The sequence below is a fragment of the Mirounga leonina genome, unplaced genomic scaffold (assembly GCF_011800145.1).
Source record: "Mirounga leonina isolate KUSES-001 unplaced genomic scaffold, KU_Mleo_1.0 Mir_151, whole genome shotgun sequence".
NCBI classification, from domain to species: domain Eukaryota; kingdom Metazoa; phylum Chordata; class Mammalia; order Carnivora; family Phocidae; genus Mirounga; species Mirounga leonina.
In genome coordinates this window covers 32,631,882-32,703,970 of record NW_023270377.1, presented here as the reverse complement: position 1 = coordinate 32,703,970, position 72,089 = coordinate 32,631,882, and the positions used below count along the sequence as shown (strand labels likewise).

The 72,089-nt window shown below is 45.5% G+C and overlaps 1 protein-coding gene across 1 annotated transcript; it reads left to right on the top strand.

Moving 5' to 3' along the window:
* Positions 1-45,685: 45,685 nt before the first annotated feature.
* FZD7 (frizzled class receptor 7) lies at positions 45,686-51,442 on the top strand. Its single transcript, XM_035007366.1, has 2 exons — positions 45,686-46,023; positions 46,689-51,442. The coding sequence occupies exon 2, from the start codon at positions 47,713-47,715 to the stop codon at positions 49,435-49,437; it is 1,725 nt and encodes a 574-aa protein (XP_034863257.1). The 5' UTR covers positions 45,686-46,023; positions 46,689-47,712; the 3' UTR covers positions 49,438-51,442.
* Positions 51,443-72,089: the final 20,647 nt, after the last annotated feature.

The following is a 72,089-nucleotide window of genomic DNA, read 5'->3' as shown; positions in this document are numbered from 1 at the left end:
GCTGCAACTCCTTGCCAATGGTCTCAAAGGCAGTATGGCTCCACATACTTTTCTTTGGCCTTCCAGCAGACACCTAATAGCCGGTTCCAAATCAGGTTTCCTTCCCCGAAGCAATAATAGGTAAACAAAGGCAGAGCGCATTCAGCAGGGGAGGGGGTGACGCCCACCCTTGGCCCCCAGGAGGTCAGAGCTGTAACGGAGCAGGCAGGAGGCCGCAAAAGCAGCTCATTATGTAGCCTTATGGAATCAATAGAAAAGGCCTAATTCACTGAGAGCTGCATCCCACCCCCATCCCTCCTCCAGTCCCATTCCGGTTTCCTGGCTCATCCTTTTGACACGGGGACAATTACAGCTATTCATACCCACCCCGAGGCCACCTGCCATGGACCCATTCTCATGCACATGGAGCTAAAGATCAGGCACAAAGCAGGCCACTCTGGGAGCTTTCCACCAGACCTGGGAGGGGACCCTCCCTGCATAACCCCCCTCAAGGCATTGAGGACCTAGGAGCCCCTGCAAATTCCGGGGATCCATCCTGCCCTTGGAGCTCAATGCCGGAGACTTCGCTGGCCTGCTCACCCACATTTGTGATGGAAGTTCACCCCTAAGAAACTGGCCTTTGGAGTTAAGGCTGGGGTGGCTGTCCTTGAGAGTCCCGAGTCCTGACCCCACCCAGAGTACCCTGGAAGTGGCCCTGGACCCAGCCTAGACTGGCTCAAGGGAGTCGATCGTTACCTTTTCAGGAATTTTGAGAGATGGCTGAAGTCACGTTGGTGCCTTGAAGTCAGCCCTGGTGGAAGTATTGAAACCATGTGAATCAGCAACTACTACAATCAGCTCCAGCTTCTCCCCAGCCAGCTCTTAAACATTTACCAGCGGACCCCTGCCTGCGGATCAGAAGCACAACCTTCCAAGAGCATCCAGGGCAGGCTGAAAAACTAAGGCCAAAATCTCCTGGAGGCCAAGTAGCAGGGTGAGCGGCGTTCTTTTTACAGCGTAGACGGTCTTCTTGCTATATTTCTACACACATCTTACTACCTTGGAGAAATGTTGTCCTCCAAGCTCCTTCTGGGAAAGAGGTCTTATTTGGACCCAAAGAATGAATTCTCAGTGTGAAGAGACTGTCCATCGTTGGCTGTCAGATCTTTGCATTGTCACTCTAGCCTACCCATTGAACCATGCCTTCTGCACGATTGGAGAATTAGATGGAAGTGATTTTTTTTTTTTTTTAGGTTTCAGGTTGCTCTAGTTGGATCAACCTAGAGGTGTCTGAGAAAATTTTACAAAGAAAATGTGGTCTGGCTGGCTGTCGTTCAGTTGCTGCCTTTGAATTGAGGACAACGACAAGGCCTTTCCAGGCTTTCCTGAGCGCACAGCCTGTAGCTACGACTTCACGGGGAACCTCTCAGGGTGCGCCTCACAGGGACATTAAATGGCCCCGCTGATTGATGAAAATAGTCACAGTCTCTTCATAGGGAACAGGAAGGTTGTTTTGGAAGTAATTTTCATGGTGAAATGCCCTGTAAGACTGAAGACATGAAGGCAGCAGTGGCCTCCGAGGGGTTGTTGCTTTGTGCTTGAGGATAAAGTAATTAAGAACGTGAATAAAGGACAAGCTACGGCCGAAACCTCCTAACACCATCAAGCAAATGTTCAGCTGAAGCATTACAACTGCTCTTTCACCCCGTTTATTTCCAACTCTGAGCCCCCCATTCCCATCCACGTAGACTGCTCACTTCCCCAAGGGTCCCTGCAGCTCCCAAACCCCATAGCTGGAGGAGAGGAGCACCAGGCTTCTCTCAAGGACTCCAGACTTCTGCAAGTCTCCCTGCACAAATCTCCTTGAGCCTTGTCTCTGGGCTGCACATTTGAACATCTTATCTCTTCAATTGGGAAAAAGGAGACTTAAATGCCATTCATGCACACAACGAATATATATGGATCACCTGCCATGCTTCAGGCACTGTTCTAGACATGCAGCAAAGAACGTGAAGGACCCGTCCCCGCCCTGGGAAAGACAGAAGAATATACAGAAAATTGGGAGCACATTCAGGAGGGCTCCCTACCCCAGTCTTGGTGCACTGACAAGAGCTTCCCAGAAAGCAATGGTTCAGGTGTGACCTAAAGAGGAGGTAGGAAATACCTAGATCAGGGTTTGGCAAAGCTTTCCTGTAAAGTTCCCTATGGCACCATGACAGGACAACAGCCCGATTGCAAATATTTTAGGCTTTGTGGGCTTTATGGCGTCTGTCGTAACTTTCAGTTCTGTACGGCAGCATAGAAGCAGACGCCGCAGGCAAAATGGAAACGAATACGCCTGGCTGTGTTCCAATAAAACTTTATTTATGGATGCTGGAATGTAAATTTCACATTATGTTCAGGGTCACAAAAATAATCTTCTTGCTTTGACTTTTTGTCTACCATTTAAAAACGTAAAAAGCATCCTCAATTCCTGGGCCAGGTTTGGGCCATGAGCATTCGCTTGCTCATCCCTGATGTGGATGAAGGGTATTGGTGCAGAGGTGAAGGGTGGGGTTCAGGGTTTTCCAGCTGAGGGAAGGCTGACGAATGGCAGAGAAGGCGGTGGGTGAGCCTTGATGGGACCCTGTGAGCCCTGGAAAAGAATTTGGACTTTATCTATAGCTCAGTCATAGATTTTCAGGGGAAGAGTCGTGTATTAAACAAGTATTTACTGAGTGCCTACTGAACGCTAGGCACTAACTAGGGGGCTACTTTAGAATGAACAGCAAGGAAAGGTTTTCTAGGAGTTGGCATTTGAGCTGAGACCTGAGCTACAAGACCGGTTTATGGGGTGATATAACCCTTAATTCTTACAATTAATTGTGTGGAAGGAGCAACTGATGCTCATTTTACAAGTGAGAAAATGGAGACTCGGCAAGGCTAAGCAGGTTACCCAAGGTCGCAGAGCTAATGGGTGGCAGACAGCCAGGATTTCAACTGCTCTGGGTTCAAACCCTATCTCTGGCATTGATTAACTACATTAATACTGACTAGTGACCATCTCAAGAGTCCCCATACACTGATTATGAGTTCCCTCTTTTTTTTCCATCAAGAAGCATGTCTAGTGAAGTTTGTACATTCAAAAAATATGTACTCAGGGACTTCTATGTGCCAGGACTGTTCTAAGTGCTTGGAACAATGAACAAAAAAGATCCCTACACCCTCAGAAGGTAGGGAGAGGGAGCTGGAATTTTTAGATAGTGTGGTCAGGGCAAACCTCACTGAGGAAGTGACATTTGAACGGAATCAAAAGAGATGAGGGAGTTAGCTATGTATTTCAGAAAAGAGTTCCAGGCAAATGGAATCAGCCAGTGCAAAGGCCCTGAGGTTGGAAGCCTGTTGGGATGTTCAAGGAACAGCTAGGCAGTCAGTGTGGCTGGAGGAAAATAAGAGATGTGGAAAGTGGTGGAAGATGATGCCTGAGAGGTGATATGGGGATGGTGGGGAGGGGGTCAAGAAAGCTCATTTTGGTTTTACTCTGAAGTTCACTGTCTCGAGCCTCAAGATGTAGATTCCAATTAGGAGTCCTTGAAGCACTGTGATTCTGTGCTTCTATGACAGAGAGAGCAACATCCGTGCCCACCACCATCCACTGTGACCATCAGCCAGGTTTGCCCCAGCAATAAGCTGTCACCCAAGGAGAAAGATTGGCATTGGGAAAAGACTGGGAGAGACTCTTCATCAGATCCCAGACTGGAGAATATTAAATAATGGGATGGTCATCTGCAGCATGAGGTGGCCTAGGTTACACAAAGCTCCCTAGCTCTGAAAACTCCCTGGCTCTTAGAAAGTGGGATACATTACTAGGAGATGTGGGGTTCAGGAATTATGAAGGAAAGTTTCAAAGGCTTCTTTTCTTGGCTTTCTATAAGACTCACCTGGTTCTAGCCCAATCCCAGGGTGATAAGAATAAAGAGAGGCAGGCTAGTGTCTGGGCTGCTCTAGAAAAACCCTAAAGATACCCTCCCCCCTTGAGTTCTTGGTTGAGAAGTTTTGGGGAGGGGGCCAGAGATGCGGTGGGGAGGTGCTTCCAAACCACTCTGGACAGGCATGATGCTCCTTCCCCACTCCTAGTATGAATCTAGTTGACTCTGTGCCCAAGCCTTCTGGGTGTTTCATTTGGGGAATTTGTTTTTATTTTCTTCTACATCTGTTTCTAAATTTAGTTCCTTTGCCTTAAATAGATCAGTAACGGCCTCAAACTGAGTCTAGGGCTGGGACTCAGACCACTGGGATTTCTAATGGCCTCCCTCGGGCTCCGTCTGTCTCCTGTTGCCATGAGGGAAGTAGCAGACAGCCCAGGAGCATGCGACAGCAGAAAGAGGAGGTATCCCTCGTGGAGCTGGTCTTGAGACAAATATAGTGATGGATCTTCTTGACTATCCAACAGAAATGGACTTTTATGTGAGTCCCAGGGAATTTCTTCTGTCCTTAAGGAATCTGAACATCGAAACTAGACCGGTTCCGCTTCTGCCAAGAAATCCACTTTCTAGTCAAGGAAAATTCTTGGAGCCAAAAGCATGCTCCACCACCCCGCCCCAACATGCACTACAGGGCACCTGTAAATAAATCCATTGTCTTGTCTGAGCTCAGTGTAAATTCCTCAGCGGTTAAAAATGTTGGTTTGTTTTTTCCTGCTCTTTACAGACTGGTATAATTTCATTAGCTACATTTCCTTCATTCCTCCCTTGCTACCCCCAACCAAGAATCCCTTTACCTTTTGACATCCTCCTTTTTTGCATCTCTGATATCCTTACAGGGCATTGTCCTAAGTTATTCCCCCACAGAGAATTGTCAAATAACCAAGTAGCTGGTCCACTTACTGTTCCATTTACCCCTTAACACTCTAGGAATGCACTCATTTAACTGAGGTTTTCTGAAGACACATCTAAGAGGGTGTGGAGATGCACAAAGAGACAAAGATAGCTTTTTCTTCTTAAAAATTTTATTTTTAATGGCATAAGTCTTTTCTTTCAACATTCAGAATGCAAAGAAATTGAGTCCTGGAGAGAAAGATGACTATTCCCGAGCCAGCAGGGAAAGACTGTGGCCTTTTACCTCCTTTGTCTTCTATCTGGGGCTCTACTAGACCATCTTCCCTAAGTCTTTGAATAGAAAAGGCTCTTGTTGCAAACACCAGAGACCAGCAGGCTGAGAGATGGATTTTTCAACCCTGCAAGGGAAACTCTGGTCTAAATAGAAGCTAGCCGAAGCCTTTATTACCTTAGCCATGAAGCCTTACCAGCCCCAAGGATCTCAAGACCTATAAGAAGGGGAGGTACAGCTGCCTGCCCTGGGGACTAGAGTCACAGTGGCCTGTCGCTACGCCTGGTATGATGGGGCCAGACAATCTAGAAGTTAAGAGCAAGGATGCAGGTTTATAAAGCATGTGCCTGGTTTACAGAGCCTGCCTCAACTTCTTTCTGTGTTAGCTTGGGTAGGTTACTTAATGTCTCTGTGCCTCAGGCTCTTTGTTTATAAAATGGGGATAATCAAAGGAGCTACCCCTTAGGGTTGTTACAAGGATTAAGTTAGATAATATATGTAGAGCAATTAAAACAGTGCCTGGTGCCTCGTAAGCATTATATAAGCATTAGCTATTTTTAATTATTATCTTTGCAGTAATATCTGATAATAGATAAAAAGCATATGTCTCTCCAGTGGACTCTACAAAGCAAGGTTTGGGCAAATCCTTCATGTCTTCAGATATTTATATGCACAGAGCATGGCCCCAAGTGCCAAGCCTTTATAGATCCATCAGCCCACACCGAGATGCTCGGACCCCAAGTTGTCACTGCGAGCCTGTCCTCTTGCTTCCTGGCGCTGAGCTGGCAGCCAGTCCTAGTGCCACATCAAGGTCAGAGAGGAAAGCAACGGAAGGTCAGCTGCTTCATCTCCTTCGGGGGGGGGGGGGGGGGGGGGGGCGGGGCATGGCAGCAGGGAGCAGCAACTGTTGAGACTCTGGCAGGAGGAGTGAAGTCCCCGGCCAAGGAGTGACCAGCCAAGCATGACACAGAGTCTTGCTCTCCTCCTGTCACATACAACCCCCAGCACACACACTCACAACACTATACAGCTCCTCAACAGACACACACCATCCCCCCCCAGAACACCACAACACCCCCAATACCACACAATATATTAGCACACATAACATCCCAGCACACTCCCAATACTATACAATACCCGACACACACAACACCCCCAACAGTAGGTAATACCTCAACACACGTACATCACCTCAACACTACACAACACCCCAACATACAGAGACACTGACAAAGCTGTCCTGTTCTCTTTGCCATTTTCTCTAGGACAGACCTGAACAGGGAGGCACTCTTTTTTTTTTTAAGATTTTATTTTGAAGCAATTTCTACACCCAACATGGCGCTTGTACGCACAATCCTGAGATTCAGAGTAGCAGGCTCTACCAACTGAGGCAGCCAGGCGCCCCGGGGGAAGCGCTCTTAATTCTCCTCTGTGATGTAGGACTAAAGCAGAAGGTGAAGGAAGGCGACAGGAGGGTACACAGCCCCTGGAGTTAGAGGGACCACGTGAATCTGGGCTCATCTGTGTACTAGCTGTGGAAAAGGGAGTTCATCTCCCTGCCCTTCATAACGATGCCTTGTCTCCAAAATCATAATAATGCCTACATTCGAAGAGTATTGTTGGGATTAGCTCAGAAAATAACGGGAATACGTTCGACCCAGGTGCCTGGTCTGCAGTCCTTCCCCTGTAAATGAAATGGTTGTGGTTGTCACTATTGCTGAGAATAGGGCAGGCACAGGGAAAGAAAAGGGGATGCTGAGGGGCTCAAGTGAACCATCGAGTGAGGGAAATCTCCCCACGCCGGGAAGAAACCAGTACGCTTTGTCCTCTCAGTAAGTTTCCACAGCATCCCCAGAAACCCACATCTGTTGTGATCCCCACCTTGAGTCCTCAAAGGGGACAAGCCACTAGTAAATGTACTAATTAGTGTCATATTATTGACCCAAACCAGTTACGTGACCAGAAGAATCGTTGCTTTGTTGTCCCAACTGCCTGTCAGCAGGAGACAATGTGGTTGTTTTACGTGGTCAGAGAACACTGGCCCCCATCGTGTCCTCACACAAGACATTCCGCACAGCTGAGCCCTGGGCAGGACCCCAATTTACTCATTAATGGCCGGCCCATGTTGGGACATTCACCCAGGTTCTTGTTCTCAGCTACAGCTTTCCCACTGTCCCCTCTGACAATGGCTCTGCCCCCTTTAGGGCCCCCGACCTCTCTGAGAATCTGGTGAAACAGACGAACTCTTCATTGCCATTTTGTTCTGCCTGGTTCCTGGATCCTGGCTCCCCCCCCCCCCCCCCGCCACCCCACAGAAGACCCCGGTTGCAGGAGACGTGGGGCATCAGCACCTGCTTCCTGTTCCCTGCAGAGCGGCCTGGAGTTTGGCTTCCCTGGGGGTCAGAGAGCTCTTCCACCTGGCGGCCTGTTTAGAGCCAGCTTGGTCAAGGGAGCTCTGGATTCTGTCAGTGAACCCCAAGAGGGCCAAGCAGGGCACACACATCCCCTCTCTTCCTCCAGAAGCAGGGAGGGAGCTGCAGAAGCTTGGGTGTCTGCACAATTTTCAGATTTGCTTAACTAGCCCACATTTCCAGGGGAAAAAAAAGACTGGGAGAGAAAAAAAGGATAGGCCAATTCCCCAGCCTTCTACAGCCAGAGAGAAGTGTTTGGCCCTGACCAGGTGCTGGGGAGAAGGGACGCTCTCACCTCCGCCGTAGCCCAAGTGGGAGCTCACAGAACCAACTAAACAGGTGCTCCTTCTCTGCTGCAAGTCATGGTAATCATTTAGCTGAATTCCCTCAACAACCTATGTGGTCGAAACCATGATTATCCTCATTTTATAGATAAGAAAAAAGGAACACTGAGGTAAAAATAACTTGCCAAAATCCCAGCATGCAAGAGCTAGGATTTGGCCCCAGGGAGTCTAACTCTTAAGCCCAAACTGCTAACCTCTACTACACTCTACCACCTCTGCTATCCTTTGCCTCATCACTGTTATTATAAAAGCGGTGAAGGGAAAACAGGGAAAAAAATAAACTTTCCCACAGCACTCACCTCTGGTCCTCGCCATGACGTCCCGCTCCCAGCGGATTTGAACCTAGACAAGCGAAGGAACTGTGGAGCAGGGTAGTTTCCCTGATGCCCTCTGGTCTCTCCCACTCAGAAACAAAAGACACAAGAGAGGGACAGGTGTTGAGCTCAATCTCAAAGGGCTCACGTCTCTACCAAACTGGGGCATCCAGGCTTTTCAGATGTGGACCAGAGGACCTCAGCCCCGCGTTTCTCCACCCAGACCCACTCCTTAGGAAAGGACCTTATTATGGCTGCAGGCCAATCTCTACGCCACCTCCACAGTCTCCAGTATAATGGTAGGGATCAAGACTCTTAAACACATACCCTGGTGGCCATCAGAAAAGTCACCAGAACACTTTCATCTGAGTTACGGAAATTGCTTTCCACCCAAGAACTAAAAAAGAAGATGCTCTAAGCCTAGGCATTATTATGTCCTAAGTCACCTGTCACTCACAAAGGACCTAATTATAATTCCTGCCCCAAATTCCTGCTGTGAGTACATTCCCTAAAGTCCAGTCTAGGTACAGAAGACCAATAGTATACTTCACCATCACATCTCTACCAACAATATCATGGTGTTGTAAATAAGACTATTTTTTTTTTACCAAAATCACATACTTTTAGACACCTGATAATGCTAGCAGCAGCTTCTACATCCAAAAATGCCAGAGGGGGTGCCTGGCTGGCTCAGTCCATAGAGCATGGGACTCTTGATCTTGGGGTCATGTGTTCAAGCCCCATATTAGGCATAGAGCTTACTTAAAAAAAAAAAAAAAAAAAAAAAAGCCAGAGGGCTCCTATGGAGATAGCCCAGATTGATTTTTTGATTTTATAACCATTCTGATTGGCATTTGAGAATAACATGGAAAACCCATCTTTGTCACCATATTGGGGACTTGACATAAAGCCCTGGAAGCTACTGAGATATACAACTTGATTTCTTCCCATGCTCCTGACACCCCTTTGATTGACTTTGTCTTGTGAAGGACCAAAATGAGAGAACAATTGAGAAGATCCGAATGGAATCTTGAGAATAGCCTTCTTCTGCAGATTTGGAAACTGAGACCCAGAGGAGTTAAATCATATCACTTAGAATATTTATTGGGAAGGTCCCTGTGTTTGGAGACAGAAACTTGGGGTAGAGTCGTAGGTCTGCCTCTCCGACCTTGGGGCAGTTATGTATAAGTCTCAGTTTTCCTGTCTGTAAAAGGGGGCCATAAGTCCCATCTCACAGAACAGATGCAGGGATCACAGGGGATACTGTAGCCTGTGGAAGGGCTTTCTAACATGTAACAGGTTGTGCAAACAGTGAATTATGAAAGGCATGCCCCACCACACCACTCTTGTTCCTTTCTCTATTGAAAAGATCAGAGGAGCAACGGTGGATGATGGGAATGTTTGTGCTGGCTTTACACACGTTGGGTTCTCTTTTAATTAAGATCCTATCTTTTCTTTTCCTCAGGATGGGGGAGAGCCTGGCCCAGCCTTAACAGCCTCCAGACCTGCATATGTCACTGCTGTCAGCAGAGGACAAAACCCAAAAGGAGAAGGAGGAAAAATAAATCTTTTGTTTTTGAAGCTAAATAGCCCAAAATGCAGCTAGAAAAGTTCCATAAAGGTTTGGCTTTCACCAACACAGAGTGGAAACAAAGCTGACCCCTCCCCTGGCCATGCCCTCTGACCCCTCTGCCGGGAAGACCTCTGCTCTCTCAGCCTGTGGGTTTTCCTTGGGGGCTGTTTGCCTTTGAGGGCTGGGGAGGGAGCGGTCGAGCACCAGTCGCGGTTTCCCAGCGGCTGGAGGAGTTCACAGATTAACATTCACAAAGGGTACCTACCGCTGCGGTTTCTCCTGCAATGTGTTACAGAAATGATCCTCCTGCAACCACTTTTGGAAATTCAGGGCTCAAATTGTACATACTTAACAGGGTGAGCCCCCTTTCCTTCTGTTTTCTCCCCCCACCCTGTATATATTAAACTCATCTTCCTGTGTAATAGGGGTCACTGTATTTCCTCTGGGCTCCGTTCAGTGTGGGTTTATGTCCATAGAGTCTCAGAAAACATCCATAAATCCCTTTAGCTGCTTTAACACAATTGATAGTAATTCTTTGTTTGCTGTGCAAGTTGCCACTGGCCACAAACGTGCAGCTGGGAAGAACATGGTATCCTTCCTTCAGGCACAACCCTCCGGCCGGGAAGCCCCAGGCCCCCAGGATGAACTCAGAAGCGACCAGAGAAGGGTAAGAAGGCTGAGGTGATTCCCATTCCTGGGGGCAGGGTATTCCCTCTTCCCCAAAGTCAGTGGAGTATTCTAGAGGCAGGGATATCCTCATTGGCAGCAGGTGAAGGCAGAACAAGCAGGGAGAGCTAGGAAGTAGAGGACTCGGTGTTGAGGCCCATCTGTGAAGTTTTCTCATTAGAAAAATGGAAGAAAGGAGAATTGCCTTCTCTACTTCATAAGAAACAGGGAGGATAGAAGGTGGCGGTGGTTCTGGAGGCATTCTGTAAACAGTCGTGTCGTGCCTGGGCTGCAAAGCCCTGGCTTCCAAAGTCTTCATGCTGTCGTGTTGTTAATGGTATGGCAACGATCAAATGATAACTCCGATTCGGGGACGGACATGAGCAGAGGCCCCATGACAAGCGCGTCTCTTGGATTATCTCATTTAACCCCCACATTAGCCTGTGGATTGGGAACTTTTCTTACTCCCCCTTCACATGGTGCGGAAATAGGCCAGCAAGGTTGGGTAACTGGCTGAAGGCCACACCAGGCAGCAGGGGCGTCAGGTCTCGAACCTGGGTTTCCTGCGTGACCCCGAGCAAGCAACTTCTCCAAACCTCGGTGTTCCTCATCTGCCAAAAATAAAGGAGCTGCGCAGGATGATCTACAAGACCACTTCAGGCCTAAGCATACTGGACTGCCATTCTTGACGATTCTGAGACTGTATCAAAAGGCCAAGTCCACATTCCAGTGGACTTAACGGATGTCTGTGGGGTGGACAAATTGGTGGCAGGGTCAGTCCAGCTGCACATCCACACTCCCTTGTAGGCCCCTCCCCGGCTGCCTCTTCCAGGCCGGGCAGCTCCTGTTGGTGACAGCAGAGATTCGGCCTTGGTGGTGGGGGGGGGTCTATGCTGGTGACAGGAAAGCTCCTCAGTCAAGAGACCACGGGTGGCAGAGCAGGCCAGATGGATGCGGCTTTTCCCCAGCAGAGGAAATACTCTCCTGGCACCCAGCCTCCCTGGCTCTGTGAGCAAACCCTGAAGAAAAGCCACCCTGTAGCCTGCTGACAGGCATTGTGATGGCAGCCAGACAGCTGGTGCCCACATCCCTCCATCGGCCCATTTTCCTCACGTCTTCCCTGGGGCGCTGCTCTGCTCCTCTCACAGGGTCCCAAGAAAGGAAGCGGGGCTGGAGCAGATTGAGGCAATCCTGCTCCCAGGCCAGTCTCTCCACAGGGCAATTTCAAAGGCTTGACTCTGTGGGAGTTGCTGGGGAGGTTCCAAAACCGGAATGGCTTCGGAGCCTCCAGAAAGATTTCCTGTCTCACCTTCACCCCCGCTGCCTGCTCTGCCCAGAATATGAGATGCATGTATTCCGGAAAGCTCATGCTGACATGAGATTACCTTCTGAGGTGCCATGAACATACCAGAAGGGAGAGTCATATTGCACTTAGAGGAAAGGAACTTAGCCGTCAACTGACTCCCTTGGCCCAACCTTCCGTGGAGACCTCAACAACCCTTGGTCTCAGTTTCCCCCAGTGTAAAAATGAGTGCCAGTCCACTCTGTGGCCGGCCTGACTATGGGGGTAGCTCTGAGACTTCAGTTTGTATAACCAGATGCAACCTGACCCTCGACATGAAGACCTGAGTTTTTCTTTTTTCAACTTTACTGGGATGATTGACATGTAACATTGTGTAAGTTTAAAGTATACAATATGTTGATTTGATACATTCATAAATTACAAAATAATTACTATCATAGTAGTAGCTACCACCTCCATCCTATCACATAGTTATTTCTTTTTTGTGGTGAGAACATTTAAGATCTCTTGTAGCAACTTTCAAGTATATGATACAGTATTATTAACTATAATCACGATGCTGTATATTAGACCCCCAGAACTTATTATCTTACAGCTCGAAGTTTGTATCCTTTGACCAATATCTTCCCCCATTTGCCACTACTCCAAACCCTGGTAACCACCACTCTACTCTCTGTTTCTCTGTCTTTTTTATTTTTTCTTATTTTTGTTTAAAGATTTTATTTATTTGACAGAGAAAGACACAGCGAGAGAGGGAACACAAGCTGGGGGAGCGGGAGAGGGAGAAGCAGGTTTCCCGCTGAGCAGGGAGCCCAACGTGGGACTCGATCCCAGGACCCTGGGATCATGACCTGAGCTGAAGGCAGACGCTTAATGACTGAGCCACCCAGGTGCCCCTGAGTTTGTCTTTTTTAGATTCCACATATAAGTGGTATCATCCTGTATTTATCTTTCTCTCCCTGACTTACTTCTATTACCATAAAGCCTTCGGAGTCTATCCAACTGGCCACAAATGGCAGGATTTCCTTCTAGATCTAATTATAGGATAATAAAACTTTTTTTCTATTTATCAGTTCTTGTGTGATGCTGATCTCATGGCCTATGAATATCCTGACCAAGTCCCTGAGATTCAGGATAGAGAAGGCCTTAGTTAACATTTTACTAGGCCTGATCCAACTTAGAGGAATTTTTTTTTTCTTTAACCTCAACAGAACAACCTGTTCCCTGCAGCAGCTGGTAAATGAACTGCATGTGAGAGGTGTTGATCATTGTGGACTCCCCGCCACCCAGTTATAAAGTACAGGGGAAACTCCAAGTCTTCATGGACTACCCCAGAGACCAGTTAGCCACAGGCTGAGCCGGGGTTTCTCCTCAATCCCCTTCTTCCTTCTACATGATGCAGAATATTCTCTCCAAAGACAAAGAAAAAAACAGGCCCTAGAATGTTTTTCAGGTTCCTCCCAATCACACCTTCTTGCTTCTAAGCAATCCCTATTTTCTCCCTTGGCCAATAGCTTCTAAGCAATCCCTATTTTCTCCCTTGGCCACCTAGTATTACCAGGTGGGGTCCAAGGATTTAAAGGCACCATTTAGATAAAAAAGCATCTCTGTGGGCATGAGGAGAGCCAGGGCTGATAACCATAGATAAGCAAGTGATTCATGTGGCTGTCTCTGCTTCATTTTTCTCCATCTGTAAAAAGGGGAGATGTGCTTCCTTAGCTCTTTGGGACGATAGAGAAGTGCATGAAATACCAGGGTAAGCATTTGGGCAAGACAGATTAAATCCTACTTGAGGATTTTAGGGATATTTTGTTTTATTTTATTTTATTTATTTTATTAAGGGATATTTTAAAGCTGTTTTCCTTTGATAAATTCAGGAGAGAAAATGATTATTTTGTTTGTGCCCAAATTTGCCTGGACATCCATTGTTATATGGATTTGGTAAAAGTCAGTTGGGTAGTTTTCCTTTCCAGGGGGCTTCACAGATCAAATTCTGCTACCACAAAACCATCACCCTGCACCGCATCCCTATGCAATCACACTCCCCCCCTCCGCCATGACTATGTGATCTTCAGATAAAACAGCTGGCTTTGAAACAACTTCAAGCAAGTGTTCTAGGCCCATTGATGGTTCTGTGCAAACCCATTCATCTCAAGTGGTCTCCTTGGAGGCCACAGTCAGGTTTGGCCAAGCGAGGCTGGTCGGGACGAGAGCCCCAGAGCTGGAGTTGTGGCAAGAACAAAGCTGACAGGGGCGCCTGGGTGGCTCAGTCAAGCATCTGCCTTCAGCTCAGGTCATGATCCCACGGTCCTGGGATCGAGCCCCGCGTCGGGCTCCCCGTTCCTCGGGAAGCCTGCTTCTCCCTCTCCCACTCCCCCTGCTTGTGTTCCCTCTCTAGCTGTGTCTCTCTCTGTCAAATAAATAAATAAAATCTTAAAAAAAAAAAGAACAAAGCTGACAGGTTCACGTGAGGCAGGAACCTGTGACCTCAGTCACAGCTGCCGGTAATCAACTAGGCTGAGTCAGCCATTCCCCAGGGTAAAGACTAACAAGTCCCAAGGCGGACTTAACCACCGCTTAGGCCATTAGATAAGGCCACTTGACCACCCAGACCTGAAACTACAGCTCTTTATTTATTTTACAGATTTTGGCATCTCTCTATAAATGTGTTTTCAGAGTTTTTTCTTTTACAATCTAAAAAACTTTTTTTTTTTTTGCTTGTATACATTAGAAGCCCATGACCAATGCCAACACATGAGTAGGTATGTAATAAATACTTATTTAAAAATAAATTCATTCAAGGGCACCTGGGTGGCTCAGTTGGTTGGGCATCTGACTCCTGGTTTTGGCTCAGGTCATGATCTCAGGGTGGTGGATCAAGCCCCATGATGGGCTCCGCGCTCCATGGGGAGTCTGCTTCTCTCCCTCTCCCTCTGCCCCCCACCCCCGTATGTGGTCCCAGTCTTTCTCTCTCCTCTCTCTCTCTCTCAAATAAATAAATAAATCTTTTTTAAAAATTAAAAATGAAAATAAATTCATTCATTGATTCAACAGATATTTACTGAGCACCTACTATGTACCAGGCATTAATCTAAGCTTTAGGGGACACTATAGTAAATAACACAGACAACAGTTCATGACATCAGAGAGCAATAAACAAATAAATATATAAAGTCATATAGGAATATGTGCTATGAAGATAAATTAGACAAGGTAAACTTGAGTGAAGTGGTGATAGAATCATAAGGGAAACTGAAAACATTTGAGTGAGGAACTGAATGATATGAGGAAGGAAGCTACAAATGTATCTGAGAAAGAGCATTCCAGGAAGATGAAACAGCAAGAGCAAAGGCCCTGAGGAAAGAAAGTGCTTGGCATATCTGAGCAACAGCGAGGTGGCCAGTGGCTGGAAGAAAGAGGAATAAGAGGGGATGACACTGAAAAGGCTGTCACCAGCCAGAACAGGGTGGGTCTTGAAGGCCATAGTAAGGCTGTGGGGTTTTACACTGGGTATGGTGGGAAATCATGGGAGGGTTTTGAGCAGGGATGTGATATGTGGTTACATTACGGACAATATACTGCAGGAGAGGGGCGCCTGGGTGGCTCAGTCTGTTAAGCGTTTGCCTTCAGCTCAGATCCTGATCTCAGGGTCCTGGGATCGAGCCCTGCTGGGTCTCCCTGCTCAGAGGTGAGTCTGCTTCTCCCTCTCCCTCTGTTCCTCCCACCCCAGGCTCGTGCTCTCTCTCTCAAGTAAATAAATAAATAAAATCTTAAAAAAAAAAACTTTAAAAAATAAAAATAAAAAATAAATAAACTGAAGGAGAGTAAGAATAGAAGATGGGAGACTATGGCAGAGTCCAGATGAGAAATAATGGTGCCTTGGGCCAAGCTGGAAGCTTGGAGGGTAAGAAGTGGTTATATATGGGACATACTCTAAAGGTAGAGCCAATAGAATTTGCCAATAGATTGGAATGAATGAATCAAAACTACTTAAAAAAAAATCTCTCAACAAGTCAACTAGGCCCCTTTGAGCTAAGAGAAATGTCTGAGGAGGCTCTTTATTTATATATTCACTTTCCTTAATTTTACTCAGTTCTTCAGTCATGGGCTATTAGATTTACTACAGCAATAAGTGGAGTTTAGTTATATACCCAAATCAGGCTCCCCTTGACCATGTTTCTTATATGCCAGGCCCAAGAGGTTAGGACCACACAAATTCATTCATTAGAAATTCCATTACTAATTTGCTTATTCTGTAGGCTACCTTGAGATAAGTAGGCCTAGAAATATTTAACTTCTCTAGAAAAACATCCTGCTAAACTTGGAGATATCAATGAAAAGTATTAATGGGAATTGTGGTGCAAAGGCTGTGTGATTTTTCTAGTAATAAAAACTATGGGAAAACACTTGTTTTTTAAAAGAAAACATTTTAAAAGTCTATAGTCGTGAAGGGAAAAATCCATTCTGTTTCAGAATGTAGGCAAAACAAGCAAAAATAAAACAAAATCAAAAAGCCTCATAATTTGATTACTGATGTCACTGTGAATTATCCTCTTTGGCATTCCTACCCGTAGCATAATGACAGACAAATCACATGCCTGAGGTCACACTCCAGGCTGAGGCCTACACCTCCTAGTTCCCTTTTTCCTAAAATAGACACAACTGAGGCAAGATGGAAGGATCTAAAGGAGACCTGGTGAGGATAAAAATAATGTATGGGGAGCATAAATATGCTATTGATTGGTTTTAATACAACATGCTTCATCTTGTACTTTATACAAGGTGTACTTGTATATCAGAGATTATATCAGAATAGCAGAGATTATAAAAAGGTGAGGACTTCTCCTGCCTAGAATTATAGAATCACAGATATACAAGAATGTTGAGATTATCTGGTCCAGATTTAAGACATTTGACAACTGGAATGTTGGACCAGAAGAGAGCTGGCCCCCTGGACTGGTGCATACTGGTTCAACATCAGCCTTGAACCCTGGAGGAGCTTGACATCTGCGGACGTGTAATGACCTGACCATGATCACATACCAGGCTAACAGACGAGCTTGTCCAAAAACCAGTGCTTTTTTTCATCATAATATGCTGTCCCTTATTTAAAATTAAACATCAAATATCAATACCAAATTTTGAGGAAAAGGGAAAGCAGAAGAGAGAATGCTCTGCCAAAATATCCAGGAGGCTGGATAATGTTGGCAGGGCCTGGGGATTTAGGGACCCTTGTCCATGCTGATGGAAGTGTGGGCTGTACCGTAGTTCTGGAGAGCAATCGGGCACATTTGGTGAAATTAAGTAGAGGTAAACCTTATAACACAGAAATTCCACTTCTGGGTCTAAATCCCAAATACATTTTCTAACTTTTCACACAGATTGCAGCATTATTTATGGCAGTGGGAAATGGGAAGCAATTGGAATGTCCATACTGGGAGAGTAAGGGTGGTAAACACACACCATGGAATATTCTGCAGCACATAAAATCTTGGTGCTAAGCAAAAAAAAGCAAAAAGCGAAAGGCAACATGAGATATGTGGTAATACCATTTATAGAAATAAGAAATAGATGCTGAGAAAATTTAACACTGCAACTTTCACAACCCCTGATCCCTCTGATCCCCCTTTTCTGGATTATTTTTCCCATAGCACTTAACGCCTTCTAACATGCTGATAATTTATTTATTTTTATGCATATAGATTATTGTCTCTTATCTCCAGTTAGCATGTACATTCCTTGAAGGCAGGAATCCCTTATGGTTTTGTTCACTAATATATCCCCAAATGCTGGGCACACAGTAGGTAATCAGTAAATGCTTGAATGAATCAATGAAAAAGACAACAATATACATTTTGCAAGAACACCATATAAACCAAAAGATCCACTTTAAGCACATGAGAACAGTGCTTAAATAAGAGCTCAGGCAGGAGGGGCATGAGGGATGAGACAGAGACTAGAGGGGCCATGCTGTGGAGAACATTCTGGACTAAGAAGCATATCAGTGTTTTCTTAGTTACATTCTCTCCCACCTCCCGGTGGCTGGCCTGGACTTGAGATCAACCATGCCTAACTTTCCCAAGACATCAGTCTTGAAAACATAAGCTTAATGATGATACAGAGTCCTGTCCTGGGAGACTAGAATTCTGAAGGATTCCAGGTGAATGGCTCTCCCCAACCCTATTTTAGAAAAGGTGTGAGCTGCAGGAGTCTGTCCTGGGGTCTGTTCAGGCCCCTTAGAAGTGGGGCCAATTTTTGGATTTGGAATTCCCAACTGGTTCACATGCATTAGCAGGTTTAAAACAAAACAAAGACTGTATTCATCCTAGAAGGTACCTTATAAGTCATCAGTTTCCTCACCGGTAGCATGAGAAGTATCTGGGGAGCTTTGGAAAACAAATTCTCAAACTTAATCCCCACGGAGATTTGAATTCAAAAGATCTTAGGGGGCCCAGGAATTTGTTATGTTTTGTTTTAACTCCCCAGGTGACTGGCCCAGCCAGGACCAGAGCTACACCCCCCAACCCGCTCCCCCCCCCCACCTCCCCAGCACCAGCAGTCAGAATTCCCGTCGCTCCCCCACAGCCAACCTTGCTCTCCCCGGGGAGGCAGGAAATCTGTGCTTTCCTCCATCCCCCTCAGGAATGCTAGAGGGGGCTTCAGGAGGGAAGCAGTCAGAACTCCGGTGGGAGGTGGGCAGATAATGCGCCAAAACACCCCCTCAGCTCTGCTCTAGTATCAGCATTCCAGGCCCACCCACCCGGGCCCTTGGTCACCAGGAGACCTCACGTGCACACACAGGCCCTAACCTGCCCCTGCGCCCAGATCCGGCACTTCCCAAACAGCTCCCTCAGCCTGCTTTGAACAAAGGTGATTGTTCTCCCAGGAAAGGACTGCGGGGAGAGGTCTGTCCACCCCTTCCCTTTCTCCCCATCCCTCCCGACTCTGCCCCCACCTTGAATCCCTGGGAGGGAAGGTCACCCAGTGTGACTCTGGGCTACTTTTTCCTCTTCAACTGGGGAGTCAGTCACATGCTCTCCTGTGCGGTTATTTGTGTACCAGTCCCTCCCAAGGGAACACCCTCCAGCAATCAGAGGCACATTTTTCCACACTGGAGGATGCAGTGCGGGTAGAATGAGGGATTTTTAAAAATACACATTTGGAGTTGCCAACCTTCCTGTGGGAATCATCCTATTATTTAAAGGATGGATTGTGCCTGTCCCTGCCCCCACCTGATGAAGCAGTAAATTGTAACAAGAGAATCTGGCTAAACAAGTTTCCGATTCAAATGTTATCTTGTGGACAAAGAACCCTTTGAATACGGTTTCTGTGTTTGGCTTCTTGTGATGAAGTAGAAAGTTATGTTTTCGCTGTTGCTAGAATTCTCTCCCTTCAGCAGTGTCTGACTGCCACTCATTGAGAGGGCAGTGTTGGGCTGGGTGGGGGCAAGGGGGGCCATGTGGCCGGGAGTGGGGGGCGGGCCATTTCCTGCTAATTAGCACATGGATATGGATAATATTTCTCTCTAGGAAGCTGCCACTGATAATGACTGTCGATCCCCTTGGGCCACCACGTCATCAATAAGCAGAAGGCCTCTTTCTCGAAGAGCCCATAATCCAAACATGCTTGGGGCAGGTGATTGATAGAAAGCTCCCATTTTAAAAGGTTTCCAAATCCAAACAGAGTGTGTCTGGTTACTGACAAAATTAAATTACCCTCTGCAGGAGGAACTTCTCCTTCCAGTGAAAACAAAGTTATAGTTACAGATAAAATAGAAACTCGGGCATAAAGAGGCTTCTAACAGCAAGCAAGTGTGATTGTTAACTTCACGGGCTAATTTTATTTTATGTTTGTCCCGTTTTGATAGACTTCATAAATGAGAAGGTACAAGAGCTTCTTTGGGTAATATATGAAGGGTCAAAAGTCCAATAGACTCTCGCTGAAAGCACCTAGAGGCTCGGGGTTTACTGAAGTCTCTTCTCTTGGCTGCTCTGGGAAATACCTCTTTTTCTCCCCAGAAGCACAACAACTAGCTTGCCCAGGAGAGAAGGAAAAGGTAGAAACTTTTCCTGTGCTGTGTCCTGTCCTTCTCAGAGAAAGCTTACATTCAACACTGCCTTTGTGGACATTTCTCATCAGTCTTTCTCCTCACCTCTCCTTGCTTCCAGAAACATAGCAAAACTGGAAAGAGCCTATGAGGATTTCAGTTTTTCAAACTGGCCAAGAGGAGAGCTGTTCCAGTCAATCGTTTACTTATTTGATGGGTCTTTGTTGAGTTTCTGCTTCAGGATGCCACAATTCCGGGCTCTGAGAGGGATCTAGCAGTCTTCAAGGGAACTACTGTTTGTCAAGCACATTCCCGTGTACAACAAGCTTTCACTCGCACTCACTCACTCAGCCGGATGCCAAGAGAGGGGGGAAATGTCCTCTGGATTTAAAATGCTTAGTTTGGGAAGGGAGGTCGGATTGCAGAAAAGAAACCTCCAGAGAATGGTAAAGGCCTCGCTTAATCCAGGTCTGACCCAGGAGAGACTTATCAAAAGTGCTGCAGCCCCAAGAAGAGAGATCAGTGAGACCCGGGCCCCCAGGTGCTCTCATCCAAAGGGTCTAGAATTTCCAATTCTCTGGGTTTGGTGTGTTAAGTGTTTCAGCTGGAAAGATGTCTTCCTTTGAGACCCAAACCTCACCAATAACGCCCCTCTCTTTCCTTTGAAGTCAGTTTCAAATCTCTTCCCTGACAGAGAAACTTTATCTCCTACATCCTCTGCACTCTTCTTGGTTACATCCATGGACGTGAAGCCGGCGGGTCCAGCTGGGCCCCGCCACAGTTCTGTTCTGAAGAGAGACAGGTCATCGGCGTGGGTGTATGTTTGGGGGAAATTTGCTTTTATTTTGTTTTTGATTAATGTGCTAAGCTGTTACATTAGGGAAGGCGCCCCTCCCTCCCCTCCGTTTGTGGGCCCCACAAAGCTGGTTGGGTTCTCGGGAGAGCAGCTGAGGCGAATGTGAACATGAGTGCTTGTTCCCAAGGCTTGGCAGGGCTGCACGTTTCAAGGCGATGGCTCTTCCATCACATTGTCATCGCACTGGAGGAAACACCCCGAACAGAGAGCTGACCATGGGAGGGAAAGGCACTCGGCTGAGCCCTGCTGTCCTTCACAGCCTCCGTGAGATGCCAGTGGGAGGTGGCGTGTTCTTCACTGGCCACGGGACAACCGACCCATCACTGGGCTGGATCAGTACTCAGATGCCACGCTGAGCAGGCTTGTGAGGACTTCAGTGCGCCCCAAGTTACCATCTCTACCATTTATTACCACAGTGACTGAAACCACCCATCCCTTGATGTGCTCTGAGACAGGCCACCTGGGCCCCTTTTCAACCAGATGGTCATTCCTTAAACTCCCCCTGTGTTGAAATTGCAGAGCCTCGACTGTTGGTGTGGCAGGGGTTTTAAAATTCAATTCAGTGCAGAACAATTGAATGAGCATCTATGATCTCAATTCATTTCACCTTTATTGATCACCTACATGGCTGACAACGGGAATACCTCAGTGAATAAGGCTGGCCTTCAGAGTTAAGCAAAGGAATGGCCAGAGCAGTGCTAGTCATTTATTCTTCAATCTTCCTGAGAAATTCCCAGATGTTCTCTCCACATTTATCTGGCTCCCCATACAAAGGTAAATAGCCCTAACAGTTGGCTAGAGTACTAAAAAACAAGAGTACAAACGAGTGCTTATAGTTAATAATACTGTATTGTTTATTTGAAAGTTGCTAAGAGTAAACTTAAAAGTTCTCATCTCAAGAAAAAAATTGTAACTATGCATAGTGACAGATGTTATCTAGACTAACTGTGGTGATCATCTTGCAAAATATACAAATATCAAATCATTATGTTGTACACCTGAAACTAACACTATGTCAATTATACCTCAATAAAAAAATTCTCTTAGAGTGTTTATAAAGTCAGACATGGGGGGCACCTGGGTGGCTCAGTCCTTAAGCGTCTGCCTTCGGCTCAGGTCATGATCCCAGCGTCCTGGGATCGAGCCCCGCATCAGGCTCCCTGCTCCGCAGGAAGCCTGCTTCTCTCTCTCCCGCTCCCCCTGCCTGTGTTTCCTTTCTCTCTGTGTCTCTCCCTGTCAAATAAATAAATAAAATCTTTAAAAAAAATAAAGTCAGACATGGGTTAGGGTGCCTGGCTGGCTCAGTCGGTAGAGCATGCGACTCTTGATCTCAGGGTCATGAGTTTGAGTCCCACTTAGGCATAGAGATTACTTATTTTTTTAAGATTTTATTTATTTATTTGAGAGGAGAGCATGCACACACCTGCACATGCATTCGAGGAGTTGGGGAGGGGCAGAGGGAGAGGGAGAAGCAGACTCCCTGCTAAGCAGGGAGCCCAGTGCGGGGCTCGATCCCAGGACCCTGAGATCGTGACCTGAGCTGAAGGCAGACACTTAACCAACTGGGCCACCCAGGCGTTCCAAGCATGGAACTCTTGATCTCTGTCTTGTGAGTTCAAGCCCCACATTGGGCACGGAACTTACTTAAAAATAAATAAATAAGTAGGGGTGCCTGGGTGGCTCAGTTGTTAGGCATCTGCCTTCAGCTCAGGTCATGATCCTGGGGTCCTCGGATTGAGCCCAGCATTGGGCTCCCTGCTCGGTGGGGGGCCTGCTTCTCCCTCTCCCACTCCCCCTGCTTGTGTTCCCTCTCTCACTGTCTCTCTCTCTGTCAAATAAATAAAATATTTAATGAATAAATAAATAAATAAAAAATAAAAGGTTGGCAAATCATGATTAAAAAATCATCATCATCTAAAAATGCTTTATCTGTGAACAAGTATTGTTTCGTTTTTCATTTTTCCTTTTTTTTTTTTTTAGCTTGGGGAAGTTAGTGCAACAAGGGAGAATTACAACTTTTCTCCTTTCTTCATCACCTTAGACAAGCAAAAAAATAACCTTCTGAGTTCACCCAGGAATCAGTGCATTCAAACCAGATCAACAGTTTATAGCTGAGCTTATAGTGGTCAGCACACAAAAATATAGAAAAACTTATATGTTGACCTGAGTTTTATTATACAGAAAGGATTTTCAGTTTTAAAGATAATCTTTAGGGGTGCCTGGGTGGCTCAGTCAGCTGAGCCTCTGACTCTTGATTTCAGCTCAGGTCCTGATCTCAGGATTGTGAGATCAAGCCCCACGTCCGGCTCCACACTCAGTGTGGAGTCTGCTTGAGATTCTCTCTCTCCCTCTGCCCCTCCACACTCCCTCCTTCTCTAAAAAAATAAATAAAAACTTTAGTTTGGGCTTATTAGGCCCAAGAAGATAAACTAGACAGATACCCCACATGCATAAAACAATTTCCTTCAATCAACAAAATAACCATAAAGTGGTTTCCATGACATTCATTTTCAGATTTGGTATTGAGACCAATCCACAATTTGAGTAGAGTTTTCCTATTTTTATTGCCAATACATTCATATGTATATCTCTCACCGTTTAAATCAGAGGGAGAGGTTTCATCTAGGATTATTTTCACTCATTAATTTTAATTCATGTGCCTCTGGAGAATGTACCTTTTATATAATTTTATTTCCAAAAAGCCAAAGGAAAACAGAAGATGAGGAGCTATTGGTTAGTTCCTTTAAAGGGTTGTTTGGAGGGGTCTCTCCTGAGCTGCTTTTTTTTCTTTATAAGTCATATTTCAAGTCTTTGATCTTGACAGCCCTGAAATACTACCTTACCATTACATCATAACTATGAAATGGCTTTTGTTGGCTGGTGGAATGACTTTTCAAAAAGTTTCCACTAAATAAACAAATATTACAGTGAAAATATGTCAGATATTCCAAATGATTAGTGATGGTATTAAAATTGCCAGTATTGCTATATATTGTACCTCTAAGAATTTAGAATATTTATGGCAAGGCCTTCACCTAAGTAGCCTATTGGGGTTTTTTTCTCCTTTTTACTTTTTTTTTTCCTTTTTAAAATGATGAGTAATTTCTCCTTAGTCTCTTTTGCATGCTTTGCTATTTGAAAGACATTTAAACCATTTTTTTCAGCTGATATTCATACGAGTCAGTGGAGCCACTGAACCAAATAATATCTACTACCATCTCAAATATTTATTAATTCAATAAATATTTACTGTAGAATCATAACATATCATACGATACAAATTCAACTATGCACATTTGGCCCACCCCTCCCCCCCTCCCCCCCAAAGGAAAGAGAAAGAAAGATAACACTTTCAGTAGCGTGGATAATCCAGCCACCCACCCACTCACTAGGTAACGGCCCAGCGAGCGCCAGCTGTCAGCGTGCTTGGTTTTACTTCCCTTGTACCTCTCAGAAGTAAGGCTGGATGTAAGGCTAGGCCTTGAAGTGTTCAGGGTACATCAGGGCCTCTAAATAAGAGCTAGCTGATTCATCTTGTTCCCAGCCAAAACCAAACAAAACAGTAGTCTGATCCATTGTTGGAGAAAAACCTGGCTCTGTTGGACCCAGTGAGGGCTGTCCTTATATTCTATTTCATAAGCCATTAAAGAGATTTTTCAAGGATAACCTTTCCTCCAAGGTTTACTTGCCCTACTTCTTGTGGTAGATACTCAATACAATGCAGTTAAGTAAGGTGCACCTGCTGTATACAAAGTTTTGTGCTCAAATTATAGGGGAAAGTTCTTGGTTCGATTAATGGGCATTTTAAAGGCATAAGAACAAGTTTATTCATACACACATGCATATACATACACACATATAACTTGAGAATGAGTCACATTTTTTAGAGTGGGCCGATCTTGACATGTTCTTTCTAACCTAACAGTTTGTTTCACTAATCTTTACTTTCCTTATTAGGAACTGTGAACATGTCAAATGATATAAATTTAAGAGGTGAGATAATAAGACATATTTATTTTTAAATTTCTGTTTTTAGAACTAATTATTGATAGAGTTGGGGATTTTGTGGTTGGTGGCGGTGGTGACTTTTTAGAACAAGCTAGTGACTTAAAAACAGAAGCATGGGGCACCTGGCTGGCTCAGTCGTTGGAGCATGTGACTCTTGATCTCAGGGTCGTGAGTTCAAGCCCCATGCTGGGTGTAGAGATTGCTTAAATAAAGGAACTTTAAAATTTTTTTGAATTAGATCTTTAAAAAAGAAGTTTAAACCCAGAGTTTTATCTATTTGCTGGTCACTGAGACACATTAGCCACTGGGAAGGCTTTTATCAGTAACATATATCATGTGTGTATACGGTATAGTCATGTGCCGTAACATCAAACAGTAGCTGATATACACATGCTAGGTTCGGTAAATTGCCTCCTCGCCCCCAAACAGTCTCAGTTGTACCAAATCTGAAATGCATCATGCCAAGAATTTCCCCCTAATTGTTTTAACGAAGGATCTTTTCAAGAAAAGTTAATCCACCTGTTTCTAATTCCGTTACAGCTTATTCCCTTAAGATGTTACCTTGCCTGAGCTAGCTCTATTCAAAAAAAATCTTTTTACTCTCTTTTTTAAGGTTTCTTTGCAAACAGGTGGTCCTTCAAACGGCTGGAGGCCTCCCCAGCCCTCAACTCATGTTTGATTCAAGCTCAGAATGAGCCTTGTTTAATCAATTGGACTCCCCAAGAGGTTGGAAAACATACCACCCCATGATCGAGAGGGGAGAGCCGCGAAGCAAGCACTGAATTTTCTCACAACTTGAACCTAATCCTTTCCTCTCTCCTCATAAGATCAAATGGAAATTGCAAAGGTTACATGCAATACCTCATTCCAGCTGACCTTTTCAGCTCAAGAGAAACGAGGGTGTAAGATAGGGAATGTGACTTTTAGACAGATGGCCATCTTGTCTGGGGACAGAATCATTGTGAGGATTACATCAACAGATCTTCGTAGCTTTATTTTAGAACTAGAAAGGATGGCAGGAAAGGCAAAGAACGTCCTCATTAAAGCTGATTTACTGGAGAGGCTCAAAATCCTCCTTTCCCCTTTGGTATCACCCAAGTTACTCATGCCAATTTGTGAAGCTGCACATCATTATTTTAATTGTCTGCAGCCCTTGGGTGAGTTTTAATAATCTCACTAGTCTGGCTACAAGCAGGACTCTGGATACTACAGTTAAGTTTGCACAGAGATACTAGGTGGTCACCAAGTCAGGTGAAACTAAATGACTATATTCATTGACAAGCTTTGGAACAAGATTTGGGGTATTTTTTTCCCTAATCTTATAACATATGAGCTGATTGTCCTCTGATACAACAGATAAATTGGAATCAAGCTGGGGCAAATGTTTTATGTGATCAACAAAACACTGCACAAAACATCATCCTGCATTTCCCTGCTTTCTACAGCTCTCTCTTCTGTAAGTTCATCCCTCTCGAAAATGTTCCCTTTCCTCAAACCTTCCCCCAAACATTCCTAGAGGAAAAAGCCCTAAGCAAAAGTTCCCATTGCTCTAAGCATCAGGCAACAGAACGTCAGTGAGTTAGCTTCAGAGAAAGAAATATTTAGCCAGAGCAAAAAGGAAATCAGCCTATGCTGGAATCAGATATATGTATGTCCTTTCTATTGCTATTCATTTCTCCTTATGTACCATCATACCTCTTTCGCCCTGGAGAACCCTCAGGAATGTATCTCAAATACCCTCCCAAGAACCCAGCTAGAGAGCTGATAACCCCCAGAGCCCAGTTGTAGATTCAATCCACAGCCTTGGATGTGTCCTGCCTGAACTTCTCCTCTTTCTTTAAAGCCACTTGATGAATGGAAACTTCAAACATTCTTTGGATGCTCCTGATATTCGAATCTCTGTCAAAATGGGTTTGACATTAAAAAGTTTGGAAACATTTTTAAGAGAGAAAGGGAAGAAGGTAAGGTCAAAGAGGAGAACTATCTGTCCCAAAGTAGGTGAACAACCATTATCCCAGAGCAGAACCACACAGACAGCCAGACAGCGTCTTTGGGGAAGAAAGTGTGGTGTGAGTCACAGGTGGATGGCCCCATCCGAGACCGTGATGACTGTTAATACTGTCGCCACCCTTCTGTCTCTACATTTCTTTTTTTTTTTTTTTAAATATTTATTTGACAGAGAGACACAGTGAGAGAGGGAACACAAGCAGGGGGAGTGGGAGAGGGAGAAGCAGGCTCCCCGAGCAGGGAGCCCGATGCGGGGTTCCATCCCAGGACCCCGGGATCATGACCTGAGCCGAAGGCAGACGCTTAACAACTGAGCCACCCAGGCGCCCCTGTCTCTACATTTCTTATAACATTCAGCACTGCTCCAGATTTGTGTGACTCTAATTCTCTGTGACTACACAGAGAAAGATGAAGTCCAGCTGAAGTAGAAGTAAAAACATTTTTTAAGAATTTTATTTATTTTTGAGAGCACGTGTGAGAGCATGGCAGGAGCAGAGGGAGAAGCAGACTCTCCACTGAGGGGGGACCCTGTTGCAAGACTCAATCCCAGGACCCTGGGATCAAGACCTGAGCCGAAGGCAGACGCTTAACCAACTGAACCACCCAGGCGCCCCTGAAGCAGAATTAAAATTACCTTCTTGTAGTTTTGCCTTTAAGTGAGTACTGAAAAACAAGGAAGTTGAGAAGGTGAGCTGGGCTCTCTAGAGAATCTCTTGGACTATCAGACAGGTGTAGTTAAGGGTGGCCCAACAGGAAGTTCTCCAGAGTAAAGGGCAAGATCTTCAGTGCCCTCTGAAGTTGTCACAGAAACTGGCACAGAGGAAGTCAGCCCAAAAGGGCCTTATTAATAAATACCTCAGCTTTACTACCACACAATGCCGGGGGATCAATGTGACGTGGCAATGGATACAGAAAATGGGGTGAAGGCAAAGGGGGAAAGTGAAGTAACCAGAGTTACATGGACATAAAGATCCGACGAAGGACTGCAGAGTAAATGCAGAGGGGTGGTTATTGTTGAGATTCAGGAAAAAACAAAAAACAAAACAAAACAAAAAAACCCAACCTTTCTTTAAACAAATCGACAACATATTCCTGCCGTGAAGGTAGGAAAAGTGGTGATGAACCAGCCCAAAATAGTCTCCAAGGGCACCCAACTGTTTGATTTCCCAATACTCTCCCTTCTGTTCCTTACAGTGCAGAATGACGTTGATTTATTAAGCCTACATGAACTGAGGTTAATTTAATTTTGAGGATTTCTCAACAGGCTTCAGGTCATTGGAGACACTCTAGGTTGTTGTGAAACTAGAGCGGCAAGTCCCTGCCATCCCACAAATTGAGGCCCAGAGGTGCAGACTGATCACCTCAGGACAAACAAAAGAGTAGTTAACAGAAACCCCCTTTCCCAGGTACAAGTAAATAAAATAAAAAGAAGCAATCCCTTTTTTTTTTTTAAGATTTTATTTATTCATTTGACAGAGAGACAGAGAGAGAGAGAACATGAGCGGAGGGAGCGGCAGAAGGAGAGTGAGAGGCATACTCCCCGCTGAGCAGGGAGGCCCACAACATGGAGGCTCCATCCCAGGACTGATCCCAGGACCCTGGGATCATGACCTGAGCTGAAGGCAGACGCTTAACCGACTGAGCCACCCGGGAGCCCCTAAAAGAAGCAATCTTATTTAATAACAATTTCATGGCCTCTGAGATCTACCCTTCCAGCATCCCACTGGGGTGCTAGCCCCGCCCGCGGGAGGCTAGGGCTGCTGTGGGATCAGAGACAGCCAGATAAAGGGCTGGCTAAGACCCTTCAAAGGTAAATCCAGCAAACTGGTAAGTTTCCCTAAACAAAGAGCACACACAGGCACAAGCACTTGACTGAGGACCAAATTCTATAAACGTTGCCTTCTGAGCAAAGTTCATGGCACAGGCTAGCCTTTCCCAGTAGAGGAGAGAGATGATGGAGACAGGGACACTCACTGGTTTTCTTTGTGAGGTCATGATTTTTCATTATTTGCCAGAAGTAATAACGTACACACTGAGACAGATAAGCCGTCTAACAGGAACACCACTGAGCTTACAGCTCAATCTCCTGTTAGGAAAGAAGTCTCTGAAATTCTTCCGCCCTGAAATCACTCCTTCCTATGCCCCCAGAGCAGGCTCTTCAGGGAGCAGCAGGGGCTGTTGCAATGCTCTCCAGCTCCAGGCTACACCTAAAGGGGAGATAGAGAGGTTCGGCTTCATCTAGGAAAACCGGACAGCAGACTCCTTACTGAGTATCTGCCGTCTGTGCGTCCGGTGGTATGTGAGGCCCTGGGGCAAACACAGAGGAGCGGTACCCAGTTCCTGCCCTTGAGAAGTCCATGGTTCAGTCAGGGAGCCAGGCCCGAGGCTCCACACACGGGAGTTGCTCCCAAAGGGGCGCTATGGTTGCTAGGCAGCTGGTCCAGAATAGCTATTCAAGTTGGGAAGTCAAGTCCTGCTTTTAGCTCTGCCCTTTGACACGTGACATAAGTCACTGGTCGCAGGATCCTCTGCCTACAGTGTCATACATATAATTAGGAATTACTTAACATCTCTCCTATAATAAGCCATAGTTGCATATGCCCAGATATGTTTTAATGATTCAAATTAAAAGGGAATATAATTCTGTTCCCAGGTCATCTTGAGTAAAATCCAAGCACCTTTTCCCACCAGGATTACAGGTCATGATTATATTTTTTTGGTGTCCTCCGAAATGTCATTCACAAATTCAGTAAGTATTTGTGAGAGAATGAGCAAACGACACAAGGATCATTTGGATTTCTTTGAAGCATTTGCTGGAGCCTCATGCTACAACGTCTAGCACTTAGACAACTTTGTCCTTCACAGTGTTGTGGACATCTGCCCAGTATCCATTTCCCCTTTTTTCTAGTAATTTGGCTTTGGGAACTATCCCTCCTTATTAGATACAATCATGGTGATTCCTTTATACTAACCTAAGATAGGTGAGAAACATAACAATCTTGAATGTTCCTGAGGATGGTTGGAGTTCAACGGAGACTGAAGTATCCTGAAGAGATTATTCCTTAGTTCCTGTTGTCTGGACCCCAGGACCTGCCCTGGCTGTGCACCTATAATTTCTGCTTTCCATTTAGTTCTGTGACCTACCTTTATATTCTTAATAAATACCTTTCATGCTTAAATTAACTAGAGTTGCTTTCTGTTGCTTGTAACTGAAGTATTCTAACTGCTGTACAAACCTACAGAAAAGGTCCACGTAATTAAACTGGGATACCAAAACAGAAAAAGAGAACTTACAGAGCTAAGAGAAGTCTTCAAAATCTAGTCCAACTCTTTTATTTTGCAGACAGTTTAACCCAGAGAAGTTAAGTGACTTGATCAAAATCCTAGCATTGGTTAGTAAGACTCAAGTCCAGAACCCAGAAGACCTGGCTCCCTGTCTAGGAGTCTTTCTACTTTTTCACCATTTCCTGTCCTCAGGTCTCTTCTAAGGGTATTGTCTATGGCTGTTTTCATGGACTAGTTACAACACAGGACAAGTAATTCACAAAGCCTAAAATATTCACTATGTATTCCTTTACAGAAAAAGTTTGCCTATACCTGACATACACAATATATAAATGAGTGAATGTGGATGTGTTCCAATAAAACTTTATTTATAGACACTGAAATTTGAGTTTCATATCATTTTCATGTGTCTCAAAACATTCTTTTTTTTTTTTTTAAGATTTTTTATTTGTTTATTTGACCAAGAGAGAGAGCACAAACAGGGGGAGCAGGAAGCAGAGGGAGAGGGAGAAGCAGACTCTGGGCTGAGTGGGGAGCCCGCTGCGGGGCTCGATCCCAGGACCCTGGGATCATGACCTGATCCAAAGGTCGACGTTCAACCGACTGAGCCACCCAGGCACCCCAAAATATTTTTCTTTTGATTTTTTTTTCAAACATTTAAAAATGTAAAAACCATCTTAGTTAATGGACTGTACAAAAACAGGCAGTAGGCCAGATTTGACCCACAGACTACAGTTCACCCGGTTAAGCCAGTTTGAATTAGGGTTTCTGCTACTTGCAGTTAAGTACAACCTAATTGGTACAATAAAGTCATCATACATTTAGTGATTGTCTACTATGCACTAGGCATACAATAAAGAATAAGATATAATCCCTTCCCCCAAGGATTCAAGGCCTTCCATAATGATAGCCACCATTTATTGAGAACTTATTATAATGTGCTAATTGCCTTGCCCCTTACATGAATTATCTCATTTAATCTTCATTAACAATGCCACAAGATGGGGCGTCTGGGTGGCTCAGTCGTTAGGTGTCTGCCTTCGGCTCAGGTTATGATCCCAGGGTGCTGGGATCGAGCCCCGCATTGGGCTCCCTGCTCCGCGGGAAGCCTGCTTCTCCCTCTCCCACTCCCCCTGCTTGTGTTCCCTCTCTCGCTGTGTCTCTCTCTGTCAAATAAAGAAATAAAATCTTAAAAAAAAAAAAAAACAATGCCACAAGATGGCTTATCGTATTATTCCTACTTTATAGATGAGGAAAGGGAGGCTCAGAGGTACCGTGTCCAAGGTCACCTAACTTGTGGGTAGTAGGGCACGACCTGAACCCAGGTTGTAGGACTTTGAAGTCTGGGGACCTAACCACTGTGTTAAATGAACACTCCATAGGGTGCCTCCAACCCACACTGTGATTCCCATTGTCCACCTCTGCCTTCTCTCAGACTGCAGGACTCACCATGACCCACACCTGCCCTGCAGCTTTCCCTGTAATACTGCTCAGCTCTCTATCCCAGTCTTTTGACCATCCCAACCACCAATTCTTAGTAACCACACCTTCTGAACACCCATACCAGGTGATGTCTAGATCACTCACTTTACACCTATAGAGGGTTTTGATTGTCATTTAACTTTTTCTGTGTTTGTTCTCTCTCTCCTAGCTATACTATCAGTGTCAGGGGGTGGGATCTTCCCTCTGCCTCTTTGGGTAACCTCAGGGACAAGTGCACAGTGAGCTCAAAGCTGGGGGGGAACAGCATAAGAATGAGATAAAAGGATAAATTGGGCTGCTAAAGAAACCATTAAAAACCAAAACATCATCATCTTCTATAAATAAGAAAAAAATAAAGGCATAAAAAAGACTAGTACCCCCCCCCCAAAAAAAGAAGGAAGAAAACCAAACACATTTGGGAAATATTTGAGGAATAAAAGATAAAGCAGAGGGACAAGACAAGGATAAAAACAACTACAGAGAAAGGAATAAAGGGGTGCCCAGCTGGTTCAGTGTGTAAAGCATGTAACTCTTGATCTCAAGGTTGTGAGTTCGAGCCCCACATTGGGTGTAGAGACTACTTAAAAATAAAATCTTAAAAGGAAAAAAAAGGAAGGGGCACCTGGGTGGCTCAGTCAGTTAAGCATCTACCTTCAGCTCAGGTCAAGATTCCAGGATTCCCATTCCCTGCTCAGCAGGGAGCCTGCTTCTCCCTCTGCCTGCCGCTCTCCCTGCTTGTGCTCTCTCTCTCTGACAAATAAATAAATACAATCTTTAAAAATAAATAAATAAATAAAATCTTAAAAAAAATAACAACAAGGCATCAAGAATAGGGAAAGAGTTCTTCAAGCATATCCAAGCAGAAAGTCTAAGGGATCTACAAGGGGAAGATGATAAGCCTGGCCTCACCCTTCTAAATAGCAACATTGAATGCCAGAAGGTAATGGAACACTGCCTACAGTGTTCTGAGGGAAAGAAAAGGTGACTCAGGAATATCACACTCAGCAAGCGGTCATTCATATATAGAAGGGGAGCAGTCAGACATTGTCAAAAATGAAAGAATTCAGGGACTACCAATGACTCTTTCTGCAAGGGGAAGTGGGGGGAAATACTCCTTGACAATGAAATACAGCCATTCAAGAAACTGATCAAATTAGAGAATTAGTCATGCAAAATTTTGATTAAAAGACTAGCAGTAAACACTGAATCCAGAGAACTCAACCTCTGGAAAAATAAATGGACACAAATCAGAATGTAGGTGCTATAAACCCAAACAAATTAAAAATAATAGAAGCATCAAAATTTGGGAGACAGGAAGAAGCACGAGAGCGCTAATACATCTAATCATCTGATCATCAACCAAAGATACCCACCCAACTTTTCAATTGATTTTCATCATCTATTCTTTTTTTCTTAATCTTGGAGTCATTTTTTAGGAACTAATGTAACTTGTCATTCAGGAACTAACATTCAAAGTTTACCAATTTCACCTGAGTTTCTTCTATCTGTTAAGTTCAGGTAAAACCAAACCTAAAGTTTTAAATTATTTTTAAAAGCATGCATAATGGGATCCTATTACTATAAAATTATTTCTTTTTTTTTTAAAGATTTTATCTATTTATTTGACAGAGAGAGAGAGACAGAGAGAGGGAACACAGCAGGTGGGGTGGGAGAGGGAGAAGCAGGATTCCCGCGGAGCAGGGAGCCCGGTGGGGCTCGATCCCAGGACCCTGGGATCATGACCTGAGCCGAAGGCAGACACCTAACGACTGAGCCACCCAAGCACCCCTAAAATGATTTCTGTCCTATATATGCATACAATGAAGTCTGGAATAGATCTCCTAAGTGTTATTTATTTGTTATTTTTGAATGGTAATAGTAACAATAGCTAATTCTTTTTTTTTTTTTTGAAGATTTTATTTATTTATTCATGAGAGGCAGAGAGAGAGAGGCAGAGGGAGAAGCAGGCTCCCAAGGAGCAGGGAGCCCGATGGGGGACTCGATCCCAGGACCCTGGGATCATGACCTGAGCCGAAGGAAGACGCTTAACCATCTGAGCCACCCAGGTGCCCAACAATAGCTAATTCTTACTATGGACTATACAATGTGTCAAGCACTATCTTAAGTGCTTTACCCGCATCTACATGTTTAATCCTCATGAGATTCCTAAAAGATAGATCCTTTCATCACCCCTACTTCACAGGTGAGGCATGGGGTTGCTTCCTCTGGCGACACAGATAGTGACTGGGAGAGCTGAGTCAAGCCCATAGCTTCAGGCTCCAGTCTGTGCTCATCACCATCACCCTACAATGCTTCCCAACAAATGGATAGGTAAGTCATTTGTTTTTCTGAACTTGAATTTTTAACTGATGATTATGGATCATTAAAAAAATGTAATTCCCAAATTTTAAAAGAGCTTGTACATGAAAAACAGGATGAATACGCCCAGGTTTAATACAGGCCAACGGGCAGAGCCTAAAACACCTCCCCTCCTACCTCTCCCCGCCACCACACCCCACATCCCTCTCTCCTGACCACTGATCTATCTAGCCTTACCTTGGAGGGAGAAGGGAGCATCTAGAGGATAAACTCCTCAACAAACTAGCACAGACTTTGGAACAATAGGGGGTCTGAAACTTTAATGATAATCACTGCAACAGGGTGAATCAAAATTCAAAACAGCATACCTGTATTTTACTGGCTTTGGGCAGATTAGCTGGAGGAAATGAGCATCCTTAAGGGATCACCTCTGAGAGAGAAGAAAATGTGTAATAAACAAAAGGTCTAAAAAGCCCCCGGTGTACACAGTCACGCGTCCAGGTTACTGGATCTCTGAACAATTTGCTGGACTGACACGGTTTCATTTTAAATGACATACTGTAACCAGCGTGCTCTATTCTGCTGTCCAAGAGCTATATAATAAGGGTGGTAATGGGGAGCAGCTCCCAGGAGGGCGGAGGAACAGCTGTTTCTGTCACCTGGGAATGGCACCCACATACGAATCTCATCTCTTTGACGATTCTAAAGTCCCCCTGTCACTGTCACTCACCCACAAAATTAATGACTAAAGGGGAGAAGGAGAGGAAATGCCTAGCCCCTGAAACAGAGAGAAAGACTGAGAGAGGGACCAGAGCAAGTTAATAAATAAAACAAGAGCCTGAAGGGAAGAGCTGCTTTGTCAGAATATAAATATTTCCCTTCCCCTTTTATCTTTAATGTAGTGTGAGAAGCTTATTAAAGGGAAATGCATCTCTGTCCCTGGAGCCCTCGCACAAGCCTTGCGGGGAGCTGCCTGCAGAACGGGCTTGCCTACCCCACGCTTATAAACTCTTCCCTGCTGGAAGGGAGCATAACGTGCAGAGCAATAAAGAAGGGCTGAGGGAAGAAAGGGAAGCCATTGTGGCCATTAGGATCCTTATCTTGATGGGCCTGGTGTCATGTTATGTTAATCGCTGGGAGATGCTGAGAGACTGAGGATGGGGAATGCCTGTCTGCTCAAAGGCTTGGCTTGAGATTCCAAGGGAAGCTGGCATTGCCAGACTTATGCTCCACTCCATTAGAGGGAACAATATCCAAATTTAGACAAAGGGGAATTTGTCTCCAAGAGTAAGACAGACTTAGAAGCTGATGGGGGCAGGGGTGGGGGGCTCTGTGAGTATTCCTCCTTCCAGCTGCCTCTCTCAAAGACCTCAGTTCTGATCAGGATTTGGGTTCCCCTGAGCTCTGGGGCTATCACATCCTCTCTGACCATTTAGAGATATTCAGCCATGTGGTTACACAAGGATAAGCCACCCACTCATCAGGTGCTGTGGTCTAGCCAAAAGTGGGGGTGGGAGTGGGGGCAGAGATAGCTAAAAATGGCTGTCAAAAGGTGCCTCTCCTTCATTCTTCTCGACTGAGCTTTCCAGAGGAGCTGGCCCCAGTTGCTTTACTGCTATACCCATCCCACAACATACCCAAGCATTTTTATTTCTACAGTGTAATTGATGGAGAAGACACAAATTTTTTTAATCGGCCTTTCTGGCTCTCTTGCCAGGGTATTCATTTATCTCCTTGCACTTAGCAAGGGTTTGCTGCTATTTCAAACCCATCAGGGACCACATAATCACTCCTGCCGCAGAACCTACTTTGTATCCCCAGGCAGGCTCCTCCCCATTACGATGTCTTTTTCAGTCTCATCCTCGCTAATTTTGTGCATCTGATGCTCTTTCCCGGTGAACCTCGCCTAGATTGGAAATAAAGGCTCAGCTATTGCTCAATCATTGCTATTCCACTGCGACTACCACTTTCAGGACAAATTAGGTCTCATGGCAACGTCTGTGTTACCAGGAAGTGCGTAATCCAGGCACAGGGAGCCATCCTTAGCTGGACCCTAGGGAATTCCTTGCCCTCCCCCCGCCCCCAATTCTAAACATTGCCTAGGAGCTATTGACAATATGTACCTGATTTAACTAACATTCCACCTCCTGCATAAGCCCCATCTCACCTCCCCGAAGCCTCAGCCGGCTGCTTTGGGGGCCTGGAATCTTGAGAGGGTCCATTTCCAGTGTTCCCACAAATAGTCTGGAGGAGCAGGAGGTGTGGGGAAAGGGTGGCTCACACTTACCTAAGGGGCAGCTGTGTGGAAGAGGGATTAAATTTGTACCGTGAAGATCAATGGAAGCCTTGGAGAGGCAGATTTCAGTTCAATATCATGAAGGACTTTCTAACAATTAAAGCTATCCAAAAAATGGGAACCCTTGAAAGAGATCCTTCTATCCCTGGAGTTCAGGCAGAGGGGAGATCTCTCCAGCCTGAACAGCGCACTGGCCAGCGAGACACACACCCGACATTTGCCAGTGTGACCAAGCAGTGCCTCTATTTCCTGAGCCAGACTACCTGGGTTCAAATCGCAGCCTAAAACCTACTAGCTCTATGGTGTTGGGCAAGTTATTTTAGCCTCTCTACAAAATGCAGATAAAAACACATGAGTCTTTCTGGGCAGTTGTGAGGGGGTTTTTTGTTTGTTTTGTGTTGTGTTGTGTTTATCAAAAGAATCTGTGGTTTTTGAACAGTAAGATAGTGTTCTAAGCCTTTGTGTGTTCAAAGCTCTTATTGATTTATAGAAGTCATAAAGAGAGGCCACCATTTATCAGCAACTACAACATAAAACAGCATTTGGTAATTGCTATTTTACATACGTACATAAACACAAATGTTAGTGTTGAAGCTTTCTGAAATTGTGATGAGGAAAATTCTCTTAAAGCAACAAATTGAACTGCATAAGGTGAAGAAAGGTAGGAAACAATAGCTCATTTATTCAGCAGGTATTTATTATGTACCCACCTAGTGCAAAGCCTCTTGGGAAATGCCAGGGCAGCTTAAATACAGCTGCTGCCCTGCTGGGGGCTGGCCAGGTAGCAAATAATTGCTTCTGAACGCCCCCCCCCACAACCTTCCACTTACAAATATGGGCAGCGTTCCACAGGCTCTGAAAATTTTAAGTGCTCTGTAGGGCTTTTTAAATTGGTTTGTATTCCAAATGAAATGGGCAGGGCAATAATGTAAAATAATAGTATAAAGCGTGGTGGGAAATGGACCGCTTAAATTTTCTCCCTGTTTTCCATTAGACGTTCAGTTTTTCTAAAGATTGTGATCACGTTGATAAACTGTATGTGCATATTGCCTAGGAATGAAAAATAACTTTCTTTCATTTGCACTTAGCACAGTTCTTGGTTCTGAAAGCCCAATGCCTAAAAAGGACATTGGTAGGAATAAATATGAGATGCCCAAAATACCTCTTTCCTATGGGTTGTAGGCATCCAGATTTGGAAAAGAAAGCTTTCGCTTCAGTAGCTCCTGTGGTCTGTAGCAACTGTCAAATATCCATTTCTCCAGCTTATTATTTTTTAAAAGATTTTATTTATTTATTTATTTGAGAAAGAGAAGGGGTGCTAGCATGGGGGGGTGGGCAGAGGGAGAGCATCTCTGCGCTGAGCAAGGACCCCTGAGCAGGGCTCAATCCCATGACCCTAGCTGAAACCGAGAGTCGGACACTTAACCAACTGAGCCAGCCAGGCGCCCCTCGAGCTTATTAATTCATTGGAAATATGCAGACAAAAACATGACTTTCCCTGGCCCTGCCATTTCTACAATATTTTCATTCTCAACTGAATGTAGAGGATGCTGGTGGCTTTCTGAGAAACCAGAAGTTTCAGCACTCATCTGCCTAGACCAAACTGTCTCTTTAAACCACTAAAGAACAGTAATAATTATCCTTTATTGAGCATTTACAACATTCTAGGTACTAAGTTCATTGCATTATCTCATTTGTACTTCACAGTCCTATGAGGCAGGTGCTGATATGCTCACCATTTTACAGATGGGAAAACTGAGGCCCAGAGAAGGAACTGGTCTAAAGCCACATAACAAGCAACCGAACAAGGATTCAAATCCACAATACCCATGCTCTCAACCATTACTACCAAACTGCATCTCCAAAGAAAGGTGAGAGGAATCCCCACTACAAAATCAGAGCTTTCCAAACAGTTAATGGAAAAATGACTTTATCACTCCCAGCAGACCAAGAAACAGGAGATGGCTACCCAGGGATGCCCAGCATCCCATGGAGGTCTGTTCCAGCTTTGGGGTGTTCTCTTTGACAACTGGCTACAGAGGAGGTGGATAGAAACTCATCCTCATAGAGGTTTCCATAGAAAACACAAGCCCACCCCGTCTGTTTGCTCTCCCGGGGGCTTTCTCCAGGCCAGACATACTTAGGGGCTTAGGACGCTCACACTCCTAGTAGCAGGCTCAACTTCCCTTTTCTTCCTTCCTTCCCACAAGCTTTTTTTTTTCTCCTAAGCGAGACCTGGGTTCCAAAGTCCTGTTCTTTTATTCACGATCTGCGTAATTTTGGACGTGTCTATACCTTGGTTTTCCCATCTGCAAAAACAGGTCCAAGAAGTAGTAGCCACTCAAAGGGCCATTGTGAGGATAAAGATTCAAGGAGAGAGTGCAGGTCAAGGTCTTAGCACAATGCCTGGCCAAGGGAAGCACTCAATAAATGTGAATTGTTAGCAAAAACAGCAGTGATACAACTAATACCAGATGTTGGAGTCAGTCAGCTGGCTTTCTCTTCACTGCTCCCCTGGAACCTATGTCAGGCTATCACCGGCCGTGGGTGCTAAGACACAGCAAGACCAATATGGCCCTCAGAACGAAGGCCTTAAAATGATGGCCAATCTCTGAGCGCCAAGGACTAGCTTTATAAGTTTTAGGCGAGGGGAAGAGGAGGAGTGAAGTTTCACAGGTAAACCAAAGCCCCTTTTGCTCGAGTGAGAAGTCTGTCGCCTATTTTGTTGATCTCTTCTCTAAATGTTTCCTCCCCCGCCTCCTGGCCTGTCTTCAAAACTCCTCCGGTTTGGTAGCCCCTCTTCACAAGTCTGCTGGAGGCAACAGAACAGGCCAACAGGCCTCTCCCAGCTCAAAGGGCCCGCAGGAACAGCCGCAGGCCCCTCCGCCTGCCTGGGTCCGAGGCCCCGCTGAGGTTTCTGCAACCCCCCTTTCAGCTGTTTCCTGACAAACCACAGCTGGGGAGAGAGTGTCAGCGCGGGCTGTGGCCGCGCGCGGAGGCGAGCGCGCGGAGGCGAGCGCGCGGAGGCGAGCGCGCGGAGGCGAGCGCGCGGAGGCGAGCGCGCGGAGGCGAGCGCGCGGAGGCGAGCGCGCGGAGGCGAGCGCGCGGAGGCGCCGCGCTCACCTGCTTCCCGGAGGAGATCTCCCGGGCACCAGCCCACCCGAGGCCCCTCGCTCAGCCCCTCACTCTCATTTTTCACTCCGGAGCTCACACAAGCCATTTCGAGTGAGGTGAGCAGGAAGCAGAGATAAATAAATAAATAGATAGATAGATAGATAAATAAAGTTGGGCCATGATGTGCAAAGCTCTTGGATAAAGCACAGCTCCAGGAACCGAAAATGCGAATTCTCGTTCCAGTTCTTTCTGGAACTCTTGGACAATTCCGCCCACCGTCTTGGGCTTTGGTGTTCTCACCTGAAAAATGAGGGGAAAGAATTACTGAACTCGGATGTCCTTTCTGAAAAATCCCCAAACCATTGGAGAATGGTTTTTTAATCACAGGATGGGCTGGCTCCCAGCTCTGGGCCAAACTCCCATTACAATTTTGAGACAGACTCAAGGTCATCACAGGAAACCAGGTTCGTTTGTTCAACAAGACTGTAAGTTCCATAGAGGAAGGAACACAGTATATTCCCAGGACCCTGCCCAGTGCCTGGCCCATGGTAATGTCTAAAGACCTTTTTTAAAATAATAAATGCAGGCCATGTGCTTTTTCTTCATCCGTTTCAACTTAAAATGTACCTTATTCATTCCTGCATTCATTCATTCATTTACTGAGCACCCACTATGTGCCTACCACTGCATCCCACTGCGGTGTAACTACCTGGGATTTGAATAAACTTCTGTGACTACTTATAAACAAAACTGGTGACTAAGGAGGGGAATTAAAAGCAAGGAGAAATTCCTCAATATAGTAATGAGTTAGCTAAGAAAGAAAGGACGTCTCTGTTCCCACCCCAGAGACTTCTGATAGCCAGCATTCTAATAAAAGTTGCTTGAACCAGCTTCACACTTTCAAAGCCAAAATTAACACACACAACGGAAGGCCCCAAATAAATTCAGAAGGTAAGACCTGAGCCAGGGAGGGTCTCCTATTTACTAAAGAAGAGGAAACCTCAAAGCCCTCTCTAGTCTCAACCCAGCTCCCCTGCCCTCTCTTAACCACCTCATCAACCCACCACCTCCCTTGGGGACCCTGCCAGGTGGCTCGGGCCCAGCCGCGCCTCGGCTCCTCCCTCAGGTGAAGCCATTCTCAAATTAAATCACAAAGAGGAGCAGCCAGTCTGCAATGATCTGTGTTTATTTAGTAAATGGGTTGATTGCCCTCATTTGTGGAGATTAAGAGTTAATTTCCCAACGCAAAGAGAACAGATTTCTCGAAGGGCAGCCCCAGATAATTAGGAGGAAAAAACAAAAATTCAAATACCCCCCCAACCCCGCCCCTTCCCACCCAGTTTTGGCCTCTCCTTGGCCTCTCCAGCCAGGTAGCCCCAGGCCCCTGCCTCACTGAAGTTCTGACTGAGGGGAGGAGGATTTGGTCAACAAAGGCTTAGGAATTCTTTAGGCTACTTTTAAACTGACATCTGGCAAATTCTCTGGCAAATTTGGGATCACATAACAGTTTCTCTCCCCCCACCCCCCATACCCCCCTCCCCCCGGGCTTTGAAAGGCAAATGTTTTGAGGTTTGTGTTCTGTCCCATTCACAGAGTTTTTAATCAAGTGGAGTCAAACCACTTTGTCTACACCTTAATTGAAGAGCCTGGCTCTAGAGTTGAAAGTACTATTTTACAATAATGAGGCAGGAGAGGGAGAGGGGACTAAGTGGAAATGTGAAAGGGAAGAAAAGCAATGGGCAAGTGGCCCTTAAGGGCACACTCAGTGTATTGTCTGCCTGGCCTCCTCGGCACCCGCGGGACACAGTTAACAGATATCAGGTCGTGAGCCCCAACTGTGCCAGTCACCCGGAACTGGGATGAGACTGGCTCAGCTTTGTTGCGTAACTTCCACATAACACAGGAAAAAGTCCCTAGTGTGGGAAATCTTGAACCAGGTGAGGAACCCCCAAAGAGAGCCATACGTTCTCGGGGGCCGGGCGGGGGTGGGGGAGGTGGCAGATCACAAAGCCCAGCTTCCTCACTTCACAGATGGAGAAACAGACCAGCTTGCCCGAGGCCAAGGGGCTGTGGCAGGACCAAGACCCTCAGAATTCTTCTCTTTTCCCTGGCTGTAATGGAGCCCTTTCCTCTGTTTGATCCTTGAAGAGAGAAACGCACCACATCCATCTCAAAACAAACTTTCATACACCTGGGAAGACAGTTAAATGACTTCATAGATAATTCCTACATTGCAACACTTTACAATCACTCAATCACTCAGTTACAGCTCTCGGTGTCAACTGCAGTCCTAGGAGGTATCTTTTCAAATTCTTTATCCAGGCCATTGAGCAAGATGAAGCAACACAGTGCTGTCAGCCAACACTGAATGGATCCCTCCCCTGGGCTGGTGATGGTCCTTGGAGGTCAGCCTTCTGCTTCTGTGGGCCCATCCCGCAGGACAAAGTCAGGAGAGTTTTCAGCCTTTCCCAGGCCCCTGGCACTATAGTTAGTGAGATTCTCTCTAGTTATTAGGGATAAACAAGCAGTCAGGTGGCTTCATTAATGCAGATGGTAGGATTCCAAGGCAAGGAGGTAGGAAATGGCTCTTGTAACCTCGTCTTCTCCTTTTGAAACAGGTGTTCTTTCTCCCCTTCCCTCCTGTTGCTACCATCTAACTGCTCTCTTGACGAACTTTGCTCATGGCTCTGGTTTCCTCCAAGGTTCCACTGCTTCCTGTTTTCTGCTTGTTCCGTTTTCAGTGAGTGTCTCTCAGCCTCTGCCACTCTATGTTACACTTAGACTCCTCAGATGAAAGGATCTGATTGGGTACCACTCTATATCCAGTGGCCACACCAGCTGGATGAGGTCTCATGCAGACAACACCATGGCTGGGTCAGATGCTCGCCTATTCCTGGCTCAGTCATCTGTGGTAGAAGGTCCGAGGATGGCAATGTGGGTCTGAGGAAATGCCTGTGAGAGAAATGAACTGTGGGAGTAGCAGGTGTTTCATTTTACAATGGCCACCGTGAACTTCTTGAGACTCATAAATACAGTCCCAGACCCAACATCACATCATCCAACCACCCCTCTCTCTTTCCCTCTCTTATTTTCTCTTACACACAAACACACACACCCCTCACACACCCCATCCTCCCTTATGCTTCTCATTATTCCATCCCTCTGTTCAAAACATAATCAAGTGAGGACTTTGCACAACACCAGATATCTTCTATAAGGCATCGATGGCACAAGACCCTGCTTTGGAATATGAGTCTAGGTCAGTGGTTCTGAAACCTCCACCTGGAGGTTTTCCCCCAGGATTGCTGATGCCCTGTCATTAAATCAACTTCCTCCACATTCTTTCTCCTTCAAGTCCAATGGCACGGATTTGAAAAAATGGCTGGCCACAATTAGGTTTCTGTTCTAACAGTCAGTATGTGTTTTTATTTGTGATCCTTTCCCTGGACACCACAGGCAGGGACCCAAGGGTTGTTTCTCTCTGTGGCCTCCTCTCCATAATACTTTAGGAATGAATGAATAATCCTTATGAGAAACTGTCTCTAAAATGGCTCCTCGTGATCCTCACCCTCCAATGTGTTTTCATGCCCTAGAGTAATCCCTGCTACCCCTTGAGTGTGGGGTGTGGGTAAACCTAGTGAATTGCTTCTAATGAGTAGAATATGGCAAAAGTGACAGGATGTCCAAGATTATAGAATGACTGTGACTTGATTGTCATCTTCTGTGTTTTTTCTCTCTTTCTCTCTCTCTGTGTCTCTCTCTCCCTCTCTCAGCACTTGCTCTGGGAGAGCAAGGTACCATGTTATAAGTGGCTTTAGGAGAGGCCCACAGGCAAGGAACTGAGGTCTTCAGCCAACAGCTAGTGAGAACCTGAGGCCTGCCAGCAGCCTGTGATGACCTTGGAAATGGATAGTCTGACACCTGCCAATAGCCACATGAGTGAGTTTGGAAGTGGATCCTTCTCCACTCGAACCTTGAGGTAACTGCAGCCCCAACCAACACCCTGGTTGCAGTTTCATGAGCAACCCCAAGCCAGGGGACCCAGCTAAGCTCATCCAGATTCCCAATATACAAAAACTATGAAATATTAAATGTCTATTGTTTTAAGCTGCTAAGCTTGGGGGGTAATTTGTTATACAACAATAGATAACTAATGCAACCCTCAAGCAACAAGAGAAATGGTCAAAGGGTTTGAATGATATAAATCACCTCTACTGCGTGGGGCCTAGCACGCCTGTCAGGACTTCAGCATGGCCCTCTTTTTTAATCTAGACATCTCTAACTTTCATGACACTGGAAAGTCTGCTTAGGGATACGAATGTTCCCATTCTGGGAATGATCCAACACCCCAAATGAAAATGAAAGGAATTCAATGGCAACCTGGCAACTTGAAATTCCAAGTCCTTAATGTTATAAAGTCAAAAAACTGGGGGCGCCTGGGTGGCTCAGTCGTTAAGCGTCTGCCTTCGGCTCAGGTCATGATCCCAGGGTCCTGGGATCGAGCCCTACATCGGGCTCCCTGCTCAGCAGGGAGCCTGCTTCTCCCTCTCCCACTCCCCATGCTTGTGTTCCCTCTCTCGCTGTGTCTCTCTCTGTCAAATAAATAAATAAAATCTTTAAAAAAAAAACACAACTGGTAAAAGAGAGGCCAAAAAAGGGAAGTATATACTAAAAGCTGCCCTTTCTCATCCTGCATGAGTAATTCTTGCAGCTGGAGTTTTCACTACAACCACAGGATTGTGGCACCACGAAGGTGGCCATTTTCAAATCTGGCCTGACATCAGAATGTAATTCAACTAGATAAACCTGGGACTTGGCCAAAATAAGTAGCATTTAAATAACTGGAGCCAATGAATACCATCACTTTTCTGTGAGACCATATGACTGTGATGTGAAGAAATAAAAGCCTTTGTTGTTTTAAAGGGCAGGGACAATTGGAAGTTTTGCAGCAGACAGTTACAAAATGTTCCACCCTTAGCTCTCCAAAGAAGATACCAGTTAGTGGCTTTGGGAGTTGGAAGTGGAAAGAATTGCCTGGAAAAGAAAATTAAATTGATCCTGGACAGAATGTGAACCAGTGTTACTACATTTATCATAGAGCCTAAAACAGACTATTTAGCCCCCTACATTGTGAACTCGCTTTTCTGATCTACTCCCATTTATTACTTAGCTCCTTGAAATCATAGCATTCTGTATCAGGCAAGACATAGAAGGCTGCCACACTCCTCCCACGAACAGCAAATTCTTATTTTTCAAAATAATTCTCGAGTGGGTTTTGAAAAATCATTTTAAAAACCAAAACACTCCCAAAAAATTAGTCTTTGCTTTTATGCTTTTTGTATTTGTCTGCCTGGGACAGTGCAATAGGACTCAGGACTCACATCTGTGATACTTTCCATCTGGGATGGGTTTCCTGCATCTTATGCATAGACTGTTTTAAAAATATTTCATTCACCCCTTGTATTTTCATAAAGGGTTCTCCTTTTTTCTTTCTAAATAATTATCCCTACTACCTATCATCAGCGAGCTGTCTGGGGCTATAATATGGGGAGTAAAAGCTCATCAACTAAACTGGTTTTAGCTTTATTTGAGACACAGTATTTTATCCTGTCGGTTTTCATTTTATTTGATGACAGTGCTTGCAATTTCTCCCTCAATAAGCAAAGATGACTTAGATCTGTGGCCTGATGAATAAGCATGAAAATTTGATTTAGAAAAGGAGGATATCCAGAAGCTCACGGAGAGAAAAAAGGATTTCCAACCCCCTACCACACACACTTTAAATGACAAAGCAAAGCAGTAGCACTGTCTTTAAACAACATCTTTCAAGGCAATATCAATGCTCCCCAATGTTAGGTAGTAAGAATAATAATTTAGAAAGAAAAAGAGGAGCCTTTAAAAATATATAAGGAAGGAATAAAATATTTTTAAAGCAAATGTCATTAATCCTTTGTATGGTACCTTGCAGCAGATAACCCAAAAGAAAACAAATAAGGTCCTGGGTGTGAGGGGGAAGCTGATGCTTTGGAAGAAAAAGAGAATGAGGACTCCTGTTGAGGGGCGGATGGAGAATGTGAGCAGTCTGACACCCTACCTTGGCCCAAATGATTCAGCTCTCTAGATCCATTAACAAGAGTGGAAAAGGACAAAGAACTGTGAAGTGGAAGGTAGGATGCTCAGTAAACTTCAGTAACAGAAAATAAATAAAAGAAAAATAGAGGAAGCCAAAGTCTCCCATGGGAGGGAACCCAATTAATTGTCTTAGATTTCAGAACCAGTTTTTTCTTGCTGGAGAAGAAGCTCACCGGGGGCAGCAGAGGCAGCAACTTCTGCAAACATGCAACCTGATCAGAAATCCCTCAGGGTCCAGCGCCCGGAATTGAGCCTAGCAGAAGGAAGGGCTCAGCCAGGAGTAACGTTTTCTTAAGCATAGTATTTGTGCGTGCGTGTGTGTGTGTGTGTGTGTGTGTGACAGAGACAGAATGAGAGACAGATTTAGCCTTTCTCAAATTGTCACTACCCTGCATGGGAATTCATGGTATTCTTTGCTGCCCAGAGAGAGGGGAGAGGCCCCCGGGTAAATTCTGACCTCGCCCGGAGTAACCGGAGAGCTCCCTGGAGCGCCCAGTGCCGCGAGCAGGGCCAAGATTTGACCGGGAACAAAAAAGACCGCTTGCCAATCAGAAAACGCCGTTGGAGAACACGTATCACCTCTCTTTGTGTTTTGAAAACTCCTTAATTAGCAAATGCCCTGATTTCTAATACGCATTAAAACTTCTCTACGCAACATTTCACCTACAGGATCAAGTCATTGCTTCTGCAGCGAAGAGGGGATCCCGAATGGCCACACGCCGAAGAACTAAGGAAAGCGCCGCAATCGAAGACGCACTTTAAACCGTACAGAGTGTTCCTGGGCATGCGGTCTCAGGTACTTTTATACCGCCCCCCCCCCCCCCGCCCCGAACACTGTCTTAGTTTTCTTATAACCGCTCGAAAGCCACACCAGATTTCTAGACTCTGGGCCGTGTGCGCGGGCGGGGTGGCCTGGGGGCCCGGGTCCCCCGAGCCCGCCGCTCCCCGGCCCTCTCCCCTCGGAGGGGTCTGTACTTCCTCCCGCCTTAAGTCGGCCCCCTCCTCCCGACTCCAATTTCTCCTCGGGCGCGGGCCCCTCCTCCTTTCTACAACCGGGAGAGAGGGTGAGAGGGATTGTGGCCTCACGTGGTCTGTTTGGGTCTGGGGAGAAAAAAGCGATCTGAGAGGCGCACCCCTTCTCGCTCGGTACCGAAACCCACATTGAGGATCCAGGTATCCAAAAGCCCCCTGCCAAACCCAGCATTTTCAGCCCAGACAGGGCTAACGTGACTCCGGGTCACGTCTCTCCGCTGAGGCGCTGCGCTATTCTCCCAGCAAAAGCCTCTCTCCTTGCGCCCTCCTATTCGAGATGTGTATTTTAGCGTACCCAGAAGAGGAACAAACCTTTAAAGCAAATTCCCTTTCTGGTGCGTTTACCACGCACCCCCCCAACCCTCGAGCGAATTCACCGTAAAAGTTTTTCTTAACTTTTCCGTCCCGGCCCCCTGCCCCTCCCCTCAGGAATCCGCCCAGAGCGCTGCAGACTCCGCCTCTCCAGTTCCCTCGCCCGGCCTTTCCGACTTCCACCCAATCCGGAGGCCGCCACACAGAAAACAAAGGCTACCATTGGGCCGCCCTGGAGCTCGAGGGCCCGCCCCCGGAGTGGTTTGTGAATGGGGGGAGGGGAGGGGGCGGGGCGGCCCGGAACCTTGCGAGCCCGACGCTTCTTCTGGCGAGTTGCACTACTCCGAGGCGTTACTCTGCGCTCGCTCCCTCCCGGCGGGCGGCGGCGGCGGCGGCGGGCGCCGGGACTCACGGGCCAGGGCTTCGCAAGGCTGGAGAGGCCAGGCCCAGGCCGCGGCCACCGGGCCCTCGCAGCTTCGCACGCAGTGTAACTGGATTTCCAAAAAGAACTCGCTGAGCTCTTGGCTCCAAGGCCCCGATCGGACTCAGCGAGAATCACCCGTTTGGCAGAAACTTGGGGGCCGAACTTTTGGGGCTGAAGAAGGAGCGGGGGAGTAGAAAAGGAGGCGAAGGAGGAGGAGGAGGCGGCGGCGAGAGAGCCTCGAGGCGAGGAGGCGGAGCAGCACGGCCGAGGCGGCGGCCTCGGCTAGCAGGCGGCGGCGCCGGGCTCTCGCCTGCCGGGGGCCGGACTTGGTGTGGGGGGCGCGTGCGTTACTGTGCGCTGTGGGTCGACAGACTTTGGGCAAACTTTGAAGGGTAACCCGAGACGCTTGTTGCTCCTCGCCGCAGAAAAAGCCGCACCGTCACGTCGCAGCGGGAGAAGAAGGCGGCCCCTCGCAGCGCCCCCGACCCAAGCAGACGAGTTAGGGCTCCCCGCGGCTGCTAGAGGGCTGGGCGGAGACGGCAGCGGCGCGGGTACCCCAGCGGCAGCGCCCTCAGCTCCGCGCCGCCCACGGCCCGGCCCCGGCGCCGGGAGGACTCTCATGCGCCGGGCGCGGCCGCGCCTCCTCGGATCCAAGCCTCTCCCGGCTGCCTCGTCGCGCTCCTCGGGCTGAGAGCGCCGCTGCACCGGTGGCCGGCGATGCGGGGCCCCGGCGCGGCCGCGTCGCACTCGCCCCTGGGCCTGTGCACCCTGGTGCTTGTGCTGCTGGGCGCGCTGCCTGCCGGCGCCGGGGCGCAGCCTTACCACGGCGAGAAGGGGATCTCGGTGCCGGACCACGGCTTCTGCCAGCCCATCTCCATCCCGCTGTGCACGGACATTGCCTACAACCAGACCATCCTGCCCAACCTGCTAGGCCACACGAATCAAGAGGACGCGGGCCTCGAGGTACACCAGTTCTACCCCCTGGTGAAGGTGCAGTGTTCTCCCGAACTGCGCTTCTTCCTGTGCTCTATGTACGCACCCGTGTGCACCGTGCTGGATCAGGCCATCCCGCCGTGCCGCTCTCTGTGCGAGCGTGCCCGCCAGGGCTGTGAGGCGCTCATGAACAAGTTCGGCTTCCAGTGGCCCGAGCGGTTGCGCTGTGAGAACTTCCCGGTGCACGGCGCGGGCGAGATCTGCGTGGGCCAGAACACGTCCGACGGCTCCGGGGGCCCGGGCGGCGGCCCCACAGCCTACCCCACAGCGCCCTATATGCCGGACCTGCCGTACACCGCGCTGCCCCCCGGGGCCGCTGACGGCAGGGGCCACTCTGCCTTCCCCTTCTCGTGCCCCCGCCAGCTCAAGGTGCCCCCCTACCTGGGCTACCGCTTCCTGGGCGAGCGCGATTGCGGAGCCCCGTGCGAGCCAGGCCGTGCCAACGGCCTAATGTACTTTAAGGAGGAGGAGAGGCGATTTGCCCGTCTCTGGGTGGGCGTGTGGTCGGTGCTGTGCTGCGCCTCGACGCTCTTCACCGTGCTCACCTATTTAGTGGACATGCGGCGCTTCAGCTATCCCGAGCGGCCCATCATCTTTCTGTCCGGCTGCTACTTCATGGTGGCCGTGGCGCACGTGGCCGGCTTCCTGCTGGAGGACCGCGCCGTGTGCGTGGAGCGCTTCTCAGACGATGGCTACCGCACGGTGGCGCAGGGCACCAAGAAGGAGGGTTGCACTATCCTCTTCATGGTGCTGTACTTCTTCGGCATGGCCAGTTCCATCTGGTGGGTCATCCTGTCGCTCACTTGGTTCCTGGCAGCCGGCATGAAGTGGGGCCATGAGGCCATCGAAGCCAACTCGCAGTACTTCCACCTGGCCGCGTGGGCCGTGCCCGCTGTCAAGACCATCACCATCTTGGCCATGGGCCAGGTGGATGGGGACTTGCTCAGTGGGGTGTGCTACGTGGGCCTGTCCAGCGTGGATGCGCTGCGGGGCTTCGTGCTGGCGCCTCTGTTCGTCTACCTCTTCATTGGCACGTCCTTCCTGCTGGCCGGCTTCGTGTCGCTCTTCCGCATCCGCACCATCATGAAGCACGACGGAACCAAGACGGAAAAACTGGAGAAGCTCATGGTGCGCATCGGCGTCTTCAGCGTGCTCTACACGGTGCCGGCGACCATCGTCCTGGCCTGCTACTTCTATGAGCAGGCCTTCCGCGAACACTGGGAGCGCACCTGGCTCCTGCAGACGTGCAAGAGCTACGCGGTGCCCTGCCCGCCTGGCCATTTCCCGCCCATGAGCCCCGACTTCACTGTCTTCATGATCAAGTACCTGATGACCATGATCGTGGGCATCACCACCGGCTTCTGGATCTGGTCTGGCAAGACTCTGCAGTCGTGGCGCCGCTTCTACCACAGACTCAGCCACAGCAGCAAGGGGGAAACTGCGGTATGAGCCCCGGCCCCTCCCCCACCCTCCCTTCCCCCATCCCCTAGCAGGGGGAGAGGCGTGGGAAGGAGAGAACTGCTCTGCTGGGGGGGGGGTTCCTGTAACCTCCACCCCCTCCAATGAGAAGTGACCTGGAAGAGAGATGATATTTGTAGATTTGGGGCGAGGGGTGGGTTTGGAAAAGGAGGCCTGGGTGAAAAGACGATTTGGATGAAAAGACTTTGGCAAAGACCTGCGGGAAGATGATGATGATGATGATGATGATGATAACGATGATGTTAATCGTGTACGGTACCGGCCGACCTGGGCCTAATCGAGATTGAGCCCAGCAGAGATGGCTCTGAGTTCTTCCCGGCTCCAGGGCCGAACTGGGACTGTGAGCGATTCCCCTGCTGCAAGACAAGTGGCCTGTCCTCACTCCTGTGAGGCCCGGGTGAAAGGTACAGCTCTGTCTGCGGCGGCGGCTTTGTTGGGAAAAGGGAGGACTCCCTGCGGTGTCCTTGTCAAGCGGTGGTCAAACCATAATCTCTTTTCACTGGGGCCAAACTGGAGCCCAGATGGGTTAATTTCCAGGGTCAGACATTACAGTCTCTCCTCGCCTGGCCCCTCCCGCCTGTTTTTCCTCTCCTGGTCCTTTCAAGTCTTGTAAAATAAGCATTTGGAAGTCTTGGGAGGCCCGCCTCCTAGAATGTGAGGATGCGAAAGAAATGAAGATAACATTTCGAGATGAGGCAAAGGAGATGAGTAGTAGGTATTTCTGCTACTTTTTTATTTTCTGGGGAAGGCAGAAGGAAGAAGGTGTTTTATTTGGTTTAATACTCTGAAAAGAAGTGATGACTTGTTGCTTTTCAAAACAGGAGTGCATTTTTCCCCTTGTCTTTGTTGTAAGAGACAAAAGAGGAAACAAAAGTGTCTCCCCTGTGGAAAGGCATAACTGTGAAGACAGCAACTTTTATAGGCAAAGTAGCACAAATCAGAGGTTTCCCTTTGGATGTTAATTTGGCTGAGATAAACATTCCTTTTTAAGGAAAAGTGAACGGCAGCGTGCTTCCATACCCCCAGTCAGTCAGAGGTTCTGACTTGGCTAAAGGAAATGCAAGGGGTTTTGTTGTATTTGTTTTAAATAAATTTAATTCAGAACACACGATCCTATCTACAGGCTCTGTTCAAATGTTCAGGGAAATCTCTCCCTTTATTATTTTTTTCTTCCTATAAACCTGCATTTAGGTTTTCTATTTTCTTCCCATTTGAATCCTTCAAGGTTAAAGGTAAAGCGTAATGCCCTCAGCCTCCATAATAAAGAAGTTAAATTTTTTAAAAAGTAAAGAACCATTTTGTCCTGTTTTCTTAGTTCCATAAATCCGTTTATAAGACAGCATGTGTATGCTGACCCTGTCTTTGTGTGGCTGGGTGGGGAGGTGACCTGCAGAAATGACAGTGAATGAAGCGGACAGTTTAAACCATGGGTCCCTTTTTTTAGAAAGTCATTAAAAGAAGGTAAGCTTCAAAGTAGTTCTGGAGTTCTTTGAAATGTGCTGCATGACTTAAATTTATTAATCTTAAATCATGTACTTTTTTTTCTATAATAGAACTGATTCTTTTGCATAATGCTCTAAAGCTGAGCAGAGAATCATGGGAGCTAACCTTTACTCCACCTTTCACACCACCCTCCAATCTTGCAACACTATCCTGTTTCTCAAAACAATTTTTAAATGCTGTTTTAAATAGTTTTTAAATCATAGAGGGAGGGTACTGTCAGGAGTACAAGTTACTTTCTATATGTAATGTTCAGTTGAGTGGAGCTGCTTTTTATATTAAAGTTAACATCGACCTTGTGTTTCTTAAACCTCCAAAATGGTCTCATTTGTCAGATTTAAAACTCCCACCACACAGTTTCTGGCATCTTTTGTGTTGTATCTCTTGCATGTGAAATTTGTAAAATAGAGACAAGTGCAGTATGTATATTTTGTAAATCTCCCATTTTTGTAAGAAAATATATATTGTATTTATACATTTTTACTTTTGGGTTTTTGTTTTGTTTTGCCTTTAAAAGTCTACAAGGAAGCCCCACTTTATCACATGTACAGATCACAAAATAAATTTTTTTAATACAAAGCGAACGTTTATTTAGTTGACAATTCCTATAGATCTTTAAGCCAAAGAACAGAACTTTGTGTTATGAAAAGAAGGTGTGGAGGGACACCACTGGATCTGTCCCTCATGTAGATGTTCTATATTACTGAAGTCTTCTCCTTGCCTTTTAAAATACAGTGTAATGAATGCCTTATCCGTCCTTTAGTTGTTTTTTTTTTCTGTTATTGGTGCTTCCTGCCTACCACCCCACTACCTTTCCCACACACGCCTAAGCCTTTTCACATCCTGCTTTGGATAACTTATGGAAGGGGATAGAACAGGCATCTCTTTAAGAGAGGCGCTCTCTGATCCATGTTTTTACCACCCTTCCAAGATGCAGACCATATTTGAAAGAGGACCAGAAGATATTTTTGGTCTGCTTTTCTGGTGGTGTTTTCCTTGGGAAGAATTCAGTGAGTTTGTTCTGTTTGTCTGCGTTTCTTTTCTTAATTGATGTTCTTGTATTCTAATGCACCTTACCTAATTTGTTCATTCTTAAATCCTTTGGGTTCACATGGCTGGGAAGTCAGTAGAGGGTTCCAGTTAATAGCAAGGGCCTTTCGAATGGAGCCTTCTCGGCTGTAGGCTTCACTCTACCTTCTAGGTCAACTGAACCAGAGGTCAAGTGATTTCCTGAGGTGGCAGTGACTCGGCAGCTCCGGCAGGAATAGACTCCAGCCTGACCCCAGGATGGCCTGAAGCCACTGAAGCTATTCTTTCTCTCTTTTCGGAGAGGCTAACTTTGGAATCAGATTAGACTGAGAAGCCTTCCTACCCAGGCACTTTGATATTAAACAGTCCCTCAGGGAAATGATAAAGGCATTCTAAATACTTCCAACTCCAAGCCTCACTCGCTTCCCCCCCCCCCCCCCCCCCCCCCCCCCCCCCCCCGTTTCTCTTCTTTAATTCAGGTGCCTGTTTCCTGGCTTTTCCTAACCATTGCTTCATTCTTGGGCAGCCATCAAGACCCAGCAGCCGACTGGACACTGCTGTTTCTCCTTCCCGGCTTCGGCTCGCAGCTTCTGTACTTCTAAAGCTCCACAGAAACAGTTGTGTTTTTGTTTTAATTAACAGGCGTGCTCACAGGGCTGGTGTGTGTTGCAAACACGCAGAAGGAACGCCGGTGAGAGTCCTCACCGGGAGGAGGAGGCCTCGCCACTGCACTCTGCAGAGCATCTTTTAAGATCCTCCTGGGTTCATGATCCCAGGGTCCTGGGATCGAGTCCCGCATCGGGCTCCCTGCTCCTTGGGAGCCTGCTTCTCTCTCTCTCTCTCTCTGTCTCTCATGAATAAATAAATAAAATCTTTTTTTAAAAAAAAAAAAGATCCTCCTGGGTTTGGAACAGTGGGTTGGGGTCATCTTGACCTGTGAAGATTTGGGCATCAGGGAAGGAAAAAAATAGCAACTTAAAGTCTCTTTAGGTTTATCCAGTTTTTGCTCATAAAATGACACCTTTTAGGTGAAAGCATGCCTCTTTTTAACACCACACTAATACCGCCTGTTAAGAATGTTTGCTTTTAGAGTAGGTGGAAGGCTCCCAATGGGGTTTTTTGCTCACAAATTAACTGCTAAAGGCACTTAGACCCTTGTGTGGGGAGAGCTGCGTGACGGCTCCTATAAATGTGTCCCCTTCCTCTCGTCGTCAGAGCTGCCTCATCCTTCAGGGCGCTCAAAGATTGAAGAGCGTTGGTCTTTAGTGAGGGAACAAAGCCTGGGTATGAATAAATTACTACCTGCTTTTTTGTAAGCAAAGATATAAGTGTTTGGTTTAATTCCTTCCACGTTGGGGTGCGTCCTTACACGGTTGATTCTTACCTAAGAATTTGAGAAGCTCACAAATTTTTAAAGAGGCACATCTTCGCAGAAAATATGAGGGAGACTGTTTGTGAAAGGGCATGTGTAGAGTTTAAGGAAAACATTGGCAGCAGTTTGGTGTTAAGCCCTAGATAAAGAGCAGAAACACTTGTGAACATTTTCTGTACTTGATAAAACAAAATTATTTACACAATAACCCGACGCAACACCTAAGCTTTTTGAGTAGGTATATGAGAGATCATGGAAATAAATAAACATCCTGTTGACAACATTTTGCCATTAAAGAAATTTTTAAGCGTGCTTGATAAAAAAAAGTAGTGATATTGGAAATTCTCTGGGTAGAACACTAGTACAGAAGCTGTGGGTTTGAGCCCTGTAATTATACTGGGAAACTCTCTTCTAACTCCTCTTTAATTTCACTGAAAAGGCAGGTGGCTATTTATAGATGGTATATTTTTATATATGTGTATGTGGGTGGTGAATAAGAGTCTGTAGGGCTCCAGGAAATCCTAGAAGGGACCACAAGCGCACCAATGTGGACTTCAACAATCCATAGATCTGTTCCCTTTTTCTCTTATTTCACCCTTAGTGACATTAAACAGATTTCATAAAACTTGCTTCTTCAGCTGTTTCCAGTTTGTGACATTTCTTACATCTGAATCTGGATTCCTCACATTTATACAAAAATGTGGCACCATTAAAATGTCAAGTCTTTGGTAACCACACATTGTGCATCTTAGTCTCTCTGGTTGGAAAAAAAAAAAAAGTTCAGTCACTTGAAATTTTCTCAATCAGTAAAAAACAGTGGTAGAAAAAAGGAAGTTTGTCCAAGACAATATTTGTAGTTTAAGTGACCCAGTTCAAGAAGGACTGCTCAAGCAGTCACTATATCAAAGGAACTCTGACAGGGACTGGAGGGAAACAGATAAAAGTAAGAAAGGCAGTCCCCCTGCAGTAGGTTGTGATGCAGTTCAGGGTGAGGAGGGCGTCCCCCAAGGAGGAATAAGCAACTAATTATATTTCTAGACAGAAATTGGCATGTGTCATTATAGAGGCCCAAGTGCTGTTTGGAATAATATTACTTAACATGTGATGGCATTTACTGTTTTTAAAACCTGCTTTCACATTCATTATTTGACTATCCTCATAATTACCATACCAACCCCATGATGTATAATAATTCCTATTTTTAAAAAAGATTTATTTATTTTAGAAAGAGAGAGAATGTGGGGTGGGACAGAAAAGAAAATCCTTTTTTTAAAGATTTATTCATTTGAGAGAGAGAGAGCGAGAGCAGGGGGAAGGTCAGAGAATGCCAAGCAGACTCTGCACTCAGTGAGGAGCCCTACGTGGGGCTCTACGTGGGGCTCCACCTGGGGCTCCAAGTGGGGCTTGATCTCACAACCCTGAGATCACAACCTGAGCAAAACCAAGAGTCAGAGTCTTAACCGACTGCACCACCCAGACGCCCCAAGGGAGAAGAAAATCTAAAGCAGATTCCATGTGCTAAGCGTGGAGCCCAACGTGGGGCTGGATCTCACAACCCTGAGCTGAAACCAAGAGTCCTAGGCTTAACTATAAGCCCCCCAAGTGCCCCCCAGTTCCTAAAGATGAAGAAACTGAGAGGTTCAGTGAGGTGAAGTGACAGAGGGGGGAAGAAGGAATCAGTCCCATGTCCTCAGATCCTGAACTCAGTGTACTTCCTATAATATGCCAACCTGTCTTGAAAAGTGCTGTGGTAGGAATGACCATGTAATTGCAGGGGCAGGATGGCATCCAGCAAGAACAATTTTCCCAAGAACCCAGATTATCCTACATAGTTTGTGTGCTCTTAGATTGGTTTCTTCACCTCCATGGGCCTTGCTTTCCTCATCTGGCGAGGGTGATGTCTGTGGCAAAGGTCTTCCTCCAGCATCCTGTGATTCCAAGCAGTCAGCAGGAAATATAAACTGGCCCACCCACCGATTTGTGGATCATCCATAGCTAGTTTGAAATCCCTGACTGGTTGTTTTGTTTTGTTTTGTTTTTTTCTTTTTCCTGCAGGCCAGCATGTCCAACTTTTTAGCCAACCAAGCCAGGGTGCACTCAGTGAAGGAAAATGAGCTTTACATTGACCTTCATAAGCCCAATTAAAAAAGTAAAATCGTTACTGTATTACAATATACTGAAGCCAGAATATAAGTTTTGGAGTTGTCTAGTTTCTTGAACTGGCTACCGTGTCATTCCTTGCTCCTCCTCATTAGCAATTGGGTTCTGCCATCTGTTAATTCATCTTCCTCAATACCAGAGGGGTGTTAGCACATGGGTCTTCGTTTCTCTCAAAAACCATGTCTTTATCACAACCAGGTTGGCTGCAGTTGTGTTATCTTGGAATTCCTGTTGCTGGGTATTTCAGTGCCAAATCAACATTTTATATGGCTGAAATAATAGGACAGAGGCTTTTGATTTGAATCAGTTACACCCAGCCAAAAACTTCAATGCTTCTCTAGGTCATTGTCCCTAAAGTCTTCTTCGGAAGACTTCAAACTAACAAAATTAAATGGAATCTATCACAAGGAACTCAAATATACTTTGGCTGGGGGTCTACTGCACTTGCCAAAGTCCTTTTAGGAGCTCAGCTCCACCTCTTTTGCATTTAGCTTCCTTTAATGCTTCACACCTGCAACTCTCTCTCTGTGGCTTGACCCCAGCATCAGATTCAGCTTGGACAGTCAGAAGTTGTCTCTTAGAGATGGGCATTTCAAGATCAAGAAAGGGCATTTAGGAGGCAGAAACAAAGGCAGGGGGAGATAAAGTTCCATATAGTCCACGAATGAAAAGAAGCTTCTCAGATGATCTAGGGAAGACAACAACCTAATACTGCTCACCTTTAGAAAACTTGTTCCCCAAACTTCAACTTGGCCTTAAAGATTCTAGAGGACAATTCAATCATTGGGAAAAGTATCTTGGGGGGAGGGGGTGAGCGCCTGGGTGGCTCAGTCGTTAAGCATCTGCCTTCAGCTCGGGTCATGATCCCAGGGTCCTGGGATCGAGCCCCACATTGGGCTCCCTGCCCCACTGGAAGACTGCTTCTCCCTCTCCCACTCCCCCTGCTTGTGTTCCCTCGCTCGCTGTGTCTCTCTCTGTCAAATAAATAAATAAAATCTTTTAAAAAAAAGTATCTTGGGGAGGGTATGGCAGGTCAGGGAATAGGAAATACAGTACCAACAATGAAAGCTTGTGTGGCATAGCTCTGCATCAGTAATATACCTATTTTTTTTTAATTTCTAAAGGAAAACAAGTGACATGTAAGCTTTAGTTCCAGTTTCCAGATGTGGGCTAGCTGGAAGGAGACGTAGGTGGCAGCTGGCCCCTGAGGTACGGCAGACATAGAGAACAAGTCCTTGAGCTAAAATCGTGAGTGTCTTTAGCGCTAGCAAATTGTTTCTTGAGGACTAGGATATGCCAGGTGCAATGCAGGCCCTGGGTTTAGTGCACAGACTTCTGGAAGGTGCTGTCCTGACTTAGCCAGAGCTAAGCACACACTCCTCACCTCACTTATTTCCCACACCAGCCTCTCAAGTGGGGACTGAACCAAAAACACCATCCTTGGTGTTTACAAATTATCTTTCTTGCTACAGTCCTAAAGTACTAACAACAAATGAGTAGCAGTATCTTTCTTTCTTTCTTTTTTTTTTTTTGAGTAGCAGTATCTTGATCACATTCTGAAGATGGGAAATCAGTGAGGCTAAATGCAGCTTGTTCCGTGTCATGAGTAATCACAGGAGGCCGATGCTGAAGGTTCCACCCAGATGTCCCAAAGACTCTGAATCTGGTCATCTTTCCCATAAAGCAGTGTGCTTAGAAGATGTGGTATGGTCAGAAGGCAAGGGACCCAAGAGGGAAAGGGGAGTGACCAGTGATTTAGACCAGCTTTGTGAAAGGGAGCACAATTGTTTTTTTGTTTTGTTTTGTTTTGTTTTGTTTTGTTTTAAAGGGAGCACAATTGTACAAATAGGTTGCCAACAGTGGTAAACACTGGCTCTTCCTACTTTTTTAAAAAAATATTTTATTTATTTATTTGACAGAGAGAGTGCAAGCACAAGCAAGGGGAACGACAGGCAGAGTGAGAGGGAGAAGCAGGCTCCCCACAGAGCAGGGACCCCAATGCGGGGCTCGATCCCAGGACCCTGGGATCATGACCTGAGCTGAAAGCAGATGCTTAACCAACTGAGCCACCAAGGCACCCGCTCTTCCTACTTTGTTAATAATGATCATTATCTTTATAATTGCTAACATTTATTAAGCATTGACATGCTGAGTTCTGGGTATGATATGGTTATAGTAGTTAAGACAATCTACACAAAGCCTTAACCATAGTACTTGGCATCTAACAAATGTCAATACATGTCAGCATTATTATTATTAATATATAATTATCTCATTTATTCTTCACAACACCCTATGAGGTGGGTATTATTGTTCCCCATTTTACATACCAGGAAACTCAGGCTCTGAAAGGTGAGCCACACAGCAGCAAAATTGGCTGTAGCCTGTGTCCCTAACCAGCATGCTATAAGTATTTACTGAGGCCCTAATGTCTTCTGTTCTCTATTATTCTTTTTAATTTAATCCAGAATTGAAGCAGGAGTAAGTGAGGAAAATATTTCACATCAGGACTGAATGGAATTGACAAGGGCATTTTCAGTGCTAGTCCCCAGGAAATGTGAGGTTTTTGTTTTTGTTTTTTAAGTGAGAAGCAGAAGACTCATAAATGCTGTTTATTTTTTTAAAGATTTTATTTATTTGACAGAGAGAGAGACAGTGAGAGAGGGATCACAAGCAGAGGGAGGGGGAGAAGGAGAAGCAGGTTTCCTGCTGAATAGGGAGCCCGACGCGGGGCTCGATCCCAGGACCCTGGGATCATCACCTGAGCTGAAGGCAGACGCTTAACGACTGAGCCACCCAGGCGACCCTAAAAATGCTGTTTAAATTCTAGAGGGCTGGGTGCTCCCTGTTCTTGCATGCATTTCTACATTGGGGTTCAAGGGCCTGGCAGCAAGAATGAGCCTGGAGAAGTGCTTCCCAGAAACCACCAGGAGCTGCTTGGAAGGTTGGTTTAAGAGTCCCTCCAGAGATTTCCTCCATTGCTATGGCTTTTGTCCCTACCCATTCCAGCCTGAGGATCGGGACATGGACTTAGTGGGAAAGCTCGTGCTGCTTGCAAACCAGGAGCCGGTGAACGTGAGCATGAGGACAACAAACCCTAGCACCATGGAAACCCTCTTCCTAAAGGCCTATTGAGAGAATCACAAGAACCTTCACAGTATTCTTATCATATATATCATAGTGGTATTCTCATAATGAGATGGTAATATAATAGGTGTCCTTTAGTAAGTGCTTACTATATGCAAGTTCTGTGTTAAGCCCTTACATCAACTCACTTAATCCATACAACTTTAGAAGGTGGAAATTATTCTCCTTCTCATTTTACAGGCTCTCAGTATGGAATTCTGGACTCATTCTGAGCATTAGCATTGAACATGAGCTCAAGAGAGAGCATGTGCAAGCACCCTACTCTAAATACCCTTTTATTACCCCCATGTCCCCACTTTACAGAAGGAACAATTGAGGCACAGAGAGTTTATATGGGCCTTAATGGTGTAGAATGGGGAATATTTTAGGTCTACCTCCTATTGCAGTGCTCTTTAACAACTAGGAAATGACTTTGGGGGAAAAGTGAAAACAATTCCAGAGAACACAGTTACATTTCTCTTCTTTCCACCCCTGGCTCCAAGAAGTGTGAATTCTGAAGCCAACACTCTTTTTGTTGTTGTTCTTTAATAAAAATTAAAAAATTTTTAAATTTAAAAAAACACACTCAAAGAATTTCACAAGTTCTAACAACAGCAAATCCAGTGCATTTGCAGATAAAGAAGTGTGACATTGCCTTTCTCTTGATGCTGAATGTCTGGGTGCCAGAGCCCAGGGCACCTTCCCCTTCCTCACTTCTGCAGGCTTGCAACATTTGCCAGCAAGATCACTGGATTTCCAACAGAGGGAAGGGTCCAATCAAAGGAGACTTTATGGCAGAAACTGGTAAATAAGCAGCTCAAAAGGTTTCACCCAGCACAACTATTTGCTAATCTGCTAATTAAGGTCTGTTAGTTAGCTATGATGGGGATCGAGAGTCCATTCTTTAGTGTATGGGCCTTGGTGAGCTTACATTGCTTAGAGATTCTGGATTTTCACAGAAAGTCAAGTCATGCATAAAAGAAACGAAAGGTTGGGCGCCTGGGTGGCTCAGTTGGTTAAGCAACTGCCTTCGGCTCAGGTCATGATCCTGGAGTCCTGGGATCGAGTCCCGCGTCGGGCTCCTTGCTCGGCAGGGGGTCTGCTTCTCCCTCTGACCCTCCCCCCTCTCATGTGCTCTCTCTCTTTCTAAAAAAAAAGAAAAAAGAAACGAAAGGTTGGTGGTGGTGGCGGCGGCAATGATGTGTGTGTGTGTGTGTGCAGACTATTATAAATAAAAGGGGTCTTGTGTATGAGAGACAGTTCAAACTGAACTTTGATGATCTATAGGGGGAGAAAATCTAAATGTTAAGGTAAAATCTTTTTCATTTAATCTGTTATTAAAAGACTATATCTTATATGTGTGTGTCCCCTCTTTGTCTCTCCCTTTGTCTCTCTCCTTCTCTCTCCTTCATGACGAACCCTGAAATTCCACAGTTACGGCTGCATTTCTCATTGGTAACTTCTGAGGTTCATTCCATGAGTGTTGACATGGATATCAAATGGATGTCCTTCGACACCCTTGCAAAAAGACACATACCAGCCTAAAAGGAGACGATTTAATTTTTAGCAAAAATGAATTCATTCTAAGGACAATTTGTTGCCATTTTCATCACCATTTGCACTTAGCAATTTAGCGAATTAGCGAATTCGTAATAGCACACGTGTTAAGGGGAAAGTCAAGGCCATATTAATTGGCCCCCGGTACTTCCAGCCTCCAGCATAGGCTGCATCTGCCGGTGCTTCTTACAGCATTCTTCAAAGCCAAATGGCTTGATAAAGTCAAAAGAACCCCAGAAAATGAGAACAAATGTTCCAAACCAAACAATCCTCTCAAATCACAAAGAAGTTTCATTTTACTGTTAGGACAAGTGGCTGACAAAAAAGAAGGCTAGAAAGTAAACTTTCCCATTCTCCATTCGGGCTCCACTTAGGGGAGCTCCCTCTACAAAAGTGGATTCATCTTTCATGTAAGGTGGGAATCTATTTCACCATAAGAGTTAAGTGGAACAGCAAGGAAATTCAATTAGTTCATCTCTGATGAGAGGAAGGCGACATACAATTCCTCTATTCACTGTACACTTACCCGATTCTCTCCAAACTCTGAGATTGATACTATTATCCCCCATTTCCCTAAAGCTGAGATACAAAATGTTTACTTCAGATAACTAAGTCTCCTTTCAGTGCACACCACCACTATTATGAATTTATAACTGCTCTGTGTTTGTCTCTCAGGATTGCTCCAATCTGTCCAAGCAGTTCAAGTGGCTACTGAAAAACATCTAAATGCACTCTTTGCTGTCCAATGCTACCTCAGTTGCCTTTTCTTATTTTTAAGTTATAAAACACAATTTTCTGCCACTGAGAACACCGGGTTTGGACTCTGACTTATGAATAGAAATACTCAACAGTGTCCACCTCCAGAGCAGTTACAGTGTATATAGAGGTAAACATTATTATGCCTCTTACTCCTGGCCACTTGATTTTAAAAAATGAAAGGGTTAGCCTTTTGCATAGGATCAGCCTTCAAGAAAAATTAGAATGGAGCTAGCCTCATTCTCCTCGGGGACACTTCTTTTAACCCAGAGATCTTTCTTACCTGTCACTCTGAACCAAGAAAAATGAATCACAAAGATGGAATGCATTTAAAAAAAAAAGAAGAAGAAGAAGAAAGAAAGAAGAAAAAGATCGAAGGGAAAACCAGCAAGGAAAGAGAGAGAGCAAGATAGCAAGAGAAAATTCTGAACGCAGCCTTGCTTCTGAGCCCCTGACACCTTGATTCAGTCATTCCTTTGACAAGTATTAGTTGACTTTCCATTGTTACTCTCATTCCCTGTATCCCAGAGTTCTAATAAGCGGTAACAGTAACTGAGGATTTTGATGCACCAGGCACATATGTAGAATGTGCTAAGCACTGTACACTTGCCCGATTCTCTCCAAACTCTCTGAGATTGATACTATTATCCCCCATTTCCCTAAAGCTGAGATACCAGAAAGTTAAGTAACTTGCCTAAGACCCCTTCATTTCTATACTGCACTGCATACCTCTTCCTGCCTTTTTTTTTTTCCAACGCTGACTAAAGAATTGTGGGTACCATAGAATCAACTGTTTCTTTTTCTTTTTTTTTAAGATTTTACTTATTTATCTGACAGAGAGAGACAGTGAGAGAGGGAACACAAGCAGGGGGAGTGGGAGAGGGAGAAGCAGGCTCCCCGCTGAGCAGGGAGCCGGATGCGGGGCTCAATCCCAGGACCCTGGGATCATGACCTGAGCCGAAGGCAGACGCTTAACAACTGAGCCACCTAGGAGCCCCAAATCAACTGTTTCTTTGAAATATCACTGAAACTGTGATTAACTTCTCTTGGGATTGTGAAATACATATATTCCAAGTCATGTGTTCTTTGTGAGCGGGGAATTAGACCCTGCTTTTCCATGACCTATGTTTAATGAGTTCACCTCACATGACAGGGTATCACAGGAGATCTCGATCACCAGTGGGGAAGCTTATAGACTTGTGGAGCCAAAATGGGTTTGAATTTAACCGATCTCATTGTGTTCTTACATAAAAGGGGTTGCAGAGAAGCTCAATAAGAATCCCCCTGGGGCAAAGCGACTCAAGGTCAACATCCAAGTCCAGATGACTCACTGCATGTGCTCCTCAAGTATTCACCCTGTATCCAGTCTCCCCCTGAAGATGAGAGATTTGAGAAATGATGACAGATTCTCTAAGTTTGGAGTTGTTTGGAAAAGATGAGTTAATGGCTCTCTCCAGGCATGAAAAAAAGCCACCACTGTTATCCTGATGTGGGGAAATAACTTTGGCTCATTTGTTGAGTGCAAGGTGCTAAAGTGGTCAAGGGACACAAGAATGTCTCACAGCCAACCTAGGCTCTGTTACCTCCCAGCCTGAGATGTCCCTTTTCCCAACCATGGCATCCTGGGATGTTGAAAGCCCACCTATCAACACTGTTGGAAGAATAAGGCAAAGCAGGCATCTCTCTGAGAGCCAGTTAGTTGTAGCTCCCTCTATGAGCCTTGCCTCGGGGAAGAGGGGTTTGTTACAAGGGAAATCCTGCTCTCCCTGCAGTTGTCAGCCTTTCCCTGCAGTCCGGCAGGCTCTGAGTGTGCAAGAGGTATAGCAGACCCCTTAGACAAGGCCAGTGGTTTGAGATCCAACAGCTGGTCCTATGTATTTTACTCTGCCAGCAACTGCAATTTATCCTTGGCTCTGTCCTCTCCCTTAACCCCTACAGTTGGCCAACTAACTTGGATTCTAGTTCCTCCCCATGACTACCATCTCTTGCTTAGATCATGATAATGGCCCCCTAACTGGTCTCCTTGCCTGCATTTTCATCCCTCCTTCAATTCATCTCCACCCTGTGCCAGAGAGAATCGCAGTAAATGTAATTGTGACTATGTCTCTTCTTTGTTTAAAACCATAAATGAAGGGGCGCCTGGGTGGCTCAGTTGGTTAAGCGTCTGCCTTTGGCTCAGGTCATGATCCCAGGATCCTGGGATCGAGCCCCACATCAAGCTCCCTGCTTGGAGGGGAATCTGCTTCTCCCTCTCCCTCTGGCCCTCCCCCCACTTGTGCGTTCTCTTGCTCTCGCCCTCCCCCCACTTGTGCGTTCTCTTGCTCTCTCATTCTTTCTCAGATAAATAAATATCTTAAAAAAAAAAAAAAAAACCATAGGTGAAGCATGCAAGTCCTTCCATGATTTCTGCCTAGCTCTCCAGTCTCATCTCCCACCATTCCTGCTCTTTGGAGAGTACTCTGGTAATGATCTGTTCACAGTTACCCTACGTACTCATGTATCACACAAATGCATTTTTTTATGAAAAGGAGAATCTATAGCTATTTTGACCACAGAAAGTTAATCAAGCTCTGTATTGGATGCACTCCAGCTCTCTTACTTCCTGCAAAAATAGACAGGAATGTGGATTCAGAAGAAAATGAGGGTGAAGGCCTAGATACCTCCATCATCACCCTGGGACATTCCTACGTCACCCTGGCACAACTAAGGACACCCCAAAAAGAAGGAGCACTACTAGACTAAAAAAAATCAAGCATTAAGTATTATGAGAGCCTAGGCAGTGATTTGTCTTACATTTAACTTCTAGTGTCCAGCACAATATCTAGTACATAGAGATGCTCAGTATACAGGTTGGTAGTGGCCCCCCACAAAGTTCATGTCCTTCCCAGAACCTCAGAATGTGAACTTATTTGGAAATAGGGTCAGTGCAGATATAGTTAATTAAGTTAAAATCAGGTCATATGAGAATAGGGTGGGCTCTTAACCCAATATGATTGTTGTCCTTATAAAAAGAGGTAGAAAGACACAGCAGGAGAATGTCATGTGAGGACAGAGGCAGAAATTGGAGTGGTGTGTGTACAAGCCAGACAACTCTGAGGATTGTTGGCAACCACCAGAAGCTAGAGAAGGCAAGGGAGTGTCCTCTTCTAGAAAATTCAGAAAGAGCATGGTCTTATTGGTATCTTATTTCAGACTATGAGCCTCTAGAACTGAGTGAGAATACATTTCTGTTGTTCTAAGCCACCTCGTATGTGATAGTTTGTTACAGCAACCCTAGGAAAATAGTACACTCAGTGAATGTCTATTAGATAAATAAATACAAGAATAAATGAATGGATCACACCCTTAGAGGTATGATTTGTAAGTTATCAGCCAAAACCTATTTCCATTGCCCCATGACCCTGTAACTAGATTAGAGCTGAATGTATAGTTGGAACTCCAAATACTGGTCTTTCTGTAAATCGGCTACAATACCTCACTATAGCTAGAGAACAAAACTAAGAACCCAGAGGTTCTTCTCAAGGAATCATAGATCCTTTTGAAAATCTGATGGAAATGATGGGCTCAGTCCCCAGAAAAACACAAGTACAGTCATATGTGCCCAACATTGCAGACAATTTCCTCCTACCTCCCCAGACTCATTGAACCAAGATTGAGACCTCCTAAATTAGAAGATACAGGTAGAATATTTAGGATTTTTTACCAATTCTTTGAACACATGGAAAACAGAGAAAAGCAAAAGAATTGTTTCTCCTTTTTAAAATATCTTTTTTTAAAGATATATTTTTTAAAAATATTTTATTTTATTTATTTTAGAGAGAGAGAGCGTGAGAGTGTAGGGGGTAGAGACAGAGAGAAATCCTCAAGCAGACTCCTTGCTGAGCATGGAGCCTGACACTGGGCTTGGTCTCACAACCCTGAAGTCAGACCTGAGCCAAAACCAAGAGTCTGATGCTCAACCAACTATGCCACCCAAGCGCCCCTGTTTCTCCTTTTTAAATTAGGCCATGCCAAATCATGACGCTCCCATCACTTGGAATGGGCTTCGATGGATCATCTAAGAGTGATAACGGACCACAGGAGAACAACATGTAGAGACCTGAATTCCAAATCCAGCTTTGCCATTTAATTCTTTTGTTCTTTCTCTCTTCTAGTCACACCCAGCCCCACTAAAATATGGTTGCTTTTAGGGTCAGAGGACAAGTTAATGAGATAATGCTGGTAAAGCACTTTGCCCCCAGGAAGATATTCCTACGTAAACATAAGATATTATTAGACATTATCAAACTTCGGCCCAGCCAGCAGCAGCCCAGACAGTGGTGAGTCCTCTTTTTTATCTACTGTTTGGCCAAATTGGGTCCTTTCTCTAAGGCAGAGTGTGGGAGGTCTCCTGCTGTCTGGTGTAGGGACTCTGATAAGTGGACCCTATCACCTCCCCTTGAACAGTGCAAACAGATCATTTGACTACATTTGATTAAAGGCTCCATCCTTTACTAACAGCCCCAAATCTCTTTGTGCATACATATTAAAGAAATAATCTTTAGGGATTCTTCCTTTCCTGTGTGGGTTAACTTCAAATTCACATGCGAATTATTAAAATATATCAACAAGAAAATAAGTCTTATCTCATATTTGGTGGTTGTGATTTTTTAATTACCTCTTAGGAATGATTACATAGAACTTCTCCCTTTATTTCTGCTATTCTTGGCCAATTTGAAAAAAGGAGAAAAACATGATGATCATTGGTTTCAAGGACATTGGTTTTAGAACTTATTAAAAGTAACAAAAAGAAAAGAGTAACTTCTACAATTAGTAAATTGCAGTCAAACTTAAATGTTTCAGACTAACATTTTCTAGCCTCCCAAAAAAGGCAAAAAAAAAAAAAAAAAGCAATTGCTTGAGTTCTATGGAAATTTGTTTTAAAAAAAAAATCTCAAGGGAGCTTTTTTCATCATCAGAATTGACAAGGACATAGTGAACTGAGAAAAACCTAAAATGACAGCAGTAATTTTCATCAACATGAAGATGACATAGAATCTTAACTCAGACCCTTAAGAAATCCTACTACAAAGGAAAAAGAGTTCACCCACAATTACCCACTCCTGCACACATACTAAGGGTACCTGACAGATGACATTAACCATTGCTCTGTATTCGGTCAAATAGCATTTCACCAAATTTCACCAGTCATACTTATCAACCATAAGGATGAACTTGCAAAGAGATTGTTGAATCCTAACCATACAGAGTATGAGAATCTTCTCTTCTTCTATCTTTCTTCCCTCTCCATCTCCCTCCCTCCTTGCTGTTATGTACCAGGTGCTGTGCTAAGTAAAGGTGAATGACATACATTCTACTACCTATAAGATCAGTATTTAAATCATTTAGGTTGCAGATCTCGCAATTTTTGGATGGACAGAGATGCACCTTGTGAAGAGGAAACTATTTGGTGTGTGGCGTGGGGGGAGTAGAGGGTAGGAGAAGGATAATTTGTAAGAATGATTGCCCTTAGAAGGTCCTATTTCAGACAAGTTTGAAAAGTGTAGTTATATTCTACTGCTAGTATAATATAATACAGGTAGGATATTTTCTACCTGTATTATAGAGAGAAAGGGGGAAGAAGTAAAATTTACTTTAAAAGTAAATTTAAAAGTAAAAATTTTACTTCTTCCCCCTTTCTCTCTAGTGGATCAAACATTTAACAGTTACTCAGAACCACCTTAAGTGACCCCCCCGCCGCAACCTATGATACATGATCTCTGTGTTTGTATCTGGGAGACATGTATCCATATTACAGGCTGTGAAGACGCCGTAGTCCCCTAACTTTTCCTCTCAGAATACTGTGTCCTAGGAACATTCGTGCCTCATCAAAAAGGAAGAAGGATGAATGAAAGAGAACCCCAGTAGGTTTTAGAAAAAGTGTACATGAAAGGTGTTTAAATACATATTTGACATTTACTAAAAATAGCTCTGATTGCAGGAGAAAATTAAAGCCGACAAAAAGCTTCTAATCAGATTTATGCTATCTGATTGTGTAATTAGACCTGGCTTTTAGGCCATCCTAACAAGTTTATTTGAAAAGGAAGAGAGATCATTGTTTATTGGAATGGCAATAACTTGGGTTTCTTTCACTGACTCCCGGTGTGAATACGTGGATGCCCGCTGTTCTCTAAGAGGCAGCCTGGAAAGTCTCCAGGAAAAGTTCGCATTCCAGGGGCAGCTTTGGAATCTACTTTCCATTGCAACCCAAGTCTGCCATTGGGGCTTGATTTCGTCCCAACAAAACGCCAGCTTTCAGAGGCAGCCTCACCGGGCGGCAGTCCTCATGGCGGTGCCACGGGGCCGGCTAAGGAGCTCAGTTTTTAGCTGGGCCATCAGGATAGTGGAGGGCATTTCCAAAATCTCACCTTTCCCGTGTCCAAAGCACTAAAAGCACCAAGGGCGCCAAAGGCTGTGACTTCAGGGGCCAACAGCCAGGAATTGGAGACAGCATGAACATTCTGACATCGTTAGCCCAAAAAGAGCTGCGATGGAGGGGGAGAGGGGAGTACTAGATCTTTCTCCTCCCGGGGCTCCCAAATTCCCAAAAGCAGTGCTGCCAGTTGCCTGCTAAAAACGAGTACATTCCACAAGAATTTAATAAGGTGCAAAATAAAAATAATCCATAACCCACTTGAAAGCAGAGCACATTTTCAAGTCCCTCACTACTCTAAGCTCCAGTAAATGGATGTGTTCTTTATAGGGAGTTTCGGTAAGAAGGAAGGTAGAGAAGAGAGAGGTCCTGAAACAGGAAGCAAGGATTTCAAACCCTGGTTTCACTCTGAAGGCCTAACAGATGACCAACTCTCTCTACATGATCATAGCAGTAGCCCTCCTTCCTTCTGAGAACATCCAGCATGCAACATAGTAAGCGTGAACCCCACCATGTGGGTATAGCACTAATCATGGTCCTTTTGCTGACCCCCTGAACAAACACAGTTGATCATTGTGAGGGTAGGCATCTGACCCAAGCTGGGTCAAGTGGAGCTTTTCCCAAGGAATTAGAAATGGAGTTGAAAAAGAAGTCAGTCTCTCTTTGGGCCTCCTGCTCAGGGAGCCTGCTTCTCCTTCTCCTTCTGCCATTGCCCCCACTCGTGCTCTCTCTCTCTGTGTCAAATGAATAAATAAAAAATCTTAAAAAAAAAAAAAAGATTTATTTGAGAGAGAGAGAGCGTGCAAGCCGGGGTGGGGGTGCAGGAGGGGCAAAGAGAGAATCTCAAGCAAACTCCCTGCTGATCGTGAGCCCAATGCAGGCCTCAATCTCACAACCCTGAGATCATGACCTAAGCTGAAATCAGGAGTCCATGCTTAACTGACTGAGCCACCCAGGCCCCTCGCCCTCAGGATATCTTTCTAATCATCTTCTAGGTCTTCATCCTTTTTCTCCATGGAACTTTCCTACTTCTTACTGCCTAAAATGTCTCTTACCCTGGAGCATACCTGATAGTGCCAACTTCTAACACATAGTGGTAATTGGGAAAGGGGTAGGAAATAAAGTAAATGAAACAGTTGATTTGGAACAACTGAGGACCCCTTCCTGGCACCTCCACAAGGACTGGGTGTCTGTCCGAGTCCTCCAAGAAGCAGACACCAAGACAAGATTAAATGTGCTAGAGATTTATTAGAAAAACACCTGTGAGGGAAAATGGGGAGGGAGCCAGGAGCACTGTCCCACTGGGGACCTGTCTGACCTTGTGAAGGAGAGGGGAAAAGGAGGAAAGGGAGGATGGAAGGATCTTAGACTGCTGTGCAGTTCTCAAAAATTCTTTAAAAGTTTGGCAAGGCGGGGGCGCCTGCCTGCCTCAGTTGATAAAGCATGGGACTCCTGATCTAGGGATCATGAGTTCAAACCCCACATGGGGCATAAAGCCAACTTAAAGAAAAAAAGTCCAGCAAGGCAGCCTGGGAGTCCCTGAGACCAAGTCACCCACCAGAGGAGCCCCCCAGCTGCAGGGTCTCCCAAGTATAAACCTGCCCGCCACAGTCCTGCCGTCATACTCAGTCACCGGCTAGGAGCAGCCTGCAGGAAGGACGGCAGCAGGGCCACCGCCGGGATGGATTTCGGAGTGGGCAACCGGGGCCCTCCGTCAATTACGCGCCGCACAGTTGGGAGACCCAAGAGGTACTTTTTCACGGTCACCACAGTCGGCCTCTTCTCTCCACAGGGTCCCATTCTGCACCTATTTCTTCCACGCCCGCTTGAATGCCACCTGCCCTCTGCCTGGATTTATCCAAGCGGAAGCATTCTAGCCCGTCCTTCTAGTGCCATCCTTCTCTCCCACGACCTAACACTTTCTATCTTCTGTTACTTTCTTGCGGTGCTATTTCATAGTGTGAGGGATCGATGCAGCCCACCCAGCTACAACTCAGCCCTGTAAGCCATGCTTCTGTAAGGGGACTGATGTGGGCTGCTTACCTTATTCGCCTACTCTAGGCACTGGAACTTTGACCTGAATCCTCAGTTTACCTCATTCAGGCAGTTGCTTTATTCCCTCTAGTGTCAGACTCTTATGTGTTCTCAGCTTAACATTTCTGAAATCAGGATGAAACTTAGAATTTATGTTAAAAGAAATTTGCCACCTGCAGGCAGGAGGGTAAAGGCAGACAGAGCTGTTACTGCCTGCCCCGGGGAGAACTTCGCACGGCATATTTACAGTAAGTGAAGCAATTGTTTATTGCTGAAGGCATGACTACACTTTCATGTTTTCTAGCAAAACAACGGCCAAGCACTCCAGAGGACACTAGAAGAAGATTGCCAGTCTACACAATGGGCATAGTAATTACATACAATAAAAGTTGACAGATATCTCAGGAGAAATAGCAGAACTTTTAAAGTTAAGGGAGGTTGGTGCGATTAAGTCCTTTATCACAAAATAATTCTCAGGCACCAAGTATCTTTTAGAATCTTCTTTATGGGGCGCCTGGGTGGTTCAGTTGGTTAAGCGACTGCCTTCGGCTCAAGTCATGATCCTGGAGTCCCGGCATCGAGTCCCGCATCGAGTCCCGCATCGGGCTCCCTGCTCAGCAGGGAGTCTGCTTCTGCCTCTGACCCTCCCCCCTCTCATGTGCTCTCTCTCATTCTCACTCTCTCAAATAAATAAATAAATAAAGTCTTTTTAAAAAAAAGAACCTTCCTTATAACTTTCAAGAGAAGCTGTTTACCTTCTAGAAAGGATTAATTAAGAGTAGAACAAATTATTAATTTAACCAAACAGGAAATACGAAAGAAACCCTGGTGTTCTACAGTATGACTAACCATTACACTCTTAAGCCTACATTTGCTAAGAAGGTCAAGATCGCTAGGTCAGGGGCGCCTGGGTGGCTCAGTTGGTTAAGCGACTGCCTTCGGCTCAGGTCATGATCCTGGAATCCCGGGATCGAGTTCCGCATCGGGCTCTCTGCTCAGTGGGGAGTCTGCTTCTCCCTCTGACCCTCCCCCCTCTCATGTGCTCTCTCTCATTCTCACTCTCTCAAATAAATAAATAAATAAAGTCTTTAAAAAAAAAAGAACCTTCTTTATAACTTTCAAGAGAAGCTGTTTACCTTCTAGAAAGGATTAATTTAATTAAAAGTAGAACAAATTATTAATTTAACCAAATAGGAAATATGAAAGAAACCCTGGCATTCTACAGTATGGCTAACAATTACACTGCTTAGGCCTACATTCGCTAAGAAGGTCAAGATCGCTAGGTCAGGGGCACCTGGGTGGCTCAGTTGGTTAAGCAACTGCCTTCGGCTCAGGTCATGATCCTGGAGTCCTGGGATCAAATTCAGCATCGGGCTCCCCGCTCAGTGGGGAGTCTGCTTCTCCCTCTGACTCTCTCCCCTCTCATGCTCTCTCTCACTCTCTCTCTCTCAAATAAATAAATAATCTTTAAAAAAAAGATCGCTATGCCAGGTGATAAAAAGCAGAGGATCCCCATAATGCTATGCAAAACTGTCAACAGTCACAAACGATTCCGAAGAATCCATAGCCTGAATCTGAAAGACATTTATTCTTGCTGTGCCTGGCTGGCTCAGTTGGTAAAGCACGTGCCTCTTGGTCTCAGGGTTGTGACTTCAAGCCCCATGTAGATGGGGAGATTACTTAAAAATAAAATCTTAAAAAAAAAAGAAAAGAAGAGGTCTATTCTTAAACATTGAATGAGGTACTGAAAAAGAATACCCAGATAAGTGTTATATTTATAGTAGTGTTTTTTCCCCTTAAAACCTGTTATTATATTATCAGTGTATCTAAAAATGTATGGCATCCCAGACTTGAGGAACTAGGTTTACTGTAATAATAAGTGGAATAGTTCTTCAACTTTTGACTTTAGGTTGTCACCAAAATGATTTGTTAAGAATGATTAAATCCACACCCTGTAATGACAATTCTGTACAGTTTAAATATTGAGTTGGCAAAGCTCAGTACCAGTGGTCCTCAACTTGCTGGTTCAATTTACGATAGTTCAACTTAACGGTTTTTCAACTTTAGGATGATGTCAAAGCAATGCACGTTTGGTAGAAAGCATGCTTAAAATTTTTCATTTTGATCTTTTCCCAGGCTAGTGACATGCAATATGCTATTCTTTCGTGATGCTGGGGAACAACAGTGAGCCACACAGCTCCCAGGCAGACCAGGATCACAAGGGTAACCACTGATACACCTACAGTTATTCTGTGCCCATACAACCGTTCTTTCACTTTCATTACAGTAGTCAATAAATTGCATGAGATACTCAGCCCTTTATAAAACAGGATTTGGGTTAGATGATTTTGCCCAGCTGTAGGTTTATGTAAGTATTCTGAGCATGTTTAAGGTAGGCTGGGCCAACCTATGATGTTCAGTGGGTTAGGTATATTAAATGCATTCTCAATTTACAATGAGTTTATTGGGACTTAACCCCATCATAAGTTGAGGAAGATCTGATATGTATCACAATTCACTCTCCTTCCCTTGCCTATGGGAGACATAGCTTATCAGCCATGAAACTCTCTCTCTTTTTTTTTAAGGTTCTATTTATTTATTTATTTGAGAGAAAGAGCGTGTGCCCAAGCAGGGAGAGGGGCAGAGGGAGAGGGAGAAGCAGACTCCCCGCTGAGC

Coding starts and splice junctions, on each gene's coding strand:
- FZD7 (XM_035007366.1), top strand. CDS start 47,713: ATGCGGGGCCCCGGCGCGGCCGCGTCGCACTCGCCCCTGGGCCTGTGC.